Source organism: Thermobia domestica, chromosome 2 (genome assembly GCF_964235325.1).
Source record: "Thermobia domestica chromosome 2, izTheDome1.hap1.1, whole genome shotgun sequence".
Lineage (NCBI taxonomy): Eukaryota > Metazoa > Arthropoda > Insecta > Zygentoma > Lepismatidae > Thermobia > Thermobia domestica.
In genome coordinates, this window is record NC_137455.1 from 268,116,720 (window position 1) to 268,188,808 (window position 72,089).

The 72,089-nt window shown below is 36.0% G+C and overlaps 2 protein-coding genes across 3 annotated transcripts; both read right to left on the reverse strand.

Annotated features, from left to right (window-relative positions):
• Window positions 1-17,460: 17,460 nt before the first annotated feature.
• Window positions 17,461-51,392, reverse strand: LOC145678487 (uncharacterized). Of its 2 annotated transcripts, none has more exons than XM_081748674.1 (3): window positions 51,295-51,392; window positions 27,094-28,083; window positions 17,461-18,552 (listed from the first exon to the last, which is right to left on the reverse strand). In XM_081748674.1, the coding sequence occupies exons 2-3, from the start codon at window positions 27,957-27,959 to the stop codon at window positions 17,547-17,549; spliced, it is 1,872 nt and encodes a 623-aa protein (XP_081604800.1). In that variant the 5' UTR covers window positions 27,960-28,083; window positions 51,295-51,392; the 3' UTR covers window positions 17,461-17,546. The 2 variants fall into 2 exon arrangements, with proteins under 2 accessions (XP_081604800.1, XP_081604799.1); XM_081748673.1 differs by having other exon boundaries at window positions 51,189-51,300.
• Window positions 51,393-53,861: 2,469 nt separating this feature from the next.
• LOC145679422 (zinc finger protein 862-like) lies at window positions 53,862-55,601 on the reverse strand. Its single transcript, XM_081750004.1, has one exon. The coding sequence runs from the start codon at window positions 55,599-55,601 to the stop codon at window positions 53,862-53,864; it is 1,740 nt and encodes a 579-aa protein (XP_081606130.1).
• Between the last annotated feature and the right edge of the window lie 16,488 nt (window positions 55,602-72,089).

Genomic DNA, 72,089 nt, shown 5'->3' on the forward strand with positions numbered 1-72,089 from the left:
CGCTACTGCGATCAATCAATAAATAGTAAACACCTACGTAATGTAAGCAATTATGATTCAGCTCATACGGTCTTTGTTCATGTAAAAATGTGTGGTTTAATGATATAAGGTATGTTGCAAAATGATAACAACCATCTAAATATGAGACATAACTTTACTAAACGCACGTCACGGATGGAATACATGATATGCAGAGATGCACAAGGAGGGTATGTATACAGATCATGGATAGTTCACTTATTTGCACGGCTAGCCAAATTAAAAATAAACAATCGAAACACAATAATGACTGTTGAAAAATGATATGAACGCAATACAAAAGCCAGTTTTAATCTATATATATAAAAGAGAACGCACAAATCCTTTGTGAACTCATCACGCTAATACGGCTGAACCAATTTCTTTCATTTTTGGGGGGTTATTAGGATTTGGACCCTAGATGGTTTTTATCATATCACTTTAATTTTTAATTACCAGTGTCTTGAGATAATTGACCATTCAAGTGTCCATACGTACAAATCCTTTGTTATTAGTTCATCATAGGTAAAAATAAACGTATTTATATGCAACCCGCATGACCATGTGACTCGGCGGGTTAACATAAATGACAGGCGATATAATGTTAACATTTACTGGAATCTACTATGGTTTTTATCATATCACTTGAAAGCGAAAAAGTAAAAATTATCTAATTAACAAGGTTTATTGCGTTCCGGGGTGACCGCAGCGAAGCGGGGTGAACGCTGGTAGTAGCTAATAAATGAACCACTGCGTAACAACAACTTGAACACTCGATCAAACATGTTGTCTACCAACGTTTGTAGTAGAGCCATATAAATGATTCCATGCAGCGATGATGGCGCCCTGCAATTCACGATCATTGTTATACTGGGTACCGTTGGCGTACACTGAGCGACACAAAATTTCCCACAGATTTTCTATCGGGTTTGTATCTGGAGAATTAGAAGGCCAATCAAGGACAATCACGTCTTTCTTTCGAAACCAATCCCTAGTGGTTCCAGTAACGTGAATAGTGGCATTGTCCTGTTGGAAGATCCACTCGGGACCAGCAATTCGCGCGGCAAATGGCAACAAATTGTTTGCAAGTACTGTTTCGTACGTAGTTGATGTCATAGGAGACGTAGGAACTGCGAGGTTTGTTGTACCATAATAACCAAACCCCCGCCCTATTAGATCTACGGACTGTCCTCCTTGCTGTCACTTAAATAACATCTATTTCTCCTTCCGCAGATCGTACCAATAGTATCGCCAGCCATCCGGAAAATCCAAATTAAATTTCCTTCCGTCACTGAAGATGACACGACGCCAGTTATGCTTCCGTCACGTTTTGACCGAGATCACTCTTCGCTCGTGCTGCGCGGTGAGTCGTGACTGATGCTTGCGCTTCTTATATCGGAGATGATTGTAGCGTTTCACAGTTCTTGATCGAGTAAATTTAAGTACACGAATGGTAGGGTGTCGTGCCAACTGTGTAAGCAGGCCTGTGCTGGCCCACCGGGACGTGTCCTGGTGCGCCCTCCGAAACATCACAGTATAAATAAAGGTATAAGTTTTTAGTAATAAATTCTTATAGTTTTATTGGTAAAGAACCCGTAAAAGGTGCAGTGTGTCCTTTACATTAGGCGCCCTTGCGAATCCACATCAAATATGAAAGATTTTATTCACTCTTCTTTATACCACAATTCTGTACAATAAATACATACAGTTACTGATGGTAAAGAACCCGTGAAAGGTAAAGTGCGCCCTTTACATAAGGCGCCCTAAGAAACATCACATTATAGATAAGTGGTTTTAGTTATCCTGTATACCAGTTTTGTATAATAAATTCAAATAGCGACTGTTAATAAAGAACCTGTGAAGGATACAAGGCGGCCTTTATAAGATGCCCTGCGAAATATCATATTATATTTCTTTTAATTTTATTCTTCTATATCTCAGTTTTGTATTATAAATTCATACAGTTTCTATTGTCAGAGAACAGATAAAGAGTATAATCACAAAAATATTATAAAGTTATGTAGCTATAAAACGAAACAATGTGATACATCAAGAATAGTTCGGATGGTCAAACGTACGATGTATTCATGATTTACTACATTGACACTAGTCTCTAATTTACGATTTTTACGGCATCGAAGTTTTTAGTCTTAATATGCATCCATATATCCGAGCATAATGATTGTTCCTGTGTGTTTTAAAGCAATGTTCGGTTAATCAGTACCTATTGTATTTATAAAATATAGCTATATTAATTTCCATGAAATGTGGTCTTCCTTTCACCACGGCATGGCGTATCCTCAGGTTGGCGATCGAGGAGAAGGCCTGTAGATATAGAGGTTAGCTACGAATATATTAATAAGCAGTCTCGGACAGACGACAAGGGGTGATCCTCCAGCTTGGAGATTTGGTGTGGGGCTAACAAAAAAAGGCTTGTTCAGATATATTCTCAGAATCCTCGAATCAGAATTGATTACTTGGCACGAACTCAGCAAAGTAAGATCGACATGAGATTTGGAACATGGAATATACCTAGAAATCTCTATGGGGCAGGCGCGTTAAAATTTGTAAAAAATGAGTTTATAAATAGAGGATGGAATTAGTGAGATATCAGGAAGTTAGAAAGAAAGAAATGGAGGAGTCAAGTCGGGAAATTTTACGTTCTTTTACGGGGGACGAATTAAAAGTTACCTACTAGGAACAGGACTTATCGTTCACAAACGAATAATATAAGCAATTACATGGGTTGATTTTGTTAATGATAGATTTTCTTTTACTTCTCTTAAGGGTCGGTGGTGTAATATAATTGTTTTAAATGCATGTCTCAACAGAAAATAAGGATAATGATATAAAAGACAGTTTTTACGAAAGAATAGAACGGGTATTTGATCATCTCCCGCAATACAATATGAAAATTCTGTTAGGCGGCGTCAATGTGAAGGTAGGACGAGAAGGTATTTTCGAACCGATTATAGGGAATAAATATCTGCATAAGGAAGGTTGTGGCAACGGCGTTAGACTCATGAACTTTGCAACATTCAGAAACCTTATCGTGAAGATTACAAAATTCCCACATCGCGACATTCATAAATATACTTCGATTTCATCAGATGGGAGAACATAAACTTATAACATTTTAGTAGACAGAGGAAAACAGTCTAACACAACTGATGTTCGGTCGTTCAGAGGAGCTAACTGTGATACTGATTATCACCTAGTAGTAGCAATAAAAAGAAAGAAACTATCGTTGAATAAAATAAATATCAAATATCTGAAAACGGAGCGGTTTAATTTAAAGAAATTTGAGGAGAGTCAGGTGAGAGGGGAGGCCAGATTGAAGTGTCGAATAGATTCTCGGTTTTAGAACATTCGGAGTGCAGTAGTATTCAGGATACTTGGTTGAAATTAGAGATAACTTTAAAATTTCATTAAAATAAATATTGGGGCACGCAGAAATACGTAGGAAGAAAGCATAGTTTGACCAAAAATGCACTAAACTAGCAGAGAAGAGAAAACAGAAGAAACAGCGTTGGCTACAAAATCTGAACGAAATAACTACATAAAATTTCATTGTCATTTGGTGGAAAACTTTTAGAACAAGGAACGTGATTTTTGAAAGCTAAAATTAATTAATTAGAAGATAATAGTAAAAACAAAAAGGTTCGGGACGTATAAATGCATCAATGAACTTAAGAAAGACTATCAATCTCGTGCTTACATATTAAAGGAAGCCAACGGAACAGTTCTCACTGATCAGGATAGCATCTTAAATAGATGAAAAGATTTCTTTTGACGATTTGCTTAACACAAAGCCAAAAACTAATGTTCGTGGAGAAAGTGAAATGCATACAGCATAACCGTATATTCCAGAACCTAACCAGACAAATAGAAATCGTTTTAAAAATATTTAAGAAACACACATTTCCGGGTGTAGACGAAATTCCGGCTGACTTAATTTTAGCTGGAGGGGAAAAATTGTAGAGCAAGATACACAAATTCATTATCCTTATCTGGAACAAGGAGGAATTACCAGAAGAGTGAAAAGAATCATTGTTCCAGTTCAGAAGAAAAGCAACAAAACTGATTGTAAGAATTATTGAGGCATTTCCCCTCTCAACTCCCAATAAATCCTCTTAAACATTCTATTAGCAAGATTGACTCCATACATAGATTAAATTATTGTAGATTATCAGAGCGGATTTACGTAAAACCGATCCAAATATTTACCATTCGACTAACACTTGAAAAGAAATGGGAATACAATATCCTGGCACATCAATTATTGACTTTAGACTTGGGTAGGAGGGAAACATTGTACAACATGCTTACAGAATTTGTAATACCGAAAAGTTATATTAATAATATTAAGATATGTTTAAATGAATCTCAAATTATTGTTGACCTTTGTTCTGGATAACACTATAAGGAAAATCAAAGACAGCAATCAGGTCCTAGAGCTGAATTGCATTTACCTAGTTATGCTGATTATGTAAATTTAATAGGGATGATAGAACAATAGAAAGGAATGCAGAAATCTTAATTACCACTTGCAGGGATACGGACTTAGAAGTAAATGCAGAGAAAACTAAATACATGGAAGTTTGTGGGATCGTAATACTGCATTTTATGGATGCGTTAAAATACCAAATAATATTTACTTTCGACAAAGTGGATACTTTCTAATAACTTCTATCATTATTAACAGACCAAAACCATAACAACTAAGAATGGGAAAGGAGAATGGCGGAAACTTCATAACGAGGAAGTGCATAATTTATAAGTTTACTAGACATCGTTAGGGTCATTATGTCTAGGAGGCTCAAATGGGCAGGTCATGTAGCCACAATGGAAGAATTTAGAAATGGTTGCAAAGCTCTAACTGGAAATCCAAATAGGAAAACGAGCATTAGGAAGACTGAGGCCCAGATGGGAGGATAATATTAAAATGGTTCTCGCAGAGATTGGAATATAAAGTAGAAACTGTGTCCAGTTGGATAAGGACAGAAATCAATGGAGCGGTTTTGTAATCAGTGGAGAGCACTGAACCTTCTGTGTCCATAGGCCATAGAGCTATATTAAGTTACTAATATATTTAGCTTTTTTTATTTGACGGAAATGTTATTACAGGAACTAAAAAGTTTCTCTCTAGTAAAAAGGATTTCGATTCGATGTTGAAACAAACTAGCTATTTACGTTAATACTGAAACAAATTTGGGGGCGATTTTGATATAAAATGGCACCCATACTTTCTTTCGAAGTCTATAATATATATTCCTGTTTGTATGGGGCCCTTTTAGTAGACTTGTCCACCGCCGCCATTGATATCCCAGCACGGGCCTGTGTGTAAGGGATAGTCCACCACAACTTAGCTTTCGAACAACCTGTCTTTCCTGTTGTGGCGTTAGTTTAAGAGGCCTTCCTGATGATTTTCTTACTCTACACGCATCCCAAGTTTAAGAAAATTGTTCACGACACAAGCAGTCCGCCCAATCCGACGTGCAATTTCATTAACATATACACCTTCTTTATATGCCACTATTTTCGATTTTCGTACTCAGGCAATACTTTGCCACAGCCCATTATGCTTCCCTTACTCGCCACCTCACACAGACATCCTCGATGTAGTACACTACCTTACACTTCATCACTCATCTGCTATACATATTGCCTCTCTGTCCAGCGTCCTCTATATTCCGTTGCAGCGATCTGTGTGTTTATTACGCTGGCTAAACATGTCTGCGTTCGTATCATTTTGCAAAACTTCTCCGGCTGTCTTTTCATTTTCGTTTCGCCCTGTCGTCTATCGTGTCTATTTCTACAGTATCTGTTTTTGCATAATTATAACACTGTCATTCACCCTCCCTTTCATTTTCCTTTCCTATCGTATAATATGACGATATCTTGTTCGTATCATTTTCCAACACACCTTAGCATGAGTGGACACAGCTTGATACGTAAACATTGTATGAATTGGTTTAACCCTTTCGAGACAGGGTCATTTTTAGCGTTTCCGTATTTTCTGTAATGAATAAATCAAAAGACTACTCGATTGATATGGTTAAGACCCTTTTTTTTTTTTTTTTTTTTAGAAGGGTGTGGCAATTTTATAGCGTAAATTAGATTGCAGTGTTACCAACGGGAGGGAAATGTAAAGTGAAAATTCACAAAAAATTCCCTAACCGAATTTTAAGATTTTTCGGAGTTGGCACCACTGTTGCCACATGGGTCCAAGTCACTTCAAAAAATTCCCTGTGTCAACTACGTCCAGTGAATACGTGAAGTCACTGGCTGCCATACAAAGAAAAATTCATCTTACGCACAAAATTTTAACTTTTTTCGCCTCAGAAGCGAAAATCAACAGTTATGCAGTTGCTGCAGTTTCCCCAATTATTCTATTGAAACTTTCTACGGTGCGTTGTGTCGGTCGAAGACAAGGTTTTCAGATACCGGTACGTTTGCTCCAATGTAGCCAACAAGAAGAAAAGTGGGATATTTTCCGAATTTTTCACCTAAAATGGTGAAAAATTTGTGGCTGGAAACACTTCTACCACACAGATACAAACTATCTAATATATCTTAGACGTATCATGACCATATACTACTACATGCCATATACAATAAACTAAGCATGCCATTAAAAATATTTCATTCTACCTAAAAAATCAATTATCTTTCCACTTAAGGTGCCTTCCATTTCAATTCAGGCAGAGCATGTACCATCACCATCTCAGATATTGTTGAAACTTTTTTTTATAGCAACTACACATGTTTTTAAGAGACCCATATTTTTTTGTTTTGTCGAAAAAAATTTTCCCGCCAAGTAATGGGCCATCAAAGACGGGGAGTACAATTTATGAATTGTAGAAGAAATGGAAAATGGTCAACTTCGGAGCCTCACCATTCGCCTATGGAGACAGGTAGAGTTATAATTTTTGTTGTGGTATGTACATAGGGATATAAATAAACTATATTTTATTATAGTTTGGTTTGCGCATGCGTATCTTTTTGTACATAAATTAACAAATGAACGTCAATTTATCTGAAAAGTCGAAGTTTGCGAATTTTTTTCGAGCACTTCCGGTCCGAATTTTAAAATTCTGTTTTCGCGGTTGGTAAGACCTAGCTACCCGCTTTCCGAAAAAAATTTTGTATCGCTTCTGTGTGCAACCGTTTTGTCGCGAAAAATTCGAGAAATTGTAAAATTTTAAAAAATCGCCATTTTCTCGAAAACACCATTTTTTAAAATTCTGAAATCTTGTCAGATGGTTCAACTTTACATGAATAGTAAACACACCAAATACCATTCTCGACCAATGCTTCATGAATTAACTGCGGCCTTTTAAAGTTAGCGAAGTTTCGTTAACTTTGATGTCACAGTTAGCAACACTGGGAACAATGAAAGTGCAATGATTTGATGATGTTTGTGGTTCACATTCATTAAATGAAGAATAAAAGGTTTTCTTGACTGTTTTGTTCATTATTTTGATCAAGAAGGCTCTCTGAAATAGTAAAATGAGCCTCCCCCTACTCCTCCGTTTTCTTACACCGAAATAATCTGAGGGGGAAATTACGATTACGAAACACATAAATTTTAAGTTTACTTGAAATGGCCATCCAATAAATTCTGATGATCTACACAAAGCCTGAACTATTACCTCAGTGATGATTTGGAATCCTCCAAACAAAGTCTCAATTAAGTACGGTGTCATTAGTGATCGAAAAAGGACAAAAAGTTTAAAAAATCGAAACGTTTTCTTACGCGTTCCAAAAAAATTTACTGACTTTTTAAACAGAACAATCCCAACATAAGAATGGGTCACTCGGAATTTTACAGTTCGACTAAAGTGGGTCAGTCCGCAACCTGCGAGGGAAGTGTGTATGTGTGTGTGAGTATTGTGCAAATTTTAAGTTAGCTGCTACTGCGTTGCTACAAATCAAAGGTGCAGCCTGTATTGAAGCTGTCATGAGTGACCTATTTCCTTTAGTAGTGTCATCCGTAGAAAATTACAACTGTCTTCTTCAAGAATATGATGATGTCCTGGAGTGGAAGGAATAAGTGTGGAGTCTTTAATTATTGATCCTGATGAAAATGAAACTGTTAGGTATGCCATATGGGAAAACAATAATCTCGTTAAAAAAAACTGTGCCATTTTCTGTTTTTGTATCGTACATTCCTGGTTTAACTGTAATTCATGACTACATCAAGAAAATCCAAAGAGAATTAATTGCTACCGAAAAGCACCGTATAAAATTTCAAGATACAAATTCTATTTTACTTTACGTGGACTTCGCTGAAAACTGGACTGTTATTCTGCAAAGTGAAATTCAGAGTTATCACCGGAATATGAATCAACTGACAGTTTTGTTGTAATAAACGACGATAAAACACACGATTCGGCTCATGTACTCATAGCCATAGACAAAATTCTAAAAATACTCGAAGAAAAGCGAAAATATATTTTATAGAAAAAGGTTTGAATACGAGAAAATGTGTCTACAATTTCCCAAACCGTGTCAGTGATTTCTGATGGTGCTGCATCCCACATTAAAAATCGCTTTCAAATGTTCGAGATGAAGACAGGTCCGATAAAGCAGTGGTTTTGCAGTGAAACCGGCCATGCAAGGGTCTCTGCGACGTTATTGAGGGGGAGGGGGAGGTGTAAAGAATGTGGCAACGCGGCATAACCTTAGGCAAATACAGATACACAGTGTTAAAACCGCAGAAGAAAAAAAATGAAATGAAATCTTTAGGTTTTACGTCCGATGCTTATCCCGATTAGGCTAAAGGAGACGGTGATTATGAGAAATGAATGAAATGGTGGAATGCAGAAAGTGGGAGGAAACGGGATAACCCCGAGAAAACCCACGAGCACGGTGTTTGTCCACCAGAAATCCCACACGGCGCGATCTGGGATCGAACCAGGGACCCCAAGCACCGGAGGTGAACGCTCTACCACTAAGCCACCGCGCCCCCACTAAAACCGCAGAAGAATTCGTGAGTATAGTGCAAGCACAAACTCCCGGTATTACTCTCGTTCTGTTGCCTGGAACTGAATTCGACGACTTCCGGAAGAAAAAAAGGGAAAGTATGCGACCGGTAACTGGCATTCAACGAAGTCATCTTTGCCTTTCGGAAAATGGCGAAGTTTTTATGGCAGTAACGGGTCACCATGAACTAACTTCATGATTCCCCCAAAATCGAAATTCTGCAATTCAAAGTGTAGATTTAAGAAATCTGCAAAAAGGAACTTTTGTTACATACATATATGTATGATAATTAGTGGTGCGTAGCAGAAATATTATGAATAAATCATGAATTACGTGAAGTTGAAGTGCTGTTATGCTTCCACATGGACCTTCAGCATTTGTGACTATCGACAATGTGCTACGCAGCAGCGGATCCAGGACGGACTTCTGGAAGGGGGGGGGGCGGTAATACTGCTACTTAGAGCTACTTTTAAGAGCTCCAAACTCTGAGATCGGTTTTATTTATATATAAAATAAAAAAGTTTCTTCCCCCTAGATCCACTCCTGGACGAGTTGAGTGACCAACACCTATTGGAGCACCTTCACGGTTACATGTTATTAGCGAAGAAGACACCAAACAAGCAAATTATTGGTCCACGTAAATAATAAAAAAAAAGTGAAATTTTGTTTCCGAAGACCATTTTAAGTAAGTGAACTTGAAATTTGTGCGTTTCGTAATCGTAATTTCCCCCTCAGATTATTTCGGTTTAAGAAAACGGAGGAGTAGGGGGAGGCTCATTTTACTATTTCAGAGAGCCTTCTTGATCAAAATAATGAACAAAACAGTCAAGAAAACCTTTTATTCTTCATTTAATGAATGTGAACCACAAACATCATCAAATCATTACACTTTCATAGTTCCCAGTGTTGCTAACTGTGACATCAAAGTTAACGAAACTTCGCTAACTTTAAAAGGCCGCAGTTAATTCATGAAGCATTGGTCGAGAATGGTATTTGGTGTGTTTACTATTCATGTAAAGTTGAACCATCTGACAAGATTTCAGAATTTTAAAAAATGGTGTTTTCGAGAAAATGGCGCCCAAACATGGCGATTTTTGAAAATTTTACAATTTCTCGAATTTTTCGCGACAATACGGTTGCACACAGAAGCGATACAAATTTTTTTCGGAAAGCGGGTAGTTAGGTCTTACCAACTGCGAAAACAGAATTTTAAAATTCGAACCGGAAGTGCTCAAAAAAAATTCGCAAACTTCGACTTTTCAGATAAATTGACGTTTATTTGTTAATTTATGTACAAAAAGATACGCATGCGCAAACCAAACTATAATAAAATATAGTTTATTTATATCCCTATGTACATACCACAACAAGAATTATAACTCTACCTGTCTCCATAGGCGAATGGTGAGGCTCCGAAGTTGACCATTTTCCATTTCTTCTACAATTCATAAATTGTACTCCCCGTCTTTGATGGCCCATTACTTGGCGGGAAAATTTTTTTCGACAAAACAAAAAAATATGGGTCTCTTAAAAACATGTGTAGTTGCTATAAAAAAAGTTTCAACAATATCTGAGATGGTGATGGTACAATTTTATATTTTTTTGCCTGAGTTGAAATGGAAGGCACCTTAAGAGAATAAGTGCTACTGTAAACCTCAACTGTACTTCCTCTAATTATCCAAATGAACTTTCTATGGTGCGTTGTGTAGGCTAAAAACGAGGGCTGCTACTATGTTGGTTCAAATGTAGCCAATAAGAGGGAGCATGAGATATTTTCCGAATCTTTCCAAAAAAAAAAAAACTTTCTACGGTTGGCAACACTGGTACTAGATGGACGCAAATTATCTTAAAATAAATTTTAGTACACTACTAATACACCCCACAAGTATCATGTCGATATCTAAGAAACGAGGCTTCTAATAAAAAAAAATGTAAACAGAAAAGAAAAATCAAGGTTTAGAATCTAACTTCGAATTTTCCGTGCGCTCCCTAACTACCTAGTTGTAACGATCTATACTTGCTTTTGTTCAGTAAGGACTGAAGTTCGACTGGCGTAACTTGGCTTGCGTTCGTACGTATAAGTAAAGATTTATAAATTTCGAACTTTTTGATCGAAAAACAGGAAAATTTTAATTTCCAAAACTGGCAACACTGATTGAGAGTTTATATTGGTCTAAAAAATTAGATATCCATATGAGGTATATACCTGACAAGTCCTAAGTAGATCTCTCTACAACGAAGGAAGTTTTAGGATTTGTTTTAGATTTCTGGGCTTTCGGTATCTAAGGCCATTTAGCCCTTCACGATTTGAGGGATGACATCCGTCGGCGAGCACACAATCCGGGAAAAGGGAAGGAAGCAAGCGGCCTGGGACCTATAGATTAGGTACCACCCCGGCATTTGCCTGGTGTGAATGAGGAAAACCCAGAAAAACCTCATTCAGAGTGACTGGCCTGAAAAAGCGTGTTACAGTTTTCCTACCGTGTGACCCCACCGGGAATCGAACCTGGAACCGCTCGCAGCGAAGGCGAGAGCGTTAGCAACTACGAAGTTACATTGAAAAAAACTAAAATTAAAAAATTCGAAAATTCTCGAATTTTTACTTTATGCTCAACTTTGAGAGGGAAATTCGAAACTTAAGAAAAATTACCATAAGGATAAACTGTTCCAACCACATTTGGCATAGAAAAAATCATCCTGAAATCTTAGTGGTCTCACAGTTCAGGAATAAGAAAGCACACCCGTGTGAGTCACTTTCCCGACCGTCTCGAATGGGTTAATAAAATTATCAAAAGATGTTCAACTCAAGTCTGAGAAGTGCGATTACGACTAAATATCCTGCGGAGAAAACGCGTTATGAAATCTGTGGAATTGTATTTCTTAATTGAACATAAAGATTTACATCGTACTCTTTATGTTGTGCCAACTGACGATTCCGAATTTTTGCTTAGAAGTGAATTATTTGAACATAACCCGTTATTGTTGACCATAACGCCAAACAAATTATTATACAAAATAAGAATATTACTACAAATCCAGAACTATACGAGGAGTTTCGAAAATCAACAGTTTACTGGGGGTCAGAAGGGATTAAATTTGCAGTCTCGCGGTCAACAGCCTCTTATCAAATCGTCAGTCCGAACAACAAACCTTAAAACGTAGATGTGGATCCAATGGCCAATTATGCTCTGGTGCTTGCAGCATGATTCTGAAAAGGGTAACGTAACTATTTCACCTGATTTCTATAAGAAATTTCCTAGTTTAAAGGAACATATTGTTAACCTTGTTAATAAGTATGGGAATGTAACATCTGATAGTCTAGGGAAAATAAGATTTTAAATATCAAATTCAGATAATCGATAACTCTTCTTGCACACTACAAACCTTACCAATTACCTAAGGATAAATTAATTGAAGTGGGGAAAAATATTTATAAGTTACTTGATAAGGGCGTAGTTGAAGAAGTATAATCATCTCCATTTGCATCGTCTTGTTTTTAGTTAACAAAGATAAATTGAAAAGGCTTATTATAAACTATGGTGATATTAGCAAGAATAATTATTACTGCTTTCCGAAGTCCGCAGGTGGCTGCATACATTGCTAACTTTAGAAAACAAATTGGATATAAAATCGGCTTTTAATCAATGTCGACTTAGGGATGATAGTAAAGGCTATTCACATTTGCAACTCAACATAATTACTCAGATATAAGTGCCTCCCAATGGAGTTTATCAACAGTGGATTTACATTACGTAGTTTGATTCAAGAGATGTTTACGGATATTGAGTTGATTTGGGGTTTAACGTCCCATTCAGGCTGAGACAGGATCTACTTATTAAGGTGAAATCTGAACCACATGAGCTCCCGCCGGAATCGAACCCGGGTCTCCCACATTGTCACAATATTTTGGGAATAATTTCTCACATCAAAATAAGAAAAATTCATAAGGACCTGTGGTAGGAAATGTAAAGATTCATAGTTATAGAGTGACAAAACTTGAAAAAATGAACTTTAAAGTAGCATAGTTCCACTACTACAGGACCGATCGTAGTTGGATCATCACTGAGGAACTAGTATGGGAACTATCCAAATATCACTATTTCGGAACCTCCAGTACTCGTACTATCATTTTTAGAGAAAAATTACTGTGAAGTACTGGAACATTCTTAAACATTGATATTTGGAAAGTTCACATACCAGTTCCTCAGTGATGTCTTGACCCGACTGAGATAGATCCCATAGTAACCTAGTGGAGCTATGAACTATTAAGCTTTACTTATTTCACATATTCGACACCCTACAACTCCCAAATTATCCAGTTAATTAAGCACAGGTCCGTATGAACTGTTTTTCTTATTTTGATGAGAGGAATCTATTCCCAAAATACTGACACATTTTTGTCGTCACACCCTGTATATAATGAGCTAGTCCACAAGGATGGCAGAAAAACATAAGGAAAACCTTAAGCAATTATTGGAGAAGCTTAAGACAATAGGGTATTACTGTATCCCCAGGAAAGATGCCTTTTCCAAACTACAATTAAATATTTGAGATTTGAATTTTCTGACAGCAATATGTTTATCGATGAGGATCCTTCATAGCTATTAATGATATTCCTCGACCACAGAATAGGAAAGCCTTACACCAAATATTAGGTCTAGTTATTACTTTAAAATGTTTATACCTAACAATGGAGAATTAAGTAACAATGAAGAAAACACCTTTCAAATGGGGAGAACAGGTAGGCAATATTTTAGCGCAAATAACGGAAGCTTTTACGAATCATGTTATATTAAATGTACCTGTTTTGAATAGTAGTTTTGTTGTGCATGTCGAATCTTCCTTCAAGCGTATAGCTGTATTTTGAGTCAATGTACAGAAAATGGGTTACTACGTTCAGTTTATTTTCATTCTAAAATGATTCCTGAAGCCTAGTAAAGTATCTGATTTTGAAATGAATTCGCTGATTACAGTGCTTCATACACTTGAAAAAAGGTACAGAAAATATGGAACCTTAATTTATATTAAAGCAAATTTTAATTTCAGGTGGTACATCTACGCAGTAAAGTCAATCAAATTGTTGATTTTTTTTTTTTTCAGTAGGATATAGAACTATTTAAATTGAGCCAGTTTGTAATTGTTTAAGAACTTAAATTATATAAAGGAAAGCATGTTTTTTTGTAAACTATGCTAACTTCTGACGTTTGCTTTTGACGTAGCGAGACGATACTAGGATAAAATACATAGTCGAGAAAATGAAAAGAAATTGTTAATTGTTATTTGTTGAAAGATTTAATTATGAGGAGATCAAAGTATAGTTTATAAGGTACTTAAAGCTATTGTTCCTGAAAGACTTCAAGGAACTATTACTGAATATTTCAACAATGAGATTGTAGGAGGTTGTCACCAAGCATTTCATAAATTGCTAGTAAAATTAAACAGATTCGTGTCTACGCGAAACAGTGTGACATATCAGAGTTGTACGGACAGGAATACAAAATAAGCTGAAGGATATTACTCTGCTGTTACCACTCAGTCAAATAACGTTTCGTATTTGAACGTAGCCAGAAGGTGGCCTACTTGTTATGGATATAATTATATATATGTAATTATGGATTCTCCTATTTGGCTACTATTTCTAATGCCACTCACAAATATTACCTCAAAAATAATTTGTGATAAATTATGCTATTGCTATGAATTCTGTAATAAGGTGCTTCATGACAGCGCTAGTTATGTTTGTAGGCATTACTTTAAATATTTTATATACAGTGTAAGAGTAAAGGATATTAAGACTTCATCCTATAATCCTTCTAATGATATTACAGACAGGGAAATTTGCATGTTACGGCTATATTGAAATCTTACATTAATAGATGCAAAGGAAATGGGCCCAACTGACAGACAAGTACAATTTACTATTGAAGCAGTCAAAGTAGTCTGACAGGGAGAACTCCAAGCAAAATTTATTTTAGAAGGATTTGTGATATTGGAATTTAAAGAAATGAAGCAACCAAAGAAAAACTTACTGAAATAATCGTTAAAAGTATTGATAAGAGCTGGAAGAGCTGAGAAAGCTTATATAATAGAAAAGGATTCTGACTAAGCTAAATGTTGGGGATTAGTATTTGTTACGAAAACTATGAAAGTTTCTCTAGGCAATAACTGTAATCCTAAGTTCGCAATCCAATCTACGGGGCCCTATAAAATATTAAATTATTCAACATCAAGTACTGTTTGATTTGCATTAGTAAAAGACTTGTATTCGAACAAAAAGGCATATAATGTTTAAGAAATATATATTTACTCATACTGCTCCAACAAATGTAACTTGATGTAACCATCTAGCTTAAAGAAAGTAATTATTATGCAAATATACTGTGTTTCATGCTCGCAGTAGATAAATATCTAACACAGGAAAGAAAACTCCGGAATCCTCCCATCTGTAATTGTAATCCTTATGTTGAACAAAATTGGTCAAATTGGTCTGTGTTACTTTGTTGCAATATTTCTATTCCTTCATGAGTAATTATCTAGAGATTTACAATAATACTATATTACGATCTTCAAGAAATATAAAGTAAAAGGACACTTAATCTTGTTATGTTATAAATTAAATTTTATTGTTATTAATGTTAATTTTTTGCGAAAGTTGGTTAAATTTATAGGTAAAGATAAGTACTGATTCTGTGCAATTATTATTAAAGTAGGAGAAAAGGGGTTTATGCCTTTTAATATCCCGTTAAGATACGTTTGTGATAATGTGTATTAATGCACATTTGTCAATGTTATACAGGGTGTCCATAAAGTCTGGGTACATGGGAAAAAACACATTTTAGTCAATTTAATGCTAGTGAATAATGTTTTCAACATTATTTCCGTGCTGTTTAATGAATAGTTTGATGCACTTTGCAAGATTAAGTTGAACTCGACAAAATAGGTCTGAATTGCCGTCGATTTCAGCACACTGACTAGTAATGCATACTGTCAGGTGGTTTAAATTTCTAATCTTCATCGAGTATACTTTGTTTCAGCACACCTCAGAAAAAGAAATCAAGAGGAGAAAGGTCTGGCGAACGAGGAGACCACTCCACATGATCTCCCAATCCAGTAAGGAAAACTGTCATTCAACCAATCTAACAGCTGCAGCAAAATGGACTGGGGCCCCATCATACTGAAATCAGTCTGGAAATCCCTCACCCAAACGCTCAATTTGAGGCATCAATTTGTCTCTCAACAGGTTCAGATAAGTCTCACCCGTTACATGTTCATCAAAGAAGAAAGGTTCTAGCATATAAGCTTTCCACAAACTACACCACACCACCACTTTTTGGCGGCCCTGCTGTATGGACGGGTTCATCCAATGTGGATTACCTTGAGGCCAGTATCGAAGATTTTGTTTATTCACTTCACCATTGACATAAAACACAGCTTCATAGCTGAACACAAAGTATTTATAAAATTGATATTTTCATCCAATTTATCTGCAAACCATTCACAAAAACAAATTATTAGAATTCCCTATGTACCCAGACTTTATGGACAGGCTGTATTACTAAATATAGTGTTCAATGCGTGTGACTGAAAAGATTTTACCTGTATATTTTCCAAAAAGTTGCCCCACATTCTTAATTTAAACCTTTTTCTTGAAGCTGAAAAGCTAGTGCGAAAAGTATTTTTATATCTGTACTGAATCGTTCTGACCAATGTGACCCAACCTAAGTCATGCCATTCATTACAAAAACACTACATATATGCAACTCACCACGAAGTTTTAGAATTGGTAGGTGGATTAGAATGCAATGAGGTCTAAGAGTGTTCGTACTTTGTCCCAACATAGATTGACCTTTAGACATAACGGAGGAGTTTCCTCAAAGAATGGAAATGAATAGGTCAAACATGATGCACTCCTTTACTTCCGGCATTTCGTTTCCGCTGAACAATTGCCTTTTGCTAGTTTTTATTTTAATTTCCAAAACAAAAGAACTTTAAAGAATTAATATACCAAAGGTAAGGACGATAACGAAAAATATTGCACGAAAATAAAAGTCAATCCTATATTGACCTAGTTTCTTTGCCTTGCAACTGTTTAGAACCGGAAATGTTACTTTTGGATACTTGCACTTTAATTGCCACCGGAGGACGAAATAGCTTAACAGCCCATTAAAGACTGACAAAACATGGAAGTTCAGAGGCAACGTGAAAGGATAATTATGCTTCATAGGGCTGCTCTCGATAATTTTCTTAATCTCCGGACAGTACTTTCTGCGGAAAGCAACCCATTAGTATCAATATTACAACAGAATTTTCATGATCATTTAACTAGACACAAACCTCAAAATACTGACACTGGTATGATTTTTTTTTTTTATATCTGACTGATTTATGTAACAAGTTGCGAGAATAAAAATCCTCATTTTGGGAGAAAACAAATCATATAATAATAAAGGCAAATCTACAAAACTTCCTCATTTTAATACCCCTATGAACTCCAACAAACACCAACAATATTGAAACAATAATTAAGATTTACAAATTCACTATACATCTTGATGTTGCGTCCTCGTATGTCTTAAAAACTGACTTTTCTGCGTGAAGCCTTCACCACAAAATTCACAACAGAATACTTTCTCCTGTGTATGAATCCTTCGGTGCCGAATCAGCATGAACCGTTCACAATAAGATTTCTCGCAATAATCACAACGGAAGGGGGCATTGGTTATGTGTGTTCGCGCATGCTGAACAAGATAGTTTCGTTGTGCAAATGATTTTCCACATTGGTCACAGGAATAACTTGAACCTTCATTTGTGTGAATTCTCTCATGACGCAACAAATGGCTTCTGTCTGAGAAAGATTTTGGGCAGTAACTACAATGAAATGGAGTTTCTCCTGTGTGAGATCGGACATGCCTTTGGAGATGACTTTTGCCTGGAAAAACTTTCCCACAAAGTTCGCAAGTGTAATTTCCCGTGTGGATCTTCTCATGTTGTCTAAGAGTATCTTTGTCGGCATATGTTTTCCAACACCGTTTACAAGTAAAATCGCAATCCATCATCGTGTGACTAAGAAGATGCCTCTTCAAGCTGTTTTTCTGAACAAACGGTTTCTTACAGAATATACATGCGTACGGGACTTCAGATTGGTCCGTTTCTGAGCGGAAGTGAACTTTCCGGTGCTGACTGAGGCCTTTGCGCCAAGCAAATCTTTTGCCACATTGTGTGCATTCAAATGGTTTGTCTTCCCCATGAAACTTCTTGTGATCAGTGAGATCACATTTCTTTGAAAAAGTTTTCTCGCATAGGTCACACGGATATTGGCCAGTACTTCCGTGCACAGCTTTATGCCCATTCAACTGAAAAATTGTTTGGAAAGACCTCCCACACTTTGTACACGTCAATGAATCACCTGCATCATGGTTCTTGATATGGGCTTTCAGGTAACAGTTCTTTGAAAATGTCCGATTGCATAGGTAACAGGCGTATCGCCTACTCTTTCCATTTCCAGATGAAGTTCTATTTTCACCACATTGGTTGAACGTCTCCCAGCTGAAATAAAAAAATATTTTTTTTATTTTCTTAAGCCTTAAATAATGGGTAACACTAAACTTTAATGATAAAATATAGATCATTATTTATTGTTATCAAATATGAAACCATAAGTATTTGCTACGAACGCTACAGGATACATGTTAATGAATTTAACAAGCTCTAACAGTGTGTCTATTGGAGTCGACTTGGATATTTCCAGTATTTCCAGTGTCCTGAAGAAAGAAAAAAAAATGGCTGAGCAAAACAATATATTCACATTAAAAAGCTGCATACGTGTTAGTTGGCAAAACTGTAATACGTATATAGTTTTTTAATGTGAATATATTGTTTTGCTCAGCAAATAGTTTGTTTGTGTTTAAGTATATACAAAGCAAAGCTCATGGGGGAAAAAAATCCAGTATCCTACGGTAAACTCAAAAATAAAAAACGTGGGTGTTACATACAACTGTACCTTGTGATTAAGTCAGTAAAATATATTGGAAAAGCAGTCCCCAACATTCTATCAGAAAGAACGTACAGAAACTAGTATGTTAAAATGGATGGAAGAAAAACAAGATGGAGTAAATGTCTCCTGGACGTTATTTCCTCTAGACTGCCTGTCATAGTCCGCAGCCACCTTTCACATGTTGCTCTCCACTCACCCTTCACAACTAACCATTTCACCATCCGGTCCCCGTATTACATACATTTAGCATTTTTTCCCATTCGTATTACATTTGCTACAGTGTAAACATTAAAAGAAAGTGCAGTAAAAATGTTCTTGTTAAAATATTTTCCCACAAACCAAATAGATCTGGAAAAAATAAAGATGTAAGTATATGAAAGTCAAAAACCAGGTCGGTATGAAAATAGAACTGGTGATGGCAAAAACAAGAAAGCCCCAGATCGCAGAAGAAAGTGTCTCTGAGGGGGCATTTTAACATCAAGTTCAGGATTCTTTGATGCCAAAGTTAAGGTCATATTTTATAAATTATTCATTTTCTTTCTCGAACTAGCCACTTCTTCTGTGGTCGGCCAGTTCTATCACCACCCACACTCATATGATGGGACTAAGGGCCTAAAAAGAATTCTTAAATTTCTCCGGCATTACACAGTGGTTTCCAGTACATTTTCAATATTTTCAATATTTCCAGTATCGGCACTAAGTTCCAATATTTCAAGTATAAGTAGACGCCCTAACCTTGTATCCCAAAATAATATTTCTTCTTTTATATTATTTCGACCCTCTCTGGGGTGTTCCTAAGTAACACCTCTCGTGTTGTTACTTTTCTTGCATATTCATCCACGAGGCCAACATTCTTGAAACATCAAAATTACGAATCTGATTAAACACTAATAACTTTTTGTGTGGTATTAGAACGTCACATATCTTCACTTTTAAGAAACGTGTACCACTAATAAATGTTAGAAACAATGTAAAAACTCTCGAACACGTATGTTCCTCCAACTCTACTGCCCAAATTTAATTCTATTTACATATATTTTCCCACTTATCCACATCCGCATGTTGAAATAACTTCTCTTTGAAAATTTGTGTTACTATCTTTGGTTCAAGTTTTGGAAATTAAAGGTTATAATAATCTGTCGCAATATCACTTAGTGCTAATCATTTTGCTCTTTCAGTAGTCTGTGCTTCGGAGAAAAACTGTTCGTGCTCAGAGAAAAATGACCTTAGAGAAAAGAACCATATTTAATTCGTTCACAGTAGAAAACATTTTGAAATATTTTATACCGATATCAATGAGTAGAGCCACGAGTTTTTCGCAATGCACGATAAAACGAAATGCGTCAGAATTAATTAATTTTCAGTTTCTTGACGTTTTATGATATTCTATGTGTATTTTCATTGGTTCCCGTTGTGCGATAAAACGCAAAATTTTAAAAACACGTTTTCATTAATTTAAAACCGCTAGTTTACCGCTGACGGAACGGTAGAACGTGGCATGAACGATGTATTTTGGGTGATTTGGACATGGCTATAGAGAACATGTTGCGCGTTAACTATCACCATCGCAGCTGGATGGGGAGTTCCAAAGTAATGATCGAAGTTTGTTGTAAATGCACTTACATATGTGTGGCTTCCAACAAGTAATGCCAATTGTGAGAGGGTTTTTCTTTTTCATGTATGGGCTGATGATGAGTGACAAACGTACAACAATGAAGTAGAAAATTGTGAAAACATGTAATGTTTATGCTTAATGCTTGAATGTAACTTTGGTGTGTGTTTTCAGAAGACAGCAAAACTTTCCTACTTGTAATAAGTTTAGTTACTGATTTTCGTTCAGTTTGCTTTAATATATATATATATATATATATATATATATATATATATATAATTTTCTGTAAGTGAAATTGACAACGTCAAGTAAATATTCAGTGTATTTTATTTTTATATTTTATAGTGATCTATAAAAATATTATATCTATAAAATATAACGGTTTATTTTTATAGTGATCTGTGAATAAAACGAAGAATAGTAAAAAAAAATGTCGGGGAATTCTTTTTCACAAGAGCTACAAAATGCGAAACTTTATTTGGAAAATGCGACAAAACGCGAAATATGAAAAATGAAACGCGAAATTTTCAAATTCTTAGTACGAAACTCTCGTGCCCCTATCAATGAGAAATAAAAAATATTAATATTTTAGACTTTTTGGTTAGTTGTTTTATAAGAGAATAATGTTTTTATGTAAATAGGACTCAACTTGCACAATAGATTTGGACGAACATTTGTACAAAGTTTCTTACAGCAGTTTATGTTATTTTTCTAGATAATTATTTATACCACTTAGACGCTTAAAATTCATTTTTCAAGGACAATACCAAAAGAGGAGATGTGTGAGGTTCTACAAACTACACAAAAAAGTAATTTGTGTTTTAATAGATTTTTATTTTGATGTTTCAAGTGTTCTCATTTTATGTGGATGAATATCCAAGGAAAGGAACAGCAGCAAGAAAGTAGCTGCTTTTTGGAAGGTCGAAGTTATATCAAAAGAAGACACAATCTTCCTGGATACAGGGTTAGCTTATTTCATTTATGATGCTATACGATTCAATGTCCAATCACTTAGCCATCAGGTGTTATTTCTAAATCTAAAATTCGTTTAAAGAGTAACGTACAATCCACTATAACTCGGTAATGGCACTCACCAGAGAAATGAAATTTTGTAGGTAAGCTATTGGTCCTTCGCTACCTAACATATACCTATATCTCTCAACCGGTGAAAACGAACCAGCTTGAGGAACTCATCCAAAAAGTCAGGAACATTAACACAAGATAAGTCATTGAGCACACAAGTATGTGTTAACCTACAATATCAAAAAGGCAAGAGAATTACCACAAGACAGGAGCATTTTCAAAAGACAGGTCATGAAGCACACAGATATGGCAAAACAATGTGTGTTAACGCTAATACAATGACTGAGGTATAGAAAAATGTATGTTTCCACGGCTACTGACAAAGAATAAAATGCAATCAGGACGAACAAGCGTAAAGACATTCTGCAAAGTTTTTCTGAAGATTACCCAGAATGCTCTCATAAAATCACTCATAGGATGAAAAATGACTAAAGGCTCATCTCCGTGGGAAACAGTTCCGAGAAGACAACGAACTTTATTGTGTATGTGAAACGAGTGGGCATTAGTGCCATTAAAACAAAGATGGCTGCAGTGCAGTGATACATATGGGTCGTACATTAAGTAAAATGGTTCTACCTACAAAATTTCATTTTTCTGATGCTTACCATTACCGAGCTACAGTGGATTGTACAGTACTTTTGACCAACCTTTGTACTTAGGGCCCTTCCTGTCCTTTTTCCTTACATTTTTGTGAATACGCTTTCAACTACAAAAAGCAGCAATTCCGAAAAATTCCGAAAATCAGGTCATTAACACTAACAAAATGCTATCAAATATTTTTATACTATTATTGTAGGTATTTCATGTAATGAATAAATTTCACGGTCCCAAAAACTGACGTCGTATTTTGGGTCTACACACACGAGTAAACTGGAACTATTTTTCGGTTTATCTAACAGTATCTATCAATAGAGTAAAACGGTTTAAGTTCGCCATCCTTGGTTCTGATAGTATGCAAATATCTTAATATTAATTAAATAGCCTATCAAGGTACTCTTCAATAAACCACCACTTCGACAATCAATTTTCAATTTTATGATAAAATTAGAATTTCACAACTAAATTATTCCTTCACATATAATACAATATTAATCTTCCGTAGTCAAGCACAATTTCTCTTCCACAAACTTCGTTTAAAAAAAATAAAAAAAAAAAGTTTTCATAAAACAACTACTAAATATACGTACTTCTCTTCTACTATCTGTCATTTCGTACGAAGTATATAGTCGCCAACACCGTTTTGCTACAATTAATTCTAAAACAAGATTCTGGTACTCAAATAAATGCCCATGTTTCTTCTCCAACTTGCTGCACAAAACTGCCCAAAAATGTTTTCGTTTTGTTGCAGCATGTATTGCCACCTAGTCTCACGATAGTATTATCAGCCTAAGTTCTATTACCAATACTACCAGACTTGCCCTTGCCCTTGTAAAGTTTCCTTGTTTGATGCGCTGCCTTATCAGTGGTTTTCCTTTTCTTCTTACCTTTTTATCTCCTATCAACAGATGAACTCTCGGTTTATCAAGTAACACCTCAACACAGAGGATCCATTTCCATCGGAACAATTTGAAATTGTTGTTTACCTAAGATATTCTACCTTTCCACCTTCTATCATGCTCGATATGATTGCCAGAAATGTGGGCTACTGCACTATATTGTAGCCTCCACCGCAGCAGACATCCTTGCAGTTGCACCAGGGCACATTTTCCCTCTCAAGCTTTCCAGAAGCCATTTAGCGTGCGAACCCGACTTAATGAAAAGCGCTGATTGAGAAGTCCAAAAGCACGATGATACATAGTAGTCTGTACTCTTAGTGGGAATTTCTTGCACTATTTAACATGGATATCAATTGCAGCTGCCATGCGTCAGTAGAAAATCAGTGATGTTTTGATCATGTAATTTGTACCTTTATTCTGGTACATTCCCACACGATGAGTGTCATCTCCATACAATGCTAGTATGTCTGTGTAATTCAAGGATTAGGACATGTTCTTGGTAATAAACAGCACTGATTTTCATTCACATTTTTATCTTTTTACCTTATGAATTTTGAGCGTCCCTCTACAGTAACAACCGTAGAACCTTTCGAGAAACTTTCTTTGCATTGACGCACACAAGTTATGTCGGTTTTATTCATGAACACCTCTGTACGTGTTGGCCCGAGCTTCTTCACCGTCACTTCCATGCAGATTCACGCTTCGCCCACTGTTCCAAAAACTTCCAGTGGTCAGAAATTAGGTGACACTCGCACTGCCTTCCGCCCTTGCTCGTTCACTCCGCGATGTGCCGTAGTGTTAACGCATTCACGCTGGCCTTACGGACTGTTTCAGCCTCAATCTGTTGTGTATTGCACAATTCACTGTCGATTTGGTTACATATAATTGTTTGACCATAATACATTGTGGTAATGGATTCTAACAGCCGGTCATATGTTGGAGTGTCAGTGTGCTGAGATTCACCGAAGCCCTCTTTAGATGCACTTTCGTTAGTGGTGTGGGTTGAGGAAGGGACTGGTGTGCACATTTTTAATAACAGCAACTACAGCTCGTCCCACCACAAAGCCACTCCCGAGAAGGTTTAACTATGCAGGAAATGTTAACATTTGCACCGAAAAGAGCCATCACGTGCCCTTCCCAAAAGCGATTCTTTCGGTGACGTTTTGCTCACCATAATACCTTTACTTTATTAAACATCCGAGAGACTGATACCTGTGTGCGTATAGTATTGTTCTTTGTGAAAACCGGTTTGATAGGCGTCGTTTACAAGTTGTTGTGATGAAAGCTGATTAGCCTCTGCATGTCCTATATTACGAAAGGAACTATTGTCTGATAATGTCAGAAATTTCTTCGTTGTAGTCTGAGTAACCTCTTCGATTTTCTTCATCTGCTTATGTGATGTATTTCTCATCTTGCCAGGTTCGAAATTCATTTTTAATACACATCTGTTCCGATTTGATCTTCCTTTTACTTCCACGGTAATTCTACTAATATGATGTACTTTGCTTCTCTTTGTAACGCATACTTTCACTCTGGGGGATGGTGTTCTTGTCTTGCACCCATGCATAATTGAAAAAGATACGAAGGGCAAATGTATGCAAACCGTCCTTGCTTTCTGCAAAGGAAACATGCTTTTTAGACGTTTCCTTATTTGCTTTGTAACTTAATAGATAGTGTGGACAATGATTAAAACGTTATTCCCCTGCCATATAACAGACTACTAACTTTCCGAAATCACATACAATACCCTCCCACAAACTTTGTTACTGTAAACGTAACAGAGGATTAAAGTGTAGTACAGGATTTACACTTAATTGGAGAGGACACATTCCTTGACCTTTCTAGGCTTTACAAGTCACAATTTACAAGGCCAGGACTTCCAGGTCTATACATAATATAAAAAGGAACTACATTTTTCCCGACTAAGGGATTCTTCATCTATTATGCATGTACCTATATATAGTGTAGGCAGAGAAATTTTGCAAAATAAACTAATTATTTTATAAAACATCCCCTACCAAATAGTCGAGTAAGGAAAAAGACGAATGGGATCTGAGAACTGAAAATCCGCACTTAAAATTCTTAAACCAAATCCTTAATTTATTTCATAGCCAAAGGCCTCTTGATCTCTAAATTGATTGTAAATTGGTGGAGACCTGATAGTAAATCAATGACCGGTGGGAACAACTTATTTTAATTTGTTAACCATTGTAACTTAAATTTTCTGATGCTTTACAAATTCAAAGTTTAGCCCTCATCTAGTATGATTATGACGTCAAAGCTAGTGGCCTTCAATGTCGGGTCGCATGCTATATCTGTATGTTGTCACTGTGCTGTATCTTTTTCTGTGTGTTGTCACTTACACAGGAAGGGAAGCAATAAATACGTTCACCGTAATTTTACGACATGTTTGCGTTATAAAACTAAGGCCTCATAGACAGCTCTAGAGAATTTTGTCCTTTCTCCATTTCCACCCTACAAACAACAATATATATGTATACTCATGTCCAAAATTATTGTCGCATGTCTATATGTTGTTATAAGAATATAATTTGATAACGAAATGAAATGAAAATGAAATCTTTAAGTTTTACGTCCTACGGATATGCCGGTTAGGCTAATGCAGACGGTGATGATGAGAGATGAGTGAAATGGTGGAATGAAGGAAATTGGAGGAAACGGAAGAACCCTGAGAAAACCCACGAGCACGATGTTTGTACACCACAAAGTCCACACGGCACGAACTGGGATCGAACCAGGGACCCCAAGCACCGGAGGTGAAGGCTCTACCATTGAGCCACCGCGGCCCCCAATTTGATAACGAATTCGCCCGGTATTTCTTATAATGTTAGCAGCATATGTATAATCGACAAAGACATGTATGTGGCAAATTTCATGTCAAAAGAGCAGTAACTAAGAACAATAAAACGAAAATAAAACTTTCTTGTCCATTCAGCACATTTTGTTTCATTCTAATTTTCGTATTTACAATATTTTTCCTATGATATTTACCATAAATATACATTTCCCGATTATACACATAGTATCAGTATTAAAAGTACCCTGCAAAATCATTATCAAATTATATTCTTATAAGATCACAGTTATAGATATGCGACAATCTTTTGGACATGAGTGTACTTTTTGTACAATGACTAGGGATAGAAGTACATTGAATCTGAACAACATGTGATCCCACCACAAATGAAATACAAATTACACACACTACAATATGTATGCTAATAACTCTACTATTAAGAAGTCACGTCTTGACTTTGATCTATGAACTGCTTAATACTACAAAGATTAATAATGCAAGTATTTCTCGAATAATAATAATTAAAAACATGGAATAAGCTGTAAAGTATTTAGTTAGCACTAAATTTGCGATTCATAGCAATTTTTTACATTAACCATGTTAATACACGCTTATATTTTAGTATACAAAGCACACATTGGGATCTGGCAGATCCCGGAGTATTTGAATGATTTTAATAATTCCAAATAAACCCAAATGAACTGCAAAAGGCACACATAAGAAACGCCTCGCAATATTACAGCATAGATTTGGAAGATTTAGCACATAAATGAATTATGTATAAGGTGTTCGGAAACTGAGACTGGAAAATTAATTTACACCTTTCGTCCATCACTCTGGTAAAATTATTTCACTGTATAAAGGTTGAACATAATCGGGGTTCTGCAGATTCCAGTGTGTTTCTGACGGTTTAACTCTAAACAGAAATGATTCACGGAACACTTCCTTGCGATCCGAAATGAAGTGAGAAAACAATTAAAATAAAATACGCATATTCATGCTACTATTATTTAAATCGTGAATCTACGTATGAATGCAAGAGTTTACTTTCCACTTATGTAGTTTATAAACAAGGATAACTAACCTGGAAGCCGAAACAACGATCATTGGTTCTAAGCTACATTCTTCAACATTCGGAAACTCTTCCTCATTCTGAAGTTCCTCCTCATTCCGAAATTCTTCCTGTTCCACTTTCACCTCAACTTTCAACTCCTCATCTCTCACTGGTAAGCTATCAGTATTTACAAAACAAGTTCTTTCTAATTGGTCTGTCTCCCTTGAACTACTTTCAACCCTTGTAGTCGTCGAATGTGAAGTACTATTCGCATCTGACACAACAGATGGTTTGTTGCTCTGCCTTATCAAGTCATTATCCCTTAAGGAATTAACTACTGATGAATCATTCTGGGAATTTTCACTAAGTTCAGCTGCCTTATTTCCTCGGTCTGTCACAACGTTCATTAACAACGCAGGGTCACATTCAACAACCACCTCACAGGACTCACTATCTGTAGTTTTATTATCGATATTGTTCTTTGAATCATTGCTCTCAATCACGTTTATTTTATTATCGATATTGTTCTTAGAATCATTGCTCTCAATCACGTTTATTTTATTATCGATATTGTTCTTTGAATCATTGCTCTCAATCACGTTTATTTGACTGCTAGTATCAGGAAATTCTCTTAATTTATTGTTCATGCTTGGAAGATGTATTGTCTCTTTTTCTTCATCCTCTGGAGAATCCATTCTTTTTACGTTTAAAGTAAGCGTGAATAAATGAAAAAATTGCACGTACCATGTACGAACATATTGTAATGTCCTTATTATCAAAGAAAATGTAATTATCATCAGGAAGCTGAAGATATATATTGATAAGACATAGCACAAGTCCTCAATTTCATGAGTTGGATCGGAGTTTCTAAAAATATTCCATATAGCAAAATCCATGAAAGATGTTCCGATATTCTTATTACTGCCATTGTAGTCATATACTACTAAGCATAGGACTTAGCCAGACCAAAGTTCTCCAAGAACACCTGAGTTGCACTGTTCTTTCCACTACCGGAACAACCTACAATAAGAAAAACAATAAATAAATTTACAGTAAATGACTAAAAAAAAAATAAAATAAAATAAAAATAAAAAAATTACATATCGTTTAATTATTTCAACATTCTATATTTCTGAACGTTTTATTACCTTAAGGCATTAAAAAAAGAGAATGAGAAATAGATTGAAAACAATACAAATATGGTATTTATCAATATGATAACAATTCCGTAACTTTCTTTGATAAAGCTTGTTGACACTGCAAATAATAATAATAATAATAATAATAATAATAATAATAATAATAATAATAATAATAATTATTATTATTATTATTATTATTATTATTATTATTATTATTATTATTATTATTATTATATTATTATTATTATTATTATTATTATTATTATTATTATTATTTTAAGATTCCATAATTATGCTCCTTGGTTAAGGATGAACAGAAAATCCCTTAGAAAAGGAAGAACCTTCAGAAAAGTACAGACACAATGTTGCCCACAACAAACTCGCGTGGCCTTGAATCGAATCAGGCACCTAATTACAAGAACAATGTGACAATCCATGGGGTGGGAGGAGGGAATTAAAAATTGATTGGTAAAATTAAAAACTATCAGACAAAAGTAGTGGATAAAAGACGGGGGGGGGGGGGTTGGGTGAGGCACGATTGGTTGCTATCAGAAACAGACCATGTTATGTGTACCTATAAATATTTGTATTTTATAAGACTTGTCAAAGGGGGTGTGTTTTTTCTATTTAGGTCATTTTTCAATTATTTTGATCATCTTTTACTGTTTATTCTTATGTACAAGAATATCAATTAATCTACAGGTATCTTGTTCTTATAAAATTAAAATGTTGTTTATTTATTCATTCATCAGTTTGACTGATTTAAAGCATTTCCGGTCTTCGGCCTGGGAAGATTTGTGCAGTGGAAAAAACTGAAAGCGCAACTGAGGAAACACAAAACTCACAGTATTCTCATCAAAAACGACTCGATCGAATTAAACCATTTTTGATACAAATACGTGCATTTGACATACTCAATTATCGCGGATCCCTTACTTGAAAAGTCCATGGTCACCTCTATAAATCGGAAACGGTGACACGTAAACGGCCATAGAATTTCAATCAAGCTTTTGTTTACATTTTCACCCGTCGCCATTTTACACAGGGTTGTCGTAGAAAGTCGAGATTTGCTCTATCTTCTTTCATTTAACAACAGCTTTCAAACGATATGCTATTTAACCTCTCTTGCCATTTGAAACTTTTTAGTTGGACCCCACCTGGGACCCTGGGACAAGACGTTTTAACATAAATCGTTGTACTTTGAAAATAATACCACACTTCCTTTCCTGCTTTCACGTTTGTCTCATCGTTTCCGATTTATATGTGTGGCCGTGGACTTTTCAATTAAGTTTTTGTTTACATTTCGACCCACTGCTATTTTGCACATTGTTGTCGTAGAGAGTCGAGACTTGCTCCATTTTCTTTCATTTTACAACAGCTTTCAAACGATGTGCTACTTAACCCCCCTTGCCATTTGAAAATTTTGAGTCGGACCTCGTCTGGGACCCTGGGGCAAAATTATTTTATCCCAAAAAGTGTGTTCTTGAAAATGATGGGATGTGTGTTCGCCGAGTTTTCCATTTACTCAACTGTTTCTGAACAAATGACCCGATTCAAACTATTCTGTCTGGTAATTTTTTGTAGCTTTTGCATTACAAGATATGTTGTAACTAACGATATCCTGCTCGGTGGCACGTATAACTTTGGGATTCATCTAGTTATAACATATCAAATGCAAACACAATTGTCTCGTTCGGATCTCAGCGGAGCAACTTCGTGACCCTCCCTTGTGAGGTCCTATCCGCCCTCTCGTTGTTCATCCGTTGTCTGCAACTGTATCTAGAAAATTGTAAAGAAAGCGAAATCTCTTCGTTCATTTCATGTGTAGAGTTTATGAAATCAACTGTCAATTCGGGCACAAGAAATAGAAACAACCTGCAACTGTTCTGAGTACTTGCTTAACACCTATTCTGCATACACAACAACAAAAGTAAACTGAGTAAAGATTTGAAAGCGATTATTGGTTTACCAATAAACAGTTTTTAATATAATTAATGCTATTAGAACTAACCTACATCAACGAACTCTGCTCAAGAAAGTGAACTCAGCTAACGGCAAAGAAAATTTCAACAAGGGTTACCTTCAATTTTAGTTAAAAGGAATCTATTTTATGAAATTCAGTTTTCGATATAGGAATTAGTATCTAAAGAGATGAAAACCGCAGGATTACTTATTATTCTGGATTCAGTTTTTGTGGAGGTTAACAATCTTGCGATTTTTTTTTTTTTTTAATGTAATTTCACATTTACATCGCCTCACTGTTCACCAATTCTCAGCTTAACCATCAACAGTATTTCTTTACATTTGTATTTGAAGTTGCCGATTAAAAAACAAGCACTTACTTACATTTGAAATCGTCTTAAAATTTTAAATTCAAGAGTTTTTAAAATCTCATAATTACTAAATCGAAATTCTCCGACTTTTCCACGTTTGTTGCCACCCTGCTATTATGATCATCCTGTGAATGAAGCACTTGGTCAAACTGCATAATCATTTTATTTGGAAGAAAAACGGGACTGTTTTCGTCAGAGCGCTAACAGGAAAGACACTACCACTATAACTATTGCAGGAAAAAGTGTGAAAAGATACATACCCACAGTATTAAAGGAACTTTCCCCATAAGTAAGAAGGAAATTCAATATTCTACACTGGAAAATCAAAATTTTATGCACTACGACCTAAGTAAGTGGTGCCACACCCATCTACAGATGTCTGTTTATATGTGTATTTTGTCAATTTTGAGCTTTGCATGATAACTTTTAAGAGTTTACTTGAAAACGTTACATAGGAAACTTTAGTTGGACGTGTTAAGTCGTTAGTAGTTTGTGATGTGCAATGAGAGACTTGTTTGTTTCAGGAATGTGATGATTGCCCTAGAAAGGGAGGATTCGCCTTACAGACACTTGGTGCAGAAAACACAGCAAATGATTCTCTCTGGTTATATATACAACATAGGAGGAAATTAACTCCTTAAGGAAACTTGTCATTGATACCTTAATTGACGAACTTAAGAAATAGACAGCGAAGGCACTAACGTACCAGCATCTCAAGAAAATACAACACCCTGCAGAAGTGAAGATACTCAGGAAGTTGAAAGTTGTGTCGAACTTGTCATAGAATCTGCAGAAAAAAGCGAGTGGACATGGAAACAGAGACGGCTACACTAGAGCGAGCAACTTTGCTCTCAATAGTGACAATGCCAAAATTTGAATTTAAGACATCCTTGACTAAATCAACATAATTCAGAACACCATAATTGAAAGGACAGTTAGGTAGGGTATGGATGGAACTCGAATTGCAGCCATCTCCTCGTGGTGAGCTCTAAGCAGTTTTATTTATAAAAAAAACTGCAAAATCATTATGAAAATAAAATGTATACGATCACTCACATTAACGAATTAAAAACATGACCTCACACAACTAAAATAAAGTACTTAGACGCTATAGAAATAAATAAATAAAAAAAAAGTAATCTGTATATTTCTTGCGTAAAGGTAAATTTTTGTCTCTTTCTTTCTTTTTTTTATTTTATTTTTTTAAATTTAGGCCGTTTGCGCGAACTGAAGATCCAAAGTGTGATTATTTTCGTTATTTTCCCACTGACTAGCACGAAAATATGCAACTTTTAAGCCTTATTAGAATTCGGTACTTAAAAATCTGATTTTTTCGCATAAAGATTTTTTTTCTTTTAAACTTTAGGCCATTTGTGCGAACTGAAGATCCAAGTATGATTTTTTTCCCGTTATTTTTCCATTGATTAGCATGCAAATACGCAACTTTTGAGCCTTATTAGAATTCGATACTCGAAAATTTGATTTTTTCGCTCCATCCTACTGTTTATCTGAGCGTATGGTTTCCCCAAGGCTATAGAATATATAACCACCATCATGGTTTACTCATCCTGAAGGTTTCTGGATTTTTAACAAGAGGAATTCAACATATCATTACGTAGCTCTCTCTTTAAAACACCTATGGAACACATCTAAGCTAAGTCAAGCACAACTGCACAGCAACCATGAGTGAGTGGTTGGCTTTTGCGCTTCTATCGGAAAGTCAGGGATTCAATCCCGAATTCGACCATTCTGTTAAAAAGTTTTTCTCGATTCCATTTGTAAATGTAGAGATACTGCGTGTACTGAGATTCCTAGCCGACTTCCTTTCTTATTGATTTAAATCATTGTTATTATTAAATACCAGCAGTGACGGATTTGCGAAGGGGATTAGGGTGAGGAACAGTGACAACTAAGGGGGGCAAACGGGGCTTGTGCCCCGGGCGACGGATTGGGGGGCGCAAAATTGGACAAATATTTATTTGGTCTAGGAATTAATTCGTGCGGGTGGACAAGAGATGGCGCAACGAACGGAGCGTCCTACAGTTCCGTGTATCCACACATGTGTTGCAAACCCCTGTCAACGCGTATCGTTCGTAGTATAGGGCAGTGGATTAAAGCGTCAACAACACCAGTTTGTAGTTAAGTGAACATGGCGCAATTTGTGCCTGATAAAGTGTTTTTGCGGGGTGTCCTGCTGCATTACTTTAACATGCAGAAAAAAAAAAAAAATGAAATGAAATCTTTAAGTTTTACGTCCCACGGTTATGCCCGTTAGGCTAAAGGAGACGGTGATGATGAGCAATGAATGAAATGGTGGAATGAAGAAAGTGGGAGGAAACGGGAGAACCCCGAGAAAACCCACGCACACGGTGTTTGTCCACCACAAAGTTCACTTGGCGGGGGTAACATGCAGAAAAGTGCGACTGAAAGTCATCGTATTTTGGTGGAAGTGTATGGTGACCATGCTCTAGCTGAGCGAACGTGTCAGAAGTGGTTTGCACGGTTTAGAAGTGGTGATTTCGGCTTGGCAGACCAAGAGCGAGCTGGACAGCCAAAAAAATTTCAAGACGAAGAATTGACAGCATTGCTCGAGCAGGATTCGTGTCAAACGCAGGAACAACTTGCAGCAGCATTAGGCGTTGATCAAACAACAGTCTCCAAACGCTTGAAAGCCATGGGAATGATTCAAAAGATGTCACATTGGGTTCCACATGAATTGAAAGACAGAGACGTTGAAAGACGAAAAACCATTTGCGAATTGCTGCTTCAACGACAGAGCAGAAAGGGGTTTCTGCATCGAATTATTACGGGTGATGAGAAGTGGATCCATTACGAGAACCCTAAACGAAAAAAGGCCTGGGTGAAACCAGGTGAACCAGGTCCATCACAACCAAAACGAGATATTCACTGTGCAAAAGTTATGCTGTGCATATGGTGGGATATGAAAGGTGTGGTGTACTATGAGCTGCTGCAACCGGGTGAAACTATGAATGGAGAACGTTATCGACGATAATTAATGCGTTTGAAGCAAGCTCTGGCCAGAACACGACCAGAATGGGAGAACAGACATGATAAACTTATTGTTCAACATGATAACGCTCACCCACATGTCGCAAAACCGGTCAAAACCTATTTAGAAAATGTCGGATGGGAAGTTTTACCCCACCCGCCGTATTCACCAGACGTTGCTCCTTCGGACTACTACTTGTTCGATTGCATGAACAACGATTTGATTGGACAGCGGTTTACTTCTTCAGAAGATATCGAAACATGGGTCTCTGACTGGATCGCTTCCAAGGATGAGGACTTCTTTCGCCACGGAATCCGTACATTGCCTGACAGATGGGCGAAAGTGGTGGCTAGCGATGGACAATATTTTTCTTAAGGTATTTATGTATTTTGTGTTTGTACTACAACTTCAATATGTGCGTACCAACCGCACGAATTAATTCCTAGACCAAATATTTTCACTATACGGCAAGGAAAGGAGTTTTAGCAAACTTAAGATCATAAAAAGTACTTCAGAAATATAGTAACTCACCAACCTTAGGTTTATACCATAGACCACAAGTTAGCTCCAAAGCTATCTTTTGAGGACACTGTAAAAAGTTTTGTAGCCAAAAGATCCCGGGAAGTTAAATTTTAGTTCCAGCTTTTTGTGCTTTCATTTAACTTACATCGATTTAAGAGATTTGCAAGATGTCCAAGTATAATACTCGAGACAACAGCCTGACTGTTTGTCATAATTAAATATTCTATTCCAAAGCAACAGATTCTTAATTCATTCTACATATACGCACATCCCGATATAATTCCAAAAACATTGTGATTTGGATTCCAAAAACATTGGATAAGAATATGTCAAGCATGCTCCTCACAGATTATATGGCAATCAAATACTAATTAGTCTGGTGTTTTATCTTGTACTAAAAATTAAATTAAGTACTGCAATTTTGAAATCAAGCTTTACCACTTGAAAAAACTGGAATAGGAGAATGTGTGATGCCAAGGTGTAGTCGGGGAGCGTTTTAATTTGGTTGGCCAAGGCGGTGGAGGCGGCGCTAAGGCGAGTTCTTGTTCCGGGTGACAACTACTCTACTTGTGTCACTGGTGAGGTGGTGTCTTTCGGACTGAAGCCTGTTCCCCGAAATTACGGAATTTCTAAAACAAACGAAATATAAGTTACGCCCCTTTACTCATAAAATTCACACTCCATTCAAATAAAAATTATGAATTTTTAGAAAAACTAAACATTAATTAGAAAAACTCCTCCCAAAATACTTTTCTAAATCCGCCACTGATTATTAGTATGAAACGGTTTTCAAGATTGTATTCGGAAGATTATTGCTGAATATACAACGAAACGAAATATTAGTTATCCCTGTACTCATAATCTTCAAGCTCGTCCCAAATAAAAGTTAGGGATTTTTAGAAAAAACGAAATTAATCAGAGATGCCCCTCTTAAAATACTTTTCTAAATCCGCTACTTATTATTTGTATAAAATGGCTTATAAATAAATATATAGATGTATTCAAGGTTGTATCCGGAAGATTACTGTTAAATCATTGCATAGCTACAGTATAACAAATGTGGAAGTATGCTCTGACGGATATATTGAAAAACAGAAGCTAGAGTACTAAGCTCGAAGAAATGAAACACGAATGACTAAAAACGACATCTAGAGAAGAAGAAGAAGTCGATAACTCACAAGTTAAAATCAAGTTAAATAGCCTCTAAAATTGCCCTCAAATATTACGTACTTTATGTTTACTTTAATTCATAAAATATGTGCTCTATCCATCATGATGATGAATTCCAAAGCGAAATATGGCATTTAGGTCATAAAATCTTATTTAACTATATATACTTATTTAACTATACTATAAGAAAGCTATTTAGATAGAAAAATCATGAGAATAAAAAAAAAGCCAAAATTTCCGTTCTTTTCCCAAAAAAGCCGGCTTTTATGTGAAAAAAATCGATTAAAAAAAGCCGGCTTTTTATTGCATCTCTAATGTACTACAAAACTAGACATGCAAGGGCTCGGAAAAAACCGGCTTTTTTGAAAAAAAAACTCGTTTTTTTCTGCTTCGCTTTTTTGCTTGGGAAATTTTGGACTTTTTTTGAAAATTTTGCTTTAAACTGATAAAGCAGACTTTGTTTCAATTCTCTACAACAACAACAAAAAACATTTAATTAGTGCTTGATGCAGATAATAATATGAAACCTCGAAAATAAACCATGAATTTCAAAAAGATTTTTTAAAATTCTTAACATATTTACATTATGAATTCCAAAGGATTAACCAATGTATGTAATAATATTTTAACCTCTTATATACAATAAGTACTTTAAAAAAGTGATACACAAATAACTAGCAAAATTGTATGTAGTATTTTTACTTCAAAATATCACACACCCTCTTTTTGAAGCAAAATAAAGAAAAACCGAGAAATCTGCGCATCAAGAGCTTCGTTTCGGGTGGTTCTAACATTCTTGAAATTTTTCAGTTAAGTTTTAACTTTTATACGCATAGTATGAATATTTCGAACAAATTTTTCACTGACTGATCACATACGTAATAATCTGTTACCACCTATCAGGTGCTTCGGATCTGAAAAATCGGTAAAGCTCCAAATTCAGTAATACACTGTTCCTTAAGCTTGTTCAGAATCGGGAAAGTATCGAATTTTCTGTTCATGGATCATATACGTAATAGACGGTTTATCTGAGCGTACGGTTTCCTAGGCCGTAGAATATATAACCATCATCACGGTTTACCCAGTCCTGAAGGTTTCCGAATTTTTAACAAGAAAATTCAACATATCGTTACGAAACTTTTATTTTATTTTATTTTATTTATTTTTCAAAAAAGAAAAACTGGAATACATTTAAAAAGAGTGGAAGAATCAATCACTGTCCCAATTCACAAGAAAGACGATAAAATTGATTGTAATAATTATCGAGACATTTCTCTTAACATTCTATTAATAAGATTGACCCCATACGCAGATGAAATTATTGGAGATTATCAGGGTGGATTTAGTCGAAATCGACCAGATATTTACCATTCGACAAATACTAAAAAAAAGAAATGGGAATATATTACCCAGTACATCAACTGTTTATTGATTTTAGAAAGGCTTACAACTCGGTTAGGAGGGAAACATTGTACAACATTCTTACAGAATTTGGAATACCGAAAAAGCTAGATCTATTAAGTGTTTAAATGAATCCCAGAGTAAAGTCCGAGTAGAAAAATGCGAGCTTCCACGTCGAGATTGGCCTGAAACAAGGATACGCGTTATCGCCGTTATTATTCAGCTTTGTTCCGGAGTACGCTATAAGAAAAATTGATGATAGGAACTAGAGCCTAGAGTTGAATGGCATTCACCAGGTTATGGTGTATGCTGATGATGTAAATCTGATAGAAAAATCGGAAGAAATGCAGAGGACTTATTAAACGCTTGCAGGGACATGAATAAATGCAGAGAAATCTAAATACAAGGAAGTTCACAAGGAACGTAATACGGCAAATTATGAATGCGTTAAAATAACAATTAATAGTTTCGACACAGTGGATGCTTTCAAATATCTTGGATCATTATTATCAGACCAAAATCATACCCACAAAGAAATTAAATGTCGACTGAAATCAGGAAATTCTTGTTATTATTCAGTTCAAAATATTTTGTCGTCGCGAATTCTGTCAAGGAAATTAAAGTTTAAAATATATAAAATGATAATCATGCCTGTTATGCTTTATATGGTTGTGAAACATGGTCGCTTACGCTGAGGGAAGAACGCAGACTGAAATTATTTGAGAATAAAATTCTGAGACGAATATTTGGACCCAAGAGGAACGGGAATGGCGGAAACTTCATACGGAGGAACTACATAATTTGTACGGTTTACCAAACATCGTTAGAGTCATCAAGTCTAAGAGGCTCAGGTGGGCAGATCATGTAGCCAGAATGGAAGAAAGTAGGAATAGTGATGGGCAGTGGGAATATTACCGGTGGGAAGGAATTTAAAAAATGGAAATATTCCCGGATTTTTTCCCTGGCTTATAAATTCCCGGGAAGGAATTTATGTCCATTTCTTTATTTTATCTTCCAAATTATAAGAACTGTATGACCAATTACATTATTTTAATATGTGATGATTTACTTCTAGGTTTTAAAGAATTTGAAGGTTAAAAAAATTAAAATTATTTGACTGTACATTATATAACTAATAATATGAGTTTTTAAGTTCCATTTCCATTTCACTAAAAAAAAAGTAGGGTAATTGTTTAGTATTGGAGGCCAAAAACTAGCAAAAATAGGACGATTTACGGAACAAATGAGTTGATAATGATGTTTAGTCAAGAAAGTATCGAACACAATTGTTTAGGGCAGTAGGGAATTTGTACAAACCGGAATTGGAAGTGATTTATGTGAGAAAAGAAAGTAGATTGTTGGTAACGAAAATAAAAAACAACTTGCCCTGCGGGGTTCTACCCCGCGTTCATTCGCTAACGCTCGCTCGGAAATGATATCTGAATTTAATGTTGCTAACGTAATTTAACGTATGAAACCATAAAACCACCACATCGAAATAGAATATCGCAAAAAAGTAGGTGCAAAAGCTGGCCTACCAAAGCTAAACAATAGCCAAAAGTAGCAAAGTACTAACTTACAAATGATGAAAAGGGATTATTTTGTAAAGTAATGTAGAATTACGTAGAAATAGAGATGAGGTACTATTAATAAACCTTGAACCACCGTCAGCAATAGATGTCGGTCTGTCTCCTGTCTCTGACTCGAATTTCTGAAGAGGTACTTGGACTTCTCTTACATGTGAATTAAAGCATGAGAAATGGGCAGGAAGAAAGGTCGTGTGTGGCAATATTACATGCAAAATTATAAAAATAAGAAAGTATCTTGCAAATATTGTGAACATACATATTTATGCGCAAATGTTGACAAAATGCTGGGACATATATCTTCTGAGTTAGCCCAACTTAATTTGTTGAGCGAGAGAGAGAGAGAGAGAGAAAATACATTTAAGTTAAGCCCAACTGAACAACAAACATGAGTGACTGATTAGCTTTCGCGCTTCTATCGTGAGGTCCGAGATTCAACCCCACATTCGACCATTTTGGCAAAAGATTTTCTTAATTCCATCTGTGAATGTAGAGATAGTGCGTGTACTGTGAGTCCTAGCCGTTACCAGCAGTGATGGATTTGCGAAGAGGGTTAGGGAGGGTATGTCTTTCGGAAAAAATGTCGATAATTCAGAAGTTAAAATAAAGTTAAACAGCTTCTAAAATTGCCCTCAAATACTACATTCTTCATGTTAGCTTTAATTCATAAACCATGTGCTCCATCTGTCATGATGGTGAATTCCGGAGCGAAATATGGCATTTAGATCATGGAATCTTATCTAATTTAGAGTATACTATGAGAAAGCTATTTAAACAGAAAAATCATGAAAATGAAAAAAGCCAAAATTTCCAAAATTCTCGTTTTTTTTTCAAGAAAGCCGGCTTTTTATGTGCAAAAAACCATCGATTCAAAAAAGCCGGCTTTTTTGCATTTCTATACAAAATTTATTAAAACTTAATTCTAGAGCTCCTTCGTGGCCATAACTGCCGGAGATGGAGGCACCGAAATACAAAATTTACGGAGAAATGAACAGAATCAGACGAAATGTCATTATGACAGTACCGGTAACAAAAAAGAGTAATGAAGGTAATCAGTGTAAGGTGATTAATTAGGGAGAAAACCTAAGTTAAATTATGGACCATTTGAGTTTACGAATTGATGTAATATTAGATAAACAGGTAATATGACAGTGTTTCACACTAGCTGTTATTAAGTACCCTAGGACGTGTTTGTTGCAGTAAGGAGACAAATACAGAAATGTACAGCGGAAAGTAATAAGTGTTGTATCTGAACTGAATGTGGTAAATTTTTGCGTGCTATCCCATTTCATGGGGCCTGTAAAATACACGGAAAATAATTTGTTACTTGATTGCACAATGGGTCATTCTACGCCACTTCAGCCAGGGGCTAACACCCAGCTGTCTCAGAATGGAATGAAAATTCTTGTGCTTATGTAGTTTTTGCTGACGATTCCGAAACTGCAAACCGTTTGAAAATCGATCCATTGGTTCTGGACTTACGGACCTTTGAAAGTGAAACCTGTAATGTGAGAAATAGTAGTCGCGAGAGCTAAGGTCATATTGAAAATAGGGTGTAACTTTCTTTAAAGTTAACGTAGAAACATGATCTTTCTTTTGTTTGCTTCCTCTATAAATGTACTTTACAGATACATAAAAGTTATTCTTGCAACGGTAGAAGGAAAAGAGAAAATTATCAGTAAGTTTAAAAAAAAATGCAGGTAAAAAACGCCTAACATTGTAATTCTAAGAACACATCAGCCGCCATCGCAATTTGCATGAAATTTTGTACAAAGAATCGTAGCATAGTGAAAAAATGATGATGGGCTATGCACAGGAACTATAAAAAAATGTGATAAGTTTAATGTTTTATTTCAGAGTTTGTTACATGTGAAGTAAACAGGTATGAAAATAATATTGGCGTAAAATCAAGAAATAAAAACTTTTACATTATGTACGGTTGAAAATCTATTTTCGCATATGTACTCTCCACTATTTTGTCAGCTTGAAATATCTGACAGTATGTATGCTTGTCCCGTGGCCGTGGTTACTTCTACAGTGCGGACCACTTATAACTCGGAAATAGCGAATTACTGGACATTCCGAACATAAATGAACTCCCCGTCACACCGCCTATTTAAAACATGGAAGAAATGTCCATATATTACGAACAATATTTTCGTAAAGACCGCTTATAGCGAAATGTTGTGGAAGAGGTTGTTGATCCTCAAATTTGGAGTGAATTTCAGGAAGCAGCAACGCAGGGAATTATGTTTGTCGACTATGTCGCTGCAGATGATGCGCTTGTAAATTAGGATCCGGATGTTGATAATTCAATTGTGGAAAGCGTGAGGGAAGCTACGAAGGAAAATGAAGCATATTCCGATGATGAGGGAGAAGTGGAAAATATGAAACAACCCGTGAGTTCCAAAGAAGTGATCCAACTTTACAATGCTATCATTTTGAACACAGCAACACGGTGTCGAACAATGCATTTCGGGCATTTGAGGAAGTAGAAGCGGCGGTGCTACGAACAGCGGCAGTAGACGCGGTTCAGAAGAAAACAGCAAACTTCTTCAAGCGTGCTTGAACAGGTAGGAAGAAATGCAATATGTACGATAGGCTAGATAACAACCCAAGTAATAAAATTATCTTCAGATGTAATATTATACTGCTGTTTATTCTTTTTTAAATGTATCTGCTTGTTATCTAATCCTTTGGTTTTTCCATAACTCGAAAAAATAATTATTTTGTTTATAACGAAGTTCGGGTATAAAGAACTCATTGTGTTGGTCAATTGAGATTCGTTATAAATAAACTGCACTGTACTTGCCAGAGAACATTTGTGACAGGCACCAGATAAGTGTTTGTGTTCTCTGGCCAGTAAAATGATGCAGAAGGGCCATAAGGGTGCATGAACATAATAGCAGTATCTCCTTCTGAGAACACTTCAGTTATTAACCCAATGTACCACTTGTTATTGTACTTGTACGCTACACAGTTATGTAATCTGATTACTGGTAATGTTTTACATGGTACTGGAGTTACTGACCCATCCCTTGGAAAACTGGTTGACAGACAGAATTCCTTGTCACTCAACTCCAGTTGTCCAGTTGGCTGGAAGCAATGGAAACTTGTTGTTTGCAGCCAAAAGCCTATCTGATAAATTGCTCAAATAGTTTGCATGTCTTCTGCTACAAAATAAAACCGAACGCCAACAACCGTTCTCTGAAAGCTTGCTTTAGTTACAGTTCGCTTTATGGTACCACCAATACCATCACAGGGTGACTTGCCATGGATCGTTGCAAAAATGAGCACCGAGCTTTTAATTGAAAATCGGCTTCATAACGACACAAATTCAAGAATTTAGAGTTCTTATACTGAGATGCAGAACCGTCAGTAAAATACTCAATTTCTGTCACATTCTTGCGAGTTCCAGGCAGATGTTATTCTAGAACATTCCATGGCAGATGGAACATTCTAGAATGCTTCAGACCAAGGATGAACATTCTAGAATGTTCCAGGCAAAGGAAAAACATTCTAAATAGTTTCAGACAAGGTAAATACATATTCTGTCTACAGAGCTCCAGATAAACAATACATTCAAAGGTTCCAAACAGCAGTTAATCTCGAATGTTACATAAAGTCCAAGAACGTTCTGTTCAATCAGATAAAGGAGAAAAGAACTAAGAACAAAGAAGAAAAACAAAGAACTAAGTCACCAAATGTAACCTGTATTGCCGGTGCCCTGAGGAGGTATTTATAGGATAATTCAGGTCTAGCATCATGTGACATATTTTCAACTCATCACAATTTTTTAAAGATTCTTATGAATTGATCATCACCATTTTTTTAACAATTGAATGGATACGTTGCTACGGTTCTTTATACAAATTGAGATTAGGGCTGATGAGTTCTTGCAATTACAATGTTAGGCATTTTTCGTTTTTAATTTACTGATGATTTTCTCTTTCCCTTCTACTTTTGCGAGAATAACTTACGCACCTGTAAAGTATATTTATAGAGGAAACAAACAAAAGAAAGTTCATGTTTCTACGTTACTTTTGAAGAAAGTTACGCCCTTAGATCTCGTGACCACTATTTCTCTCGTTACAGGACTCAATTTCAGAAGTCAGTAAGTCCAGAACCAATGCACCGATTTTCAACTGGTTTGCACTTTTGGAATTAGCATCAGAAACTACATAAGCACATGAATTTTCATTTCATTCTGCGATAGGTGGGTGTCAAATGAGACAAATCCTGGCTGAAACGACGTGGAATTATCCCAATAGTATTGTACAGGTAATGAAAAAATTATCAGGTTTTAAAGTGTGACGAAGTACTTCACACGAAAGACATGATGAAGTGCAGTGCTACGTGAAGACAGTGTACAAAGCAGGGTTGGCAAAAACCATGGTTTTTATTGAAAAAAAAACAAAAAAAAAAAAACGGTTTTTTGGTTCAAACCAGTTTTTTTTTTTTTTTTTTTTTTTTTAATAATTTGCTCTACGTATTTATATCACATATGAACAGAAATAAGTTTGTTTCGCCTTGCTGTTATTATGCAACAACAGGATTATGCTGGAAGTGGTCTTACAAGCTTAAAGCGGGATCCAAACAGCTTCCCAGTTTACATCCGATTGTCCTCCATTTGGACTCGAAACCGAGACTAATTGGCCACAAATGCAATGAGTCTGCCGACTCACTCACGAAGGACTCCTGATAAAAATGCATTGTATTGTTCTTTACATACTTGTTAATATAATTGTCAAGAGTCACTTCAGGACAAATAGATAAATAGTTGCACAAGTGAAACCATTATACAGAATTACATATAAATGGGGGAACTCCCGCGTTAGCCATTGGGAAAATCCTGTTATTACTTTAAATGTAAAGCAAAACCTGTTATAGCTTTGCATGTAAAATCTAAGGTCAACGTATCATAATCAGTACGCTAAAACTGAGGTATTAAATTCCAAATTTAGTATGTAGATATCATTCAATAAAATTAAAACGAAGTCCAATCCAAGCTAATGTTGAAAGCTACGTAGGCAGTCGATAAATTTTGCAAATGTCTATCAATACATTTAGGCAACCTTTGCTTCTTTATAAAACAAGCATTCAGGCAAGCAAAAACATACAATTTAGCTCCGTTTCGTATGTTTAAGCTTAACATCTTTATGTAATACCGAGGTTATAAAGAAGACTTTCGCTTTAAAGTGACATCCAAACCGCTACTTGGTTTACACATGAAAGAAGGATTGTGATTCGACCGAGAATTGAACATGGGACACCTCGATTAAAAGGTGAAAAGGAGATAAAACTAATGCAGATGGTTTGATATGTGGAAACGTCACCATGAAGTTCACACGATTTAAAGCATTTTATATATATAAAGTGTTTTTCCACTATTCTCGTTCATGCGTACTACAACCACCTCGCTGATGACTTGTTCACCATGCACGCACACCCTCGGTACCGCTCAAACCCCCTGACTCGGTTGGATAGCATTCGTGCTTTTTAGTGACCACCTAGCAAAAGTTGGTTTGTGTTTTAAAGTTAATCCGTGGTTCATGCACTGTAGTTTTTATGCCGTATGTGCACTTTCTGCAGTTATACTTAATCCTTCTAAAGTTAATGTGGACCCATTAATGCAATTCCTCATTTTAGAAACACTTTCTAAGGCGCTTAAGAGTGCATTTCCTGCTAAAAGAAGTTCATATGTCTGGCACACAAGTCCGCTTCTGTGGCAACTTAGTACAGAACAGAAGTATCTTCGTATGAGTTTTGTAATTTTTGATGTTCTAGGGACAAGTGATCGGTAAGGGATTCCACCTCTAACCCTTTCGGGTACCTGGGTTTTGGGGGTATTTTTTAGACTTTCAGTCAAGCAGCTACTGCATCGTCACTATTTATCCTAGGATCATGGTTCATACCTCATTCTCTTCAGAATGGAGCCGGCTTTCAAATGGTACCACTTGCATGCCCATACCATATACCAGGAGAGGGAAAATGATGTCAAAGGGAAAATTTCGGGGAAAAAAATCTTTTTTACACTTTGGGCCCCTCTTGAACAGCCCTGTGTGAACGTAGAGATCTCAAAAAAAAATCTAATAAATAGAACTTGGTAGACTGAATGTGTATACCAAATTTCAAGTTCCTATCTTGAATACTAAGGGCGGGAGAAATTTTATCAAGAATCCCCACAATGCCCCATATTACCGCAAAAGACCATGATCTCAGGTAAAAAAAATTCCTGGGACATCTCTATTGACCCTACAACTATAATCCGCCAATCATTCTCTTCAGAATAGAACTGCCTTTCAGGCGGTACCATTCACATGTCTCCATCATGTATCTAAGGTGGGAAAATCCCGAAAAAAAAGATGTTGGTCAAAATATTACTTTTTTAACTTTCTGCCCCTCTGGACCTCCCCCCCCCCCCCTGTTTTAAAGCAGAAATCTAAAAAAAAAATTTGTTAAATACTATCAGGTGGGCTGAATGTTTGTGTACAATTTCAATCTTCTAGGTGCAAAAATAAGCCCGCAAAAAAAAAAAAAAAAAAAGTCCAATATTGCCCTACACAGAAGTATATTTTGATAAAAATTCCCTGAGACATCCCTAATTGCCCTAGGGTCATGTTTCGCCCATCATTCTCTTCAGAATAGAACTGCCTTTCAGACGTTACGACTCACGTGTCACCATCATGTATCTAAGGCGGGAAAATCCCGAAGAAAGGGATTTTTTGGTCAAAATATCCCTTTTTTCAACATTTTGACCCTCTGGACCCCCATGTTTTAACGCAGAGATCTTAAAAAAATCTGATAAATACTAACAGGTGGGCTGAATGTTTATACACAATTTCAATCTTCTAGGTGCAAAAGTAAGCCCGCCAAAAGAAAATATATCCGACAATGTCCCATTTTCCCGTATACAGACCCTCATGAAAACTTTTGAAAAAACAGGCAATGTACAGCGCCTGTTTTGCTTATGTGCTACAGGTGTTACGTGTAAAGTAAACGGTTTGGAACAGAAACAGGCACTTATCCGGGAAATAACACCTGTTTTTGAATGTAATAATTCTTGTCTTGACATGAAATCACATGTGTGCACTGTACATTGACTGATCAGTACCTGTGCGACGCGCATGTACATCCAATATTCAGAAGAAAATGTTGCGGGCTGCAGACATGTGCAGATCAGCGAATACAAGTTCATGTGTAGCACGTGGTATTTAGTGAAAACGTGTCTGCGTCCAACACATACACTGTACTCCAACGATATTGTAAACATGTACATTTGCGTTCCAGGCCAGCCGGTATTTTAAATGTTGAACGAAAATTTTCTGCACATTACATATAATGTGTTCCATTTTTTAATGTGATTTTCAGCTATGCTGAATTTCGAAAGAAATCTGCTGAGAACATGAGTTGTTTTTTCCCTGTATTGCCGAATGTTCATGCAGGTTCCAGAGAATTGTTCATCTAGCAGGAGTTTATCGTTTACATGTCTGGTACATGGTATGTTTTTAATACGGAAAATAGGATTTCAGATGGTTTGTTTTAGCAGAAAAGGGTTGTACAAACATGAACTGTGCATGGTATGTAGTGACAGCATGTATTTCCAGGTTACAGAGAAACAGTACACTGTCTGAAATATAAAAAAAAAACATGCCCGGTAGACAGAATGTTTTAAATCCGAGAAAAGGCCATTTTCAGATGGGTTTCTCATAAAAAAGGAAGCTGTTTTGTTATTAGGTGTATGTTGCATGTATTAACATCATGTACATGAAGTGTCCAGCTACATGTTGCTTTCAGGGTGGAAAAAAATCATGATTTTTTTAAAAAAAATCATTTTTGTTGATTTTTTTGATTTAAATAGATTTTTTTGATTTAAATCAAATCTTTTTCTTCGTATAATACAAGTTGCGAACTGAAGAAAAAACATTAGGAATTAGTATTAAATGTTAATTATGCCATTTAAGTTAAAGTATTGGGTTTTAATTTTGAATTAATTCCCAATCGTTAACCTATTTCAATCCCAAACAATGTTTCTTAAGCATTAAGGAAAAGGTACAGCAATGTATATCAACATGACACTTTTCTTTTCACGAAAGTTACTGATATTTGGCAGCGGCATATTTTTAAATAATTGGAACTAGCTAGCGGCACGAAATACATATAAAGTACATAAATTTCGCCTAAAATTAACTAACTCACTCTATGACCTACGGAACCCGGAGGTTCAAGCCATGTTCACAAAAGCTCTCCTAACTTCTATCCTTAGTCAATTGAATCCAGTTTCTATTTTGTATTCTTATTTCTGCGAGATACATCTTAATATTGTCCTCCCATCAGCGCCTAGGTCTTCCTAATGGTCGTTTTCCGATTGGACTTCCAGTTAAAACTTTGAAAGCGTTCCTACTTTCTTCCATTCTCGCTACATGTCCTGCCCACCTGAGCCTCCAAGACTTGATGACCCTAACAATGTTTGGTGAATGGTATAAATTATGCAGTTCCTCATCATGAAGATTTCGCCATTCCTCATTTCCGTTCCTTTGGGTTCCGAATATTCGTTTCAGAATTTTATTCTCAAATACTTTCAGTCTGCGTTCTTCCCTCAGCGTAAGCGACCATGTTTCACAACCATACAGCACAACAGGCATAATTATCGTTTTATATATTTTAAAGCTTCAAATTCCTCGACACAATTCACGACGATAAGAGATTTTGAACTGAATAATAACACGAATTCCCTGCTTTTAGTCGATATTTAATTTCTTCGTGAATATCGTTTTCTCCGATGGCAGAACTTTCTTTGTCTTTATGCGATGAGCTTTTGTAAGTCAAAAATTTTCTGCAGGAATTAAAAAAAAAAAAAAATCAAATCAAGATCAGTTCCAGCGGAAGAAACACTTGTGATTGTTAAAAATATGCTTTATGTGACGTGAAAAACAGTTCAAATGCGAGTTGTCCGTGCATTTAAGACATTAATACATAGCAGGCACGTTTTTATACTTTTCTGTTGGCTATTTTATTTCCTCTGACAATTTTTCCTGCACAGGCGCGGCAAATTTTCTGCGATCACATCGCAGATCGCGGCATATTCTGCAATGGGGTCAAGTATCCACTTTATCAAAAGTATTATTCGATATTTTAACGCATCCAAAATTTGTCGTATTACGATCCCGAGCAATTTCTATGTATTTAGTACATAAATTTCGCCCAAACTTTTAATTTTTTTTTTATTTTTTTGTTTCGGAGAGGGGATCGGACTTCCCTAAATACGCCCCTATTATCTGGAAACAAACAAATAGACATAGACACAAAATAGTTTTTATCTTAAATGTCCATATTGATTTCCCCGTTGGAATAGAAATTTTAAAAGCCTGTGTTACAAAGAGAAGAAAGCAGGGTTCACCCGTAACCCGTTCAAATGGGATTTTCCCTGATCGTTCCCTACATAATACTCGTTTTCATACTGTGCTTACATACATTTGAGTCTCGTTGTATTATGATTATTATCTTCCATAATCGAAATAACAGAAGAAAAACGGGATTTTACTTTTACTTTCACTTTAAAGTAATTCATTTCGGAATTTGATTTAAATCAACGATTTTTATTAAAAATTCAAGTGATTTAAATCTTGATTAAAATCGTGATTTAAATCAGACTGATTTAAATCAATCCACCCTGGTTGCTTTCGAATGAATTCTTGAATTTCCAGCAAAACAGACTAATCTCGACAATATTGGAAGGCTCACTGTGTGGGTAGAAATTTGCAGCTGCGAATTTATATTTTCCTGGACCAGCAGCAGATACTGGTATGTTTAGAAACACTGTGTTGCTGGAAATTCAGTCTTGACTTTTATTCCTTCAGCAAAATTTCGAACTCAAGTTTCATTCAACAGTGTACCATTTTATAATTACCACAAAATGGAAAATAGCTAGCAGGTCTAAAGACCAGGGACAAGTTAAAAAACCGAAAATTGTGCCCTATAGTGTAGATGCCTGCTAGTTTGAAATAATGGCTGCCATCTTGAAATTGGGACCTGTGCAATCAGTCTTAACTAATCGAAAAATGTAGTGTTCGTATCGTCTTAACCGCCTATTTCCGGTTCCCCTTTCACTGCATGTTTGCCACCCATGTACATTGCATCTTCAGTGCTCTCGAACAATACTAGAATAGCACTGGTCTTCTTCCTTTTACATGCAATGTTCAGCGGATGATCCGCTGCTGTTGAAAACACGTTAAGATCAGTTGCAAAACATGCAGTCCACAGATGTTGCGTTCGGTTATAGGTACAAAACATGCGTTTTCCAGGTACAAACCAGGTGTTCATTTCTTCCTTGTTTACCTGTGTTTTTTCGCTTCCAGGGACTGAACACTTAATGTTTTTAAAAAACATGAGCACATGATCAGGCGTAAAACAGTGTTCCAATTTCAAGGGTTTTCCAGGCGCATGTTGTACATGCGCATGTACGGTACGTGTTTTTTTCTGCTGGGGAAGGATATTTTGTAAAAATACCCTAGGATCATGGTTTGCACATCATTCTCTTCAGAATAGAACTGCCTTTCAGGCGGTACCATTCACATGTCTCCACCATGTATCTAAAGCGGGAAAATCCCGAAGAAAGGGATTTTTTGGTAAAAATATCCCTTTTTTTCAACTTTTTGCCCCTCTGGATCCCCTCCTGTTTTAACGCAGAAATCTGAAAAAAAATTCTGGTAAATACTACTCGGTAGACTGAATGTTTGTGCAAAATTTGAATCTTCTACGTGCAAAAATAAGCCCGCCAAAAAATAACGAACATAGGCTTAATAAAAGAAAATATATATTTTAAAATTATGACGTCATCACGTCCTATGTCTCAACGCAGGAAGGTGTGAAACCATACGTAAGGTCTTCTACAATGCCTCTGGACTTGAAAAACAAAAAACAAAAAAATGTACCATGAAACACCCGTATGGTACAAATTGTACCATGAGTTCCCCAAAGGGCTAATTTTCCTCCGAAAGTTTATTTATATAACAGTAGTAGGGCGTCAGGCCTATATAGTGTTGGTTGGAAACATGAGAAGGTAAGGATTCAATGTTTTCGTTATTTTTCACTAGTGCGCAACTTAAGATGCTTTAACAGCTGTAAAGTGCCATCTGTGGAAGATTAACGTGGCTATGCTACGTTGCTTACTACTTTAATTTGCTAAATGTCAATTTGCTTAAGGTTCCTTCGGTTAAAAGAACCGGTATGTTATGTTGTTTCTGGTTCCCTTCTAAGAAAATTACCTCATTTATTTCTAGCAGTGATTAGCAATACCACAGTTTAAACTACATTAGCCTTAGTGGTATGGCAATTCGGGTTTTTTGTCTTTTCAGCAGCACGGCTATATGAGATGTGAACCTATAGGTCTACTGTGGGATCCGAACATTAGCGTCAGCCTGAAATAGAACCCGGGTCCCCCGCGTGAGCTTACATTTTCTTGTATACTGAAAAATTTGAAGCTTGCATCAATAAGTAGGGTCGCTTTAAAAGGGTATATTAGAATATAGTGTTATGGAGTAGAGTAAAACAGGGATAAGTAGGGTAGGGGCAGAAACGGACTAGCTTAAATTTAGGGAAGTTTTGATCCATTCTCAAATTAATAGAGAGTAATTTCTCGTTTCTGAATGAGTATACCGGTAAATATTTAGCAGAAAGGGTTTAGAAGTAAGTAAAAAATAGAAAATTTGCAGGAGAAATGAAAAAGACAAGTACTTACACCTAACATAACCAAATCTAATCTAGGGTTCACTCGAGCAGACGGTTCTACCGAAAACAAAATTTATAGGCAAAATACGATGTGAAACACTTTTCGTAAAATAAGTAGAGTGTGAATATAAGTAATTTCTGTCATTAGATATCACACTGAAATACATTTTCAATGGTAGTGAACGTATTCTAAGTGTAACTATTTACTGAAGCGGAAGAACACAAGGAGGTGGAAATAAACGGTGGGAATGTTCTCTTCGTGTTAGCAATGGACGTTTGCGATGGATATCATGCAAACATACGATTTTATTACAAAGAATTGTGTGATAAAGAGCGTCATATTATAAAGTTTCTGCAGCGTCATGGTATGTTGAAACCTAAAACCAACAGTGCGAAGTGTGGAAAAGAAGTAAAAATTCAAAACTGACGTACTTCTCGAACCGGGCCGGGAAACCAGTGAAGCCATTTTAAAGGTAAGAATTATTACAATTATTTAAGGGTTTCGAAGATGAAAATTATTGCTGATATTTTATCTATTTTTCCACTATCCTCATTTATCATATGCCCCGCATCGCTGACGCGCTCGCTCCATACGGACGCACCCCTTCGCTCCGCTCGGGCCCCTCTGCCGCGCTCCTGCCCTGACTCGGTTAAATAGAATTCGTGCTTTTTAGTGGTCATCTAGCACAAGTTGGTTAGTGGTTTACGCACTAGCTCCTCATTTTTGTGTATGTTCTTCAAAAAGAAACCTTAAAATGCGATAAATGTGTGAAAATTTGGTAGAACCGTCTGCTTGAGTAATGCTCTAACCTAACCGAAATAATTAATAGAAATAATCGACATTCTACCATTTTTTCGAAAATTATGCTGGATCCCTACTGCTAAACATCGTCTAGTATACCTGCTGGAGCGGGCATTGTAAAGTTAACCCGAAGTCAAATGACGGAAATTAAGGCAATTAAAATAAGTTACTCAATAAATAAGAATAGGAATTTCATTGTAGGTCGTTTTACCGCAAGAAATGTTATGTCCGGTCACTCAATACATTATTAAAACCCGAAGACCGAGAAGCTCCAACAAATTTAATCCGTTTATCCATTGTTTAATTAATTACATGTTCAAATACGACAAAATATTTTAACTGTAGATAAAACACTTGTCAACCGAGTTATGGTATTAGGTAAGCTCATTATTTACACAGTATAAGTCCTACAGAGATTTATATACGCACACTGAAAGTCGTATCTGAATTTCAATTTTGTATTAAGTACGCTCTAAGACATTGCACTTAATAACTGTATAACAGTCAACCACACACGAAACTCTGAAATACTCACATTTCTTTCCTCTCATTTTCTGCCAGCGTTGCCAGGTCAGGAAGGCAAAATATCTGTAGACGTGGTGTAAAATATCTGTAAAAATCCGTATTTTACACAAAAAAATCTGGAGAAAAATCTGTAGAGGCAAAGCTATAAGGGACCTGACCCCTACTGAAAAACTTGCCTCCCCCCTAGCCCCCTCTTCAGTAGTGAGCATTTTTCTAACTAAAATATTGATAAACGTAATACAACTTTGCAGGGGTGCCCATCCCCCCCAAAGCTGGTGGCGCACTCCCCCCCCAAAAGTGATGCCACTTTTGAGCTGGTTTTCAGTTTACCACAGGCCCTGGAAAGTGTAATCGCACAAACAGAAAAATATACAAAATATTATCATTAATTCATTTATTATATATCATGTAGCAATTGAACAGCATTACTTATTAAGTGTCGTACATGGTATAAATAAGAAATAAATAAATGCTCCCAGCAGAAAATGGGTAAATTACCTACACAAAGCGATAAACCGACCAGCCCATCCTTTCATATAGCAACTTGCGCGGTACTTCATTCATAGAGTTTCTAAACAGGGGGTAGGGGGATTCATTCTCGAGATGTAAAAAAAAAATCGCATCGTGTTCCAATGTTATTCTGACGACAGCAAAATTACTTACTCGACATTAGAGTAAAATTCTTCCCCAATTTTTTTCTCGATGGCACAACTTGCGCCATTCATCCCTCCTGTGGGCGGCCCTTCTTTCTTAAAACGAAGCAACCTTTCCTTTCATACGGCTACTTGGGCGGTACTTCATTCATCGAGTATCGAAGCAGGGGGTACGGGAGTTCACCCCGGAAAATTTTTGAAAATTAGCTTCTCAAAATCGTGTTCTAATGCTATTCCGACAGTAAAATTGCTAGTTCGAAAGTAGAGTAAAATCCCCCCCAAAATATTTCTCAATGGCGCAGCTTGCGCCATACATCCCCCCTGTGGGCGGCCCCTGCAACTTTGATAAATAATTTATGTATGATAATATAATATCCGTTTTTATCTGATTCTCAAACGGGATGCCTAAATGTCCCGTTTTTAAGCAAAAATGACCCAGGTGTCAAGTAATTATTATTCAAAATATAAATGGTCAATGCAAATTCCCATTCGTACCAGCACTCATTGGGAAGGTTCAGCCGTGTCTGGAACTTTTGAATGTTCAAATGGGAATTGAGTGTTCCGTGCTTCAAGTGGAAATTGAGTTGGAATTCTGAGTGTTCAAGTAGTTAAAAGTATTGTTGGGTTGTACTTAAGTTGGAAACGGTGTGTTATTATTCTTACTTGTATATTTTGTAAATTGAAAACACTGCTGAGTCCCAAAATGCAATGTGGAAGTCAGATAAATACCCCCCCCCCCTGGTCGCCGATTCGTATGCGTCCCGTTTTTGAAAGTAAAAGTTCTGGTCATCTTGCATCAAGGGGGATTATGGCCCCCATAGCCCCCCTTGAATCCGCGCCTGTATATGCATATATAATAAGAAATAGTCCTGACTGACTGCTTGATAGATTAAATGCACCATAGGATTTGTGACGTAAGATACCACTAAAAAAGTTTTTTTTTTTTTTTTTTTTTTTTAATTCGACGTGGAAAGGAGGAATAGGAGTAGCAATTATTACAATAATATACTCATGTTTCGGAGTTATTTAAAGTTGGATATGTGAAATTCGGCATTTGAACTTTTCACTTGAAATAATGAAACGCGTCTTTCATAGTTTTTTGATATTCAGTCTAGAAGGGAAGAAAAAATTGTGGAGGATGTTCACTATGATTCCTATACGATACATTCGAATTTCGTGCAAGACTTCGAGTTCAGACGAATTGTATATGCAAGGTTCAGAAGGAAAAACGTAAATTATTGCCATCAGTAACACGTGAGAGGGGATGGGATTTGCTGTATATATATCTGCACACTGGCGTCTTTGGCATGTAAAATGGGGGGGGGGGGGGCATCAAAGAAAGTGATTTAAATTGTAGTACCTAGCCCAATCTATTTATTATCTTCAATTCCATTTGTTACCTTTCTGCTTACCTTTACGGACCCCCTGAGACATATCAAGAACTGTTATAATCCTTTCACAGCCTGAATATTAAATTCCAAATAAATATAATTATTTTTATTTATATGTTATTGTCGTTAGTAAATAAACTAAATTAAAATAGAATATTGAATATATTCTACTTCAAAATATTGGGGGGGGCACGTCTCCCCCCGCCAGACGCCCGTATATATAAACTATCTGCACTTCTGAATATCTGTAATGATTTTTGTACTTACCTCAGTTTCCTAGTAGTTCTTCATCACAGTAGGCCTATTTAATAGACAATATTCAATAGAAACAAGTGAAAAGGTTCCTTTTGTAGCATTGAAACGCATCACAAAACTCACTAACACAAATCAATCCTTTTATATAGTTTTTGAGAATTTAAGTTTATATGGCTGTTCGTGACATACAACGATACAATATGGATACGAATATATAGTTATATATACACACACACATATAGGCTGTACAATTTATACAAATAAGAAAAAGGGACATTTTAATTATCGTCGGATAATTCATCGTTGTACATTTTGTTATTTACCTTCTGCACCAAGGTTTTCGAAATAGGGAAATCGTAGCACGAGTATTTCTTCATAAGTCTCTTAGAATGCAACAATCCCACCATAGTGTCCGTACCTAGCCGATTTCTTTGCTTCGTCTTCATTCTATTAATTTGCGAGAAAACCCTTTCTACACTAGCCGACGAATGTGGCAGGCACAAAAGTTGCATCATAAAACTTGAAAGTTTGGGAAACATTTGTGATCCATCTCCCTTTTTTAAATTTCCTACTGACAGCCAAAAGTCCTTTGGAGATGCATCAGTTATTACATCAAGATTAGTGTTTCTTAATATTCGCCACTCAGTGTCTAATTCCTGTAATTGGCATTCATCTATAAGAGAGGGAAAGGCGGACGCGAGAGATGCAATTGAGGCAAATGATTTGTTTTTTACAGCTGTTGGGTTAAGTGCTGCAAGGTTTTTCATTGTATCGTCTTTGAATGGAAAACGTCTGTAAATTTGGTTTGCACTTTCAATCAGAAATTCCAAACATCTTAATTTGAAATCTTTGGTGTGGGCCGGATTTATCTGGTCACTTTTTGAAATAGTCATTTCCACTTTTGCACCCAAGTATACTTCATCCAGTGGTTTGAATTTATTTGGATTTTTGTATTGAATGTCTTTCAGAGGCGTAATCGACAAATGATCATTCTGAATGTAACAATCTAGAATAGTTTTTAGTGTCGATTCAACCTCCGAGTAGAGTACATGTATTTGTGGCGATTCTGACTGCATTTGTAAATTAAGCTTATTAAATAACGGCAAGATGAACTCTAAAAAGAGTAAGTATAATTTTGTCACAGGGTCGTTCAACTTAGCCAAAATATTTTCACATGCTAGAAGCCGTTCACTGAGAACAGCATTCGTAAAATATAACCGCAATGCCTCATATTGCTCCAGAAGCCTATGAACAACTGCAGATAGGGAAAGCCAGCGTGTTTGACTCACATGTAGCAATTTGTGTGGCTTTACGTTAACGAAAGCCTGAAATTCTGCAAGTTGCCCTAAACGTTTTGGGCTACATTGAAAAAAGTTATATACATCTCTCGCAAGATCTTCAATGCCTCGCGGGAGTTTGAGACACGCATACGATGCACACAATGCAAACGAGTGACAGATGCACTTCATTACAAACAGATGAGGGATATCCTGTTTTAACAAAGTAGATAATGAATGATTTGCCCCTAGCATTGAATTGGCACCGTCAGCAGCAAAGCCTATCATATTTTCCCGGTAGGGTATGTTAAATCGTTCAAAAAAACTCACAATACTCGCATACAAAGCGTCACTTGTTGCATCCTTAACTGGGAGAAGACCAAGAAACGCATCTATAATTTCACTATTCACAGCTACTCGTGCCACCATACACAAATGTTTTACACATCCCTTATCTGTAGATTCGTCTACAATGAGAGAAAATTTGTTTTCCTTTAGAGTCTCAATTAAGTTCTTAAAGCTTTCATGCCCAGTTACATTTTTTAAAATTGCGGTTGCTTTAGTTCTACCGCATTCTATCTTTTTCGCGATTTCAGAATCCGGACATACCGCCTGTATAAGTTTAGGGATATGTTCCACCGCTTTTAGTGGTAAATCGTGTTCACAAATGAAACTTGCAATACGTATCTCTGCAGATTTCACATTATCGTCTATTTTCGATTTTGATACGTTTGGTGTCATTTCGAAGATAGTGCGCTGCTTAGCCATTGAATTTGAATTTTTAATGTGTTTTTTTACATTAACATGCTTTCTTAAATCCGCTTTTCCAGACGTTAATGATAAATGGCAGTCACATGCGCGGCAATAAGCAAAGAATGGCCCCTTGCTGCTTCGTTTCAACCACCCTTTGAAACATGGATCGTTCTCCCACCCCTCATTGTATTTTTGGCTGTATCGTGCTTTCTTTCTTAATGGTTGCGTAGTACTTGTACTTTCACCAATACTTTCCGAAGAACTCATGCTGAGAAATTCGAACCCGCAGCACAACACTTTCACACGATTACACACACACGGAGCGTCGAGATGAACACAGCATCCTGTAACACAAGTCACATGTAAACTAAAAGTGAAAATGATTTCTGATTCGAAAGATACCAGTTACTGGGAAAGGAAATAGAGGAAGTTTAGGATATACTTTTTTTTTTTCATCCCTCACTCGCTTTATTTGTCAAGTTCGGCAAGTTAAGAAATTTACCACAGCGGCAGATCAACAATCAAGATAAAAGAAACAATGGATTCTTTCTTTCTTTCTTTCTTTTTTTCTTTTTCTTTTTTTAAGAGACCTAGGACACAAATAAACACAGAGAAACACTTGCTGTTATAAAAATTCCCCTTTCGTCGGGATGTTTCTTGAGTTAGGTCTGTGGCGCCTCTTTCATATACTGGAGAAAATCTTTTTCAAATAGCGTTACTGGATATTGACTGTTGAAGGGGTAGTAAATGTCCATCCGGTCCGGTACCAAATGTACTTAAAAAGGAACACGGAAAAATAAAAGAGAGAAAAATGAGTATATTTTTCTAGATTTTTCGCCGATGAACAATGGTGTGACTTATTTGCCATTTCAGTAACTTATAAGCTTCTGCGTTTCACGAACCAACCCCAATCTCCAAGGTCAACATGCTAGACCATATACGTATGTCGGCAAGGCTCTTTGTACGGTTGATTTTTTTTCTATCAATGAGCCTTTTCTCTTTTACAACTCATTCTACAAAACAAGGATAGGGTGCCCAGAAACCTGAGAATGTCTTGAGGATGAGCCAGTAGTGACAAAGCGAGAGAGGGAAGGAAAGAGAAAGGCAGAGCGGAAAACAGTTTTGTAACCCAAAGTCCAGGCATTTTTTTCTTGCAACCGACGCCTCAATAAAAGTTCATTGACATTAAAAAAAAAAAAAAAAAAAGTTGTCTTTCAGCTTGTACCTCATTTTAGCATTGGAATTTTAACACATGTATTGAGCTGAACGATGTTCTCATGAACCCAAAAGAAAATCTGTAGATTATACCAAAAATTCTTATTTTCCGTATTGCTACGAAAAATCTGTAGATCTACAGATAAATCTGTAGACCTGGCAACGCTGTTTTCTGCCATGTCGAATGATCACTGATGCCAGTTGTAATTTCTAAAGTAATGTTTACAAAAAAAAACAGTGTTGCCAGGCTCCTGATATTATTATGACGATTAGAACACACAACAGTATGATTTGGGACGTCACTCAATAATAGTTTGCGTCAATGCAACGAAAAGTTAAACTTTGCGATAAGTAGCATAAAGTTATTTCACTGATAAATATGATTTTTTTCACAAAAGACTTAATGCTAAGTATGATACAGTTCGTCCGCTTGAATTCAATAGAGGAATCAAAATCTTTCCATCAGGCAATGTTTTGCTGTAACCTTTTCTTTTTCTTGAAACATGCATGTGCTGGAACGGCATAACTCACCTGGATTTATTAACGAAGGAGAAGGATTTTTATGTCATTGGTGTCAGATTATCATAGGAAGGATAAACAATTTATCTAGTATGGAGCTTGTGATCATCAATCCCATTGGAACTGGGGGTCATTCAACTTCGGTATAATATTGTGGAATTGAAGACTTTGAGGCAAAATCCTGTCAAATCCAAAATGTGAAAGGAGATAGTTTCACAAGGGTTTCTCATCATTCGATTTCCTTCCAACTTGGCAAATATATAATAAACCGAAAATAAATCGACACATATTTTTATTTCTTTCGGAAAATAGGTTGAGGCAAAGGGACCCTTTTCAAAAAAAAAAAAAAAAAAAAAAAAAAAAGGCCCCTTGACTCAAAGAGCCACATCAAAGAAACAAAATTCTGCTGACGCAAAGATGACTTCAAAGTAGGAAATACGTGTTTTGTCATTCCTGCGAGAGAAGGGTTGCAGGGGTCAATGGCCAACTTCGAAATAACAAATTTAGCTAGATTAGTGCAGGCGTCCACAAAGCGTGACTCCGAATAATTTTTCCGGAAACCGTGTGGTAGATGGAAAAATCAGCGACCTTATGTTTGTTGGCAGACGTTTTGAAAGAATATTTTCGTCCCCAGGGTTCCCTGCAGGGTCCCAGACGGGATCCAATAGAATGTTGTTAAATAGAAGCCCTGTGCAAAATGACGGTGGGTCAAAATGGAAACAATCTGCACTGAAAAGTCTATGGTCACCTTTATAAATGTGAAATAGTGAGACAGATGTGAAACAGGAAAACAAGTATTTCATCATTTTAAAAATGCACAATGCATTAAGATATAGAAAACAACATGTTCTAGAGTTTCAGACGAGTCCTAATCATAATTTTCAAATAACAAGGTGGATCAGCTTATGTGGGCCCTATCGTTTGAGAGTTGTTAAAAAAGTGAAAGAAGCTAAAGGAAGTCTCGACTTGTCTACACTTGTGCAACAGAATAGCAGGTCAAAATGTCAACAAAAACTTGATTGAAAAGTCTATGACTACTTCTATAGATCTGAAACGTTGATAGAGATGTCAAAACAGGAAGGTAAGTATTCCGTCATTTCAAAAGTAGAGTAACGTAGAGACGACCTAAAATACTTAACGTTCGTTCTCTGTGTGTACGAGAAAAGGTTTATAGATAAGGGATAAACGCCTTCTTTGAATGAAAAAAGTTTCCCTAAATTACTAGTCATGCAATATATGCCAAAGAGAAGGTAACTACATGCAATATTTGTCAAAGAGAAGGTAACTACATGAACTTCGCAAAACATAAACACGTCAAAATTATGTGACCGGTTTCTAGGAAAATTAGATTATGGTAGCGTAAATCTTCCAGCAGCTGAATAAAATGGACGCCATATTTCATAAACCTCTTCGCTAGAGAAACAATAATGTGCCTACTTACATTTGATCGGAAATTAGGAAAAACGGGGCTTTGTTGTTTCTGAGGGAAAACATGAGGCTTTTTGTGTTATATGGGGACGAAATTACAAACTCGCTATTGAACACAAAAAAATTAAATAGCTCTCCGGTATTCACAATTGTCTAAACAAGCCGAACTTTTAAGTTTGAGGCTCAAAGGTTGGATGGAATCTGTTACACAAAGATTACAAGGGCATGCATGTAGTGTAATCGCGCTGGTGATTTCAAAGACCATTTCTCGATAGAGGATCTTGTAGTGTTTTGTAATAATGTTAGTCAAGTTCTGAAGGCTCTTGAACATGAGCACCAACCTCATAAATGGTGATTGCTCATTGACTCCTTGAATATTAGTTTGAAGGCGATACTTGTTCATACCGGCAATGAATTATCACAATACTTATGATCTCTGACATTAAAGACATATGAAAATATGAAACTGTTGTTAGATAAACTCGAGTACACAGAATATAACTGGAATTCCAGTGGTGAGTTAAAGGTCAGCTCTACTGCTTGTCTTGCAACTTTGATACACCAAATTCTGCTGTTTCTGTAATGATTGGGACAACAGAGATAGGTAGGCTCATCACGATCAGAAGCAGTGGCCTAAACTTGAAACTAATTCCTGGGAGCAAAACTGTGTTTCACATCTCATTGGAGAATCCGGAACGAACCGCTGCATGTCAAATTGGGTTTTATGAAGAAATTTGTAAAAGCTCTCGACGAAAGTTCTCCTCCATTCATATATATGAAACCTAAATTTTTCTAAGTTAGCAATGCAAAACTGAAGGAAGGAATATTTATTGGGCCGTATGTTACATCATTATTGGATGATGTTAATTTTGCAGAACTGTTGAATTCCTTGGAAGACAAAGCGTGGAAATCCTTCCTAGGTAGCTGTTGTGGTTTTCTTAGAAACTATAAAGCAGACAACTATCGTGAAATGGTGATCTTGTGATCAGTGATGAAAATTTTCCGATTTATAAAAACATACTCCACTTATTCCTACATCCTTGTTTAGCCGTGAAGTGAGGTGGAAAATTTTCTTCTATATTTTTCCGGAAAATTTTCTGTTCTTAACAAATATCAGTAATCAAGTAACAATTCCTCAGTATTCATAAAATTGATTGAATTCATGTATAGACATGTTAAAAAGTGAAAGATCGTTTAAAGAATCTGAAAATTTTCATGCTCAGGCAATTTTCAGTACTATGTAGGAACAAATGAAACGACTTTTCATGAATCGAAGAATTGTCTATTCTTTACAGTGATAAAAATTTTTCGCAAAATTTTGAAACGGAGAATTTTCCGATTTATAAAAACATACTCCACTTATTCCTACATCGTTGTTTAGCCGTGATGTGAGATGGAAAATGTTCTTCTATATTTTTCCGGAAAATTTTCCGTTCTTAAATATGAGTGATCAAGTAACAATTCCTCAGTATTCATAAAATTGATTGAATTCATGTATAAAAATGTTAAAAAGTGAAAGATCGTTTAAAAAATCTGAAATTTTTCATGGCTCAATTTTCCATACTATGTAGGAACAAGTGAAAATTTTTCATGAATCGAAAAATTGTCTATCCTGTACAGTGATGAAAAGTTTCCGGAAAATTTTGAAACGGAAAATTTTCCGATTCATAAAATCATACTCCACTTATTCCGACATCGTTGTTTAGCCGTGATGTGAGGTGGAAAATTTTCTTCTATATTTTTCCGGAAAATTTTCTGTTCTTAACAAATATCAGTCATCAAGTAACAGTTCCTCAGTATTCATAAAATTGATTGAAATTATGTATACAAATGCTAAAAAGTGAAAGATTGTTTAAAGAATCTGAAATATTTCATGCCTCAGACAATTTTCCGTACTATGTAGGAACAAGTGAAACAACTTTTCGTGAATCGAAATATTTTCTGTCTTGTATGGGAAAATTGAAGAACTTTTTATGAGTCGGAAAATTTTAATCATTTTGAAGCAAAAAGTAAAACAACTTTTTGTGAATCGGAAAGTTTTATTGCTCTCTAGAAACAAGTGAGAGGAATTTTCATGAATCGGAAAATTTTCATCACGATGTAGAAACAAGTGAAAAAACTTTTCGTAATCCGGAGAATTTTGGATATTATGTATAGTGATATTAGGTGGAAAATTTTTCACTATATTTAACTGCACATTAAGCTATAAAATTCAATTCCTGTAGAGGAAAGTTAAAAAGCAACAAATGATTATTTTCCAATTACTTTCTGAAACCAGAAAATTTTCTATTTCAAGTTGGGAAGTAAAAATATACATTGTTTCTCTGTGTTTGTGTGTGTGTGTGTAAAGTGCAGGGAACAAACATCTAGTTTGTAGAGAACAAATATTCCATTCCGATATTTAAAATGTAACAAGAAATCGAAAAGAAACCTTTGTGAATTTATCAATTTCAGAAACAGAAAATTCCGCTATTTCTTCACATGTAGGCGTGCCTATGTAATGAAATAACTACATAAAAGTTCCTTATGAAGATTATTTTTGAAACAGAAAATAAGAAAAATGATTTTATTGTGTTTAACACTCGTAAATCATAATTTCAATAGGAATTTTGTATAATCAACATCTTAGAGCAGATATTCGTATTGTAAAACTACTATTATTGTGTATAAAAATGTATTAGAAATAATGACGATTCGATAGAACAAGTATATATATATATATATATATATATATATATATATATATATATATATATATATATATATTGTATTTTGTAAATTAAAATGAAATTACTTTTTTGCCTTTAGAACGCAGCGCTAATAGTGCAGCTTTTTATGTTTCTTTTATTATTTTATTGGAAGAACAACCAGACAAATCAGCTTCCCTATTAGTTATATTTCACTTTCTCTTCTGAATGAATATATGAATAAATAAATGTTTATTTCCAGAAAATCGTCAGTATTTGCTTTCATGAGTTACTTAAACTCGAATTTTGGGTAGTCAAAAATTTACAGCAGACACTTTATATTATATCTACTTATTTATAAATGTTTCAGTATGTAAATCTATAAAAGTAGTAAAGCTATGAGAAAACCGTCTTATGCGTATTAAACTGACGAAATGTAATATTGTAAGATCAAAGGTGGATACTGAGGGAGGAACTCATTAAAGTTTTTGAAACATTGTTGAAATGAGGAATCGTTAGAAACTTTTTAAGACAATATTTATTACCAATAAATTTTACGGCTAAACAACGATGTAGGAATAAGTGGAGTATGTTTTTATGAATCGGAAAATATTCATAATTTTTAATAAATTGAAATTTTAAATAATAGAATGGAGTATTTGTTCTCTACAAACTCGATATATGCTCTCTGCACTTTACATACACACACACACAGAGAGAGAGAGAGAGAGAGAGAGAGGAGTTGATTTTCAGTTTAACGTCCTTTTCAGCAGCGAGACTATATAAGACGGGACCAACTAATTAACGTGGAATCCGAACTACATGAGCTCCCGCTGGGAATCGAAGCCAGGTCTTACATGCCAAAGGCGCGAATGCTAACCGTTTAGCAAAGAAGGAGCTCACAGAGGAAGAGAGAGAAACACTGTGTGAAATTTTACTTCCCAACCTGAAATATTAGAAAATTTTCCGGTTCCCGAAAGCTAATTGGAAAATTATAATTTGTTGCTGACTAACTTTCCTCTACACAAATTGAATTTTGTAGCTATATGTGCAATTAAATATAGTGGAAAATTTTCCACCTAACATCACTATACATAATATCCAAAATTCTCCGGATTATGAAAAGTTTTTTCACTTGTTTCTACATCGTGATGAAAATTTTCCGATCTATGAAAATTCCTCTCACTTGTTTCTAGAGAGCAATAAAACTTTCCGATTCACAAAAAGTTGTTTTAATTTTTGCTTCAAAATGATGAAAATTTTCCGACTCATAGAGAGTTCTTCAACTTTTCCATATAAGAGAAAATATTTCGATTCATGAAAAATTGTTTTATTTGTTCCTACATAGTACTGAAAATTGTCTGAGACATGAAAATTTTCAGATTCTTTAAACGATGTTTCACTTTTTGACATTTCTATACATGAATTCAACCAATTTTGTGATTGCTGAGGAATTGTTATTGATTACTGATATTTTCTTAGAACGGAAAATTTTTCATCTCACATCACTACTTGTGATTTCATACCAAACTATGGGATGCATGTCTTTGAAAATCCACTTCTTAGTCTCTCGCGTAGGTTTACTTGGGTCAGTAAGCAATGAACGTAGTGAGCGATTGTATCAACAAAATGGAGTTAGAGGATGCTGTCCGACTACTGCTGGACATCGAAGATATACAAAAATAGCCGAAAGGCTAAATATAGCCGTCAATCATTATTTACAACTTCTTAGGTAAGTGAAATTATGTTTTCCTTTTATTGTATAAAAAGACATTCGGTGGCAATACTTTTGAATTTGTATAAAAATGATGTGTCCACTTCAGATGAATTGTAATACACTGCTAAATGTATAAGGAAAGGACGAAAAATAAATACTATACTATACTCTACTAATACCTATATGACATAAGCTGTCTAACTTTCTAATTTTGTCGCCCGTTGTTAGGGTGCAGCAAGGAAGCGGAATAGTACTGACTGATGTTCTGGTAGTCGTCACCAAAAATGAATATCATGTCCCAGGCCAACGTATTATACTCCTACCTCGGGCAAAATTTTGGAAAGGGTATCTAATTTGGGTGCCTAAAGGTCAAGGCCAATTTTTTTTTATAAGAGTGTCATGGTCCAGAACTAATTCCTCTCAAGTTTCTGTATTTTATCATCTTACGTTCCCTTGGATAGTATAAAACTGCCAAAAAATATAAATTTTGGTTATGACCTCATGTAACCTGTTTAATGAAGGTTTATTAGCTTATATGATTGAGTATAGGTTTTCACTGTCTTTCATAGGGCAGGAGTATTCCTCGGGCCGAATTTTGGGAGGGGTACCTAATTTTAGGGTCAAATGTCAAGGTCAAAGTGTGGTAGAAAGGTGTTGGCCCAAGATCATGATCCAGGATTAAACCCTCTGTGTGTGAGTGTGTGTTACAGTTTCGGCTGTGTAACATGACCTTCCTCAGACATCTGAGGAAGGCTACATCACATAGCCGAAACTGTAACACAGATATCTACTCTTAAAGTATACATACTGCTTTAGTCAGTTGGAGTTTTATTAGCAGTCTTAAATTTTCCAAAGCTGCAATGATTAGTCTACAATTTACTTGTCCATCAAAGTTTTTCCCCTACTGATGGGCTGATAAACAAACGGTAAATATATAACGAAGTTTAGGTAAACCAATCTCCCTAACAAGATGTTCCTAATTGTAGTATAGCGTCGATGCATAAGTTCTTGCAGTTTTAGTTTGGAATGGCAACTGTAGCGACCACTTCCCCTATCCCCACCGAAACCAAGCCAAGAGTTAAATAAAAATTATTAATAATAATAATAATAATAAATCAAACTATCAGATTGGACTCGGTTAGTTCCGGACTGAAGGAGCAGTCTCTGCGGGACACATTCACTACGGTGCAAAACAACTAGAGAATTTGGTTGAATGATCCAATATACATACAAATTAAATAGACAATTCAAAAATATGGAATTAAACACCAAATTTTTAATATTTCAGTAACAAAATTTATTCAACAAGTTAACAGGTGTGTATATGCGTTGAAACGCTTGAACAACGTATATACACAGCAAATAATACAACCACAATTAAATTATATATATATATATATATATATATATATATATATATATATATATATATGGATAAGGTCTGCGACTAGCCAGATTATAGATATCTTCTCAATATTATTCAAATGACAATAAATTAATTTCCAAAAAAAATTTAAGCAAATCCAATTAATTCAGCATAACTTTTTCGTCCTTCAAAATCTATTCAATTCAAATATCATTAATCACATGCAACTCATTGGACGCATACTACTTATATTACTTTCTGTAAACTTCTTGTTAGAATTTCAGAGAAAAATCCTAAAACCCAAATAATATTCCAATGCTATTTCAAATATTATTCAAAATCAGTATTAATCCTGATTAAAAGCTTCGGTCTTCAAAATACGTTATAACGGTATTTTAACTCTACGAGAAAGATACCTTTGCACGCAACATACGAATTATTTCTCATCAAATTTACAATATTAATAAACTTTCAGTTTAAATAACCATAATATTCATCAGAATAGCTCTGTTACTGGAAAACAAAATCGGCAAGTCAATTTGTTTAATTTTTAAAAAAATATAGTTCATTCGAATATCATATGCAGCCAAACTTAAAACTAAAAGGGAAAAATAAATGTATACTGGATCAATCGATATCAAATCTATCTATTCATTCAAGCTCTCAAAAAAAATGGAAATTTATCTCACTTCATGAAACTAAGAAGCCGAGTCAGAAAGCAGTAAATTAAACTCTATATCAAATTGGAAATCTCCAAATAAACGATTGCAGGAAAATTCTACATCTCAACCGCACAAACATAAATTATACACAAAATGCACATACTACTTAGAAACACAAAAATTGATATAACTCACCATGGTTGACGTAATCATTTGGGATTATTTTACCTTTCTATTTCCATCATTTAGATCAGCTGGTATTGAGCTGGACGGCTAATTGTCTGATCCAATTGGGTCAAGTTAACTGTTTCAAAACCAGTAGCAATCAAACATTCCCAAACTGTTTTTTCCACGAATAAATGCCAAAAGAAGAGTCGGATACAATATCCTATCAAACTGTAAGCCAAGTAAACATGGAATACCAATAAATTTTCTACCACCGGGGTTACTAAAGCCCCCGCTGATTTCACTCTCTCTACCAAATTTGTTACATGCAGGGATTAATGCCTTCAAACTGAGTTTAATTTAACAAATCAAATAGCTTTCCGCACCTAGTATAATCGCCAATTAGCTATAATGCTCACTTTTCACTCTTAAGGCACTTAGCCGGGAACTCCGACATCCCTCCCCCCTAAAAGGCCTGAAATTGGCTCCTTCCTGACAAGATGAACAAACACTTCACAAACTTTATTCAACACTTTATCTTGAAAAAAGCAAGAAACACTTCTAGGCATAATATTCACCACTTAATAGATTGCTTGTTGCACTGATTTCAAAACGTAATTTGCCCACTCCATTTTTGTTTGTTGCTTGAGCTTAACGTTCTACGTTAATGACATGGCGGCTAAAGAAGATGTGCAGTTACTGATTAAAGTAAAATCCGAACCACTATTTTCGTTCAACTGTACCCCCACCGGAAATCGAACCCGGAACCATGAGCACCGTATAGAGTATTTTGTCCGAATACTCCGGTTTTGCACTGGTATAATTGAGTATGTAAAGAAAAAAAACATTAGACCAGACTAGGAACAGGGGGTTGGAAATTGGCTCTGTTAGGTAATTTCTTAAATGCAGCTTTTAGAAACATAGTATAATTACAGTTATGCTTACAACAATAAAATTATACTAGCCTTCGCCTCCAGATCCCCATTTCCTCGCCATATGGCCTCGCACAATGTTGCAAATGCTCCAACGTGCTACTGTGGCACAATATTTCGCGTTCTTCCTTCTGTATTTTTCATATAGAATTGGATTGAGCTAAAAACTCTGTCACGAAATTCAATGCATTTTAGTGAACCACCCCACCTCTTTTCCTTCCCTTCTACATTAATTGACAGAAAACAATCAAATACATGTTTAATTATTCTAAATGAAAAATCAAACTACTAACTTTCGTGTCTCTAACCGTACGGGATCCCGAGATATTGGATCTTACAATAATAATTCCCACCTCTTTTCTTCCTTTCTAGGTAAAATATCAAAACCGCTGAAATACTTATTGAATTATTTTAAGTGAGAATTTCATGTACCACATTCCATGTTTCTAACCTTCAAAGTTTGTTAGATATTGGTATCTTATTATAATAATTGCAATCCTCGCCCCTTTTTCTTTCCACCTCTTTCCCCTCCCATTTTACTTATATATCAAAAAACACAAATTAAACATAACTTTCTTACAAGGCTGTCTATATTCTTTATTATAAATTAACGAGAAATGTTACAGTTTTGGAAGTATATCACTTCCTTCTTCAGACTACTACTCCAACTGAAATCATAGATAACGTAACATAATTTGTTATCTCTACCAATCAAGAATCATTTTTTTTTTCATTTTTTCTCTATCAAAATATCAAAAAACGTTGAAACGCGTGTCAAATTATTTTAAATCAGAAATACAAATACCAAGCTTCAAGACTCTAATTTTAACCCTCGGATGCATGTGTGGGGTCATTTTGACCCCAACATGCTTTTATTTCCTAGTATTACAAGGAAATCTCACTGAAAAATCCTGATGTTCTGTGACATCTAAGCAGGATGCTTCAACTACAAAAGAATGTAAACACATTTGTTTTGCAAGTTATTATTATTTATTTTTTTTACCATTTTTTATCATTACCCATCTATTACATATGTGGGGTCAATTTGACCCCAGTTTCAAAATAGTTTAGAAACGTTCAAAATAAAAAGTTTGGCCTGGATATAATGTTCAGCTATACCCAAAGTAGAGAAAATCTTTTAAAATCAGTATTCCCCGGTGGATAAGTGGTTACTCTCACCGCCTTGTAATCAAGGGGTCCCGGGTTCGATTCCCGGTGGGGACACATGTGATTCGGATCCCACGTTAAACTGTAGGTCCCGTCCTTAGGACGTCATCATCATCCCATGGAAGGCAATGAAAAACCACCATGGGCTCATCTTGCCCAGGGACCTTCGGGTCAAAGACCTGCCTTAGGGCAGAACAACAATCATCATCATTCGAATTATCGAGGGATGATGATGAATCTTTTTGTAAAACTGGATATTTTTTATAAGTTTTGATTTCGAGATCTTATTTTCTCTGGGAATAAACTTATGCTCTTGTAAAATTTCCATAAATTCGCATATTGCTGCAAGTATAGTAAAAATTTGTCGCGAATAAAAGGTTGTTTTATCTTATTTGAAAATATTTTTTTCCACTGTAACCTGACAACACTGCAATCAGTTGTTGTTGACAGACCGCGTGTATAGTCGGACGACATTTCTACAGTGCTCCGCTCTCATGTTTGTTTGTGTTGCAGAAACAATTGCACACCGTGTGTGAAAGAACGCCGCATTTTAGGTTTGAACAAGTGCATGCTTATTGCTTTTACGTGATTTTATAAAATCCTGTTTATTAGACTGAAAGTGCCATAGACAGTAATGACAAAAAGAGGATTGTCTCTAAATGAAATAAACGAACTGCTTACGGAGGAGGATGATAATGGTGTTGCCAGCAACTTGGACAGTTTTGACGAAGATGATGGAGTTTCAGAGGAGGAAAACATTCCGAGGGAAGACAGTGATTTTGAAATGGATAATGGTGGTGATGATGATGAAGAAGAAGAAGAAGATGCAAGGGATGAGCAAGCGTCTTTCGGTATGATTTCGAAGAATGGAATTGAGTGGAAAAGCAAACCACCCGGTGTTCACCAGACTGCTAGGCACAACATCGTAAGGAATGTACAAGGTCTCCCGCGGGGCTTTGTCTTGACGTCACCCAAAGATGCCTTTGATTTGTTCATTTCCCGTAACATTTTGGAGGAAATTGTGCAGTGCACGAATTTAGAAGGAAGAAGAGTGGCAGTGAAATCAGTGAAAAAGTGGACTGACCTAACATTAGAAGAGCTTCAGGCTTTTATTGGCATCCTTCTTATCGCAGGTACTGAGAGAAGTTGGGATGTTCCTATTCGCGAACTTTTTCTCAGCAAATTCGCTAATCCGAAATACAAAGCAACTTTTGGCGTGAATCGTTTCGAAGATATCAGAAGACTGCTCCGGTTCGATGACAAGCAAACCCGCGCTTTGCGTCTGGAAACTGATCACATGGCTGCATTTCGATATATCTGGACACTTTTCATAGAAAATTGTCGAAAAGTTATGGTTCCCGGAGTTTTCCTCACGATTGATGAACAGTTAGTGCCTTTCCGTGGGAGATGCAAGTTTGTGCAGTATATGCCAAGTAAACCAGGTAAATACGGCATTAAGATCTTCTGGTTGTGTGATGCTGAGAACTTTTACGCAAAAGACGGTTTAGTGTACTTGGGACGACAGCCAGGGGAACCAGCTCAAACTAACCTCGCCAGCAACGTCGTGAAGACATTGTGCTACACGCTGCGGAACTCCGGCAGTAATATCACAACTGATCAGTTTTTCACAAGTTATGATTTAGCTAAGGAACTGTTGGTACAAAATGTAACTATTGTTGGTACAATAAAGAAAAACAGACGTGAAATTCCACCTGCGCTGGTCAATGTTAAGTCAAGACAGCCTAGCACATCACAATTCGTCTTCAATAAAGATGTTACCCTAGTAAGCTACGTACCGAAAAAGAATAAGAACGTCATTCTACTCAGCACCATGCATCATGACACAGGCGTGGATGAGGAAGATTCCAAGAAGAAGCCAGAAATCATAAAATTTTACAACCAAACAAAGAGTGGAGTTGACGCCATGGACAAATTGGTTCAAACATACACCTGTAGGAGACAGACGCGTCGCTGGCCAATGGCCCTCTTTTATAATGTAATCAACGTAGGCGCTCTCAATGCATACACATGCTACTTATCACAACATCCGGATTATCATTCAGGGATCAGTCACAAGCGCCGTGTCTTTCTAACTGAGTTGGCGAACGAACTGATTCTTCCTCACATCAGGCTGAGGTGCCACAGTTTGAACCTAAAGAAACCAGTGATTGATGCGATGAAACTCTGCGGTGTAGAGAGGGAAACAAAGGCATTGGCTCCTACATCTTCGAACAAGAGAGTAAGATGTCAGATCTGTACAAGGGAAGAGGACAGGAAGACATCACAGCGTTGCAGCAGATGTGAGAAGTATGTGTGCAAATTTCACAGTAGTGTGTTAGTAGTGTGTTCTGAATGTCAGTGATGTGTATTGATGTGACAAAGCCAAAACATGGGTACTTTCTTCATATTTAGTGTTGTTTTCCTTGCTCAAGAAATCTTTTGTTTCAAGTAAGATTATGGTGCTGAATTGCAGCTCGGATAAGTGTAAGTGAACTGTTACTCATATTAATATGAAGAAGAGTGAACTATTTTTAACTATTCGGAAAGCGAGGAAGAGGAAAACAGTTAAAATATCTGAACAATATTTGTAATTGGTTTATTCCTTATATTAATGAATAAAACGCGATAACCTGAACTATATACCTTGCCTAATGTAACCTAATCTAAACAAACTTAACATACCTCCGCATTACCTAACTTAACCAAACCTAACGTAATCTAATTAACCTAACATGCATACTATGTTATATTATTATCAACCAAATATTGCGTGGGGTCAAATTGACCCCACATATGTAAAAGTGTAGAAAAAAAGCGACATGCATCCGAGGGTTAAGGGATTCGGAGAGATGGCCATCTTGCTTGAAGATCAGTTATTCACTCAGCATTTCGTCTTTTATATGTGAAATGCAATAAGAGCTTGTGCTATTTCCCAACAAAAGATGAGATGCCATTAAAAGTCACAATTAATTCCTGCCCCTTCCTAATGTTTCTGTGTTAGTAACATGTTGGTATTGCAGCGTTGCGCAACGACCAAAGTATTTCAAGAAAAAAATATTATCATCAATAGTAGTAAAGAACAGAAAAATTACTTTCTAATACTTGCATATATACACTTTAAATAACATATATTTTACTTCTGTAACTGTCCGTTCCGTAAATCCGTTTTAAGAAGCAAAAAATAATCCGTCACAGAATCTCTAATATATATTGTATTGCAGAGAGCATACAACGACCAGATTCCTTCAGCGCGGCAATTGGAGCAAATGTCAAAGTCTCCTTTCCCCTATCTTAGAAGTTAAAGGGACTGGTCGTTGCAGTGCTTCTGCAACACAGCACGGTTTCCAGTGAACGAGAAGGTTTTTCACGCTAAATAAGATTTCTGATTTTTCTTTTCCACTAGCAATTAACAAATGGATTTTTTTTTTATGCATTCATATTTTTAAATTGCGGGATCATACTGAAGCAAATTAAAAAAAGTGACTGCAGAATTAAAAAATAAGAAAGAAAATATCTAGTAGAGGAGAAAACAAATGAAAGTAGACCCGCATTTACAAGTTAATTCTTAGCTTATATTTATAATGAAGTCTTCTTCTGCAGTAATTTGTGAATCAGGGGTGTAGCCAAGGGGGGGGCCCATCGGGGCCGGGCCCCCCCAAATGGTTTCCTGGCCCCCCCAAATGACCAGCTTTTAAAACATCATGACCATCTCGCTTCATTCATTTAAAAGTAACAAAGTTTATTGACAATTAATAATTTATGGTAAAATAGTATGGAGAAATATTGTTTTTTTTCCATACCGATCGAAAAATAGTATACCGGTAGTATCTCTTCCTTATACCGATCGAAAAATAGGATACTTTTTTGTGACAGCAAATTACACAATTTACTGCGATTTATATTTGACAGTTTGAAGACAAACGTTTTAACAAGGTACTACAAATACAACCATAAAACAAAGGTATTAAACTGATTTGTAAGTACAGTATATTTTTATATGCTTTAACAAGTGTTTTAACCCTTATCCGGGCAAGACATTTTTGTAATGTAAACGGGCAACCGGGGCCTGTGAGGCTCAGTATATATTTTAAGTGCAGAATACACAAAATCAATGCCTATTGTCACTTACTGTTCAGACTAGTCTAGAATGTACCGGTATATATTTTTGTCAAGTAGCGAAACTGCGTGTCACGCGTTTAAGCCGACCCAGCAGAATAGCAAATCCGGTCCGGACATTTTTGTAACGTAAACGGGCAACCGGGGCCTGTCAGGCCCAGTATATATTTTAAGTGCAGAACATTCAAAATTCAATGTCTGTTGCCGCATACTGTTCCGACTAGTTACAATAGTTACGTGTTCAATATATAATTATGTGACAATTTGATCTAATATTTGACAGGAATTTCACTAAAGTTATACGGGGCCTCCTAGGCCCCGGTTGCCCGGTTACGTCAGGAAAAGATTTTCAAACTTAAAAAAAAAAAAAAAAAGCTTTACCAACTCGATATGTTCATACTTCGACGAAAGATAGAAGAATTCAGTATTTTATGTCTTCGAAATATGTATGGTTATTGAGAAATTTTAGAAAAATGAAGCTACTGGGCCTGGGAGGCTCCGG

What these genes read in the sequence shown, in the direction of transcription:
- LOC145678487 (XM_081748674.1), bottom strand. Translation starts at nt 27,959, where the DNA reads ATGGATTTTGCTATATGGAATATTTTTAGAAACTCCGATCCAACTCAT. An exon ending in ATCGTTGTTTCGGCTTCCAG is followed by an intron (nt 18,553 to 27,093) that starts GTTAGTTATCCT and finishes TTTTTATTTCAG; the next exon opens with CTGGGAGACGTTCAACCAAT.
- LOC145679422 (XM_081750004.1), bottom strand. Translation starts at nt 55,601, where the DNA reads ATGACACCAAACGTATCAAAATCGAAAATAGACGATAATGTGAAATCT.